Here is a 54,554-nt window from a genome sequence, read left to right on the forward strand (position 1 = left end):
TTAAAACTTGGGTGAAGGGTGGGACCTAAACTCTTGTTTTGTAACTGACCAGATACTGAGTTGGTCTCAGGGTCATTTACCCTCCAACAGGGGCTACATGCTCCCCACATTCCCCCAGTCCCAGGGCAGGGGGGGCTGGTCTAACCCCTGAACACTGGAGCCGGTCCCAGCTCAAAGACCCCTGGAGGCCCTATGGGAGATTCTCCAGCCCCAGCACAAGCCCTGCCTAACCCGACTCACTGGGGACTTCCTGAGCCCAGCCTTTGGTGTGTCCAGAGACTCACAGACAATGAAGATCTCAAGGTAACGCAGGAGCCTTCCAGCCCACACCCGCAGGAAGAGATGGCCAGACCCAGTGGGAGTGAGTGTCATTGTGACCTGGCCTATGGGGTCACAATGCCACTCAAATTCACAGCAACTATCAAAGGTTGTGGTTTCTGCAACCAACTGGCAGCCAGCGATTTTCTTGCGGACGGATCTATGAATGACTCCAGGAACGTACAGCACTTGAACGGGCTCCTAGAGTTCTTGAGCCTTGGCAAACCCTGCGTGGCTCTTAATTTGTTTGATAATAATAAGCTTTCCCTGTTGTCTCTGGTGCATGGCCCTCCCCAGCCCCTTGGGGCGCCGTACGCTCGGCATGGGGAATAGCAGGGGACTATTTCCTCAGTCTCACGCTCTCTGCTGAGCTGCGGCTGCTCAGGTGAGGCAGAACCCTGCTGGGATTCCCCAGCCACGGCTATAAAGCTCCCTGCCCAGCGCTCCTCCAGCACTCCACAGAGACTCTCTGGACACCTCCCGCTGCCCGGGCAGCCCCTCTCCGCTGAACAGGAGCTGGGTGAGTGCAGGGCTTTGGAGCCCGGAAATGGCCCTTGTCAGCAGCACCTGCCCCACATAACAGCCCAGAGGAAGCACAGAGCTGAGACGGGTGAGGGGGGATCCTGCAGGTTGTGCCAGGCCAAGGAAGCTCAGATGGGGCAGGCTCAGGGTTTGGGGAGAGAGCTCTGAGAGACACATGTCTGGAAGCTTGGTCTGCAGGAAAGATGCTTAGCCTGGGGGACACTCTAAGTTGCATCCCAGAAGGGGCTGGGTTATTCAATGGGACTTGGCAGGGAAACATGGAGCTGTTGCCCTGGATTTAAGGGGTGAATATATTCCAAAATGTGTTCAAGCTAATTGCAACCATATTACATGAACTCAGCCACAGTGAATGAGTAAAAAATAATACCACAATGTTACGGGTTAATTTGGAGAAAGACTTTCAGAGTACTGGCAGTTTTGCTAATTAGTATATAAAAAAGTGAATAACTAAAAATAAAAAAAAATATGAAAATAAACAACCTCATGTGTAATCACCTCTACTAATAAAAGTTTATTAAAAGTTTTAAAAGTAATAACTTAATAGGGGTCATTATGACCAATGTGTTTAATAGAAGATATAAAAAGTTTAAATAATAAAGTGTACTGGAGAGCAATCCTCGGAAGCTATAGTGGAAGAAACATTTTTCGGACATTTTTACTCCCTGGCAGGGAGGCGTTTGGCCAGCGCTGATCTGTCGTTGATTACTCAATACCGTCTCAGATATAGGTAAACATCTGGGATGTTCGATACCCATTGCTTATGTCTGCGTGTGCTAACATCTAATAAACTGCAGTGTTAGACAAGAGCATGCTGGCTTGAATTACTCTTTGATCAAACAGAATCACTGAGTTCCTGTTGATTTATTCCTTACACCGTCTGAAGTAAAATAATGAAGTTGCCCCAGTTGGGGGTTATGACACCCCAGGTAACAGAGTGAGCCTAGCCAGGAGTGGTGTGAGGACAGGAACAATTCATGCAAGTGGTTTGTTTGTGTTATTTACACTAGCTGAGGGGGGCAGTGGAACTGGGTAGCAACCTGCAATTCTCCTCGCCATGGTCTGTGAGTTAATTTAAGGTCACACTCCGTTTTGATTTACGGGCTTGGTCCAAAAAGTCTGATTAAGTAAAAAAGATTTGTGAGAGGGACAGGGAACACCTGGAAAAAGGACAAACTAGAAATGGGTTTGAATAACAAATTTTATACAGAACCGTGGGAACAGCCCTTGGAGAGTTGGAGCCTTTAGTGGCCCTGGAACGTTCTTGGAGCTCTGTAAAGAATGGGAGTCCTGGGCTGGCACAGGAAAATGGAGGGATCCTATTGTTAAGGCCAAAAAAAAAAAAAGCTGCATTACAGGGGTTATGAATGGCAGCAACATCATTAAACCAGGAGTGAGAACATTTAAGAGTTAAAGTAAAAATGTAAAAAAATAAAATTAAAAATAGATATATAACTAATTTCCTGGCAAAAGGGTTCCTCGGAAACCCTCCGAGCCACAGCCCTCATGCAGGCAGCACAGCTGGTTGCTATGGAGAAGCAAGTGTGTACTGGGGGTGGGGGGGGGGGGGCAGACTGGAGCTGGAAGTGTCTGTGTTAAGACACCAGAAAAGGGAGAGTGAATCGGCTGTCAGAGCCTCAACACAGGAATCCCATAGTAGAATTCACGCTGACCATGGGAATGTAAGAGGCAAATTTGTTCTCTTAGAACTATGTTGGGAGAGCAGAAGGGAAGAGTGGCTGCGATTTGAAGTAGTCGTAGCCTGGGAACGGGGGGGTCAGGTCAGATGAGGATGTCTACTCGTATCCTTCTCATTATGATAAAGAGAAAAGTGATCCCCATAATCTTCCTTTTCCTTTGGGCACTTCGAAGCAATCCCTTTAGGGTCCCCTTTCCTTGAAACCCTGGAAAAGTTGTGGAAGCCCCAGCCCGTGGCTCCAAAAGTGACCACCACCGTATGGAAATGGGGTGGGCAGAAGGGGAAAGGAACAGAAGAGCAGAAGAGTTTTTTTGCCATAAAAAAAAGAAAACACTAATCAGCCCCAAACAAATTGAAATTACTGCACATGCTAGACCCCAAAAGGGCATTTGGAGCACAATTAAAAACAATGAAGAACCGACTCACGAGAAAGGGGGAGAGTGGGGGTGGGGAAATTCAGCCTGCTGGTCTAAGTAGAAATTAATACATTTAGTTTGTATTATTATGTAACCTCCCACTATATAAAATAAAAGTTTTGTTTTGTTTTGTGTTTCAAATCAAGTGCGTGAATGTTACACATTTTAAAAATGTTAGCATTCCTGTGTGCTGTGTTTGCTGGCATCGGATCTCCAGGTGTGCTTCTTTAAATGTATAAATCCAAAATCTGTTGTATTCGAGGCGAGGGAAGACTTCCCAGAGATAACAGAAAAATGTAAAGTGAACAATACCCTTGACATCGCTTCTGGTTCCAATATCCTGGGAAAACAAATTACTCGTTTAGACCCCACAGACGGATATTCCCCCACTACAGTAAAGCTGAAAGGCTTGGTCTTAGACAAAGTAAACATCAGTGTGGCAATGAACAAGAACTGGCAATAAATTATAGTTTGGATTGAAAAGGTTTTTTACTCGCAATTACAGAATCCCTCCCACATCGGTGGCAATATCACCATTCTTATATATTCAAATGGACTTGTTGGAAAAGCATATTTCTTAATACAAAAAATTAAAGACTACCCATATAGTTGTTTTCACTGGGTGGAATCTGTCAGGCTGCTAATGAATTGTCACAAGCCCAAGTGCACTCACTTGAGGAATGACATCCCTAAGCGAACAACCCCGGGGGAAAAGACAACCCATCATAGGCTGTAATATTACCCCTCATTTCCAAAGGGGCTAAAATAAAAATTAAAAGAGCAAAATTGCAAACAGTGACAACAACAAAATATGGAAAATTATTTTGTCTTACACTTAAAAAGGCCCGGGTTTTCAGAAAGTAAAAAAGCAATTGGTAATTAATCCATTCCACAGCGTGAAAAAAAGTAATTGTGAATATTATATTAGCAAATATTTTAGTAATGTAAAGAGTTTGTTGAACTTTGTATAAGAGCTGAAAAAGTTAAACAAATGTTCATAATATTCCTGAATGTAAAGAGTTTGTTGAATTTTGTATAAGAGCTGAAAAAATTAAACAAATCTTCATAATATTCCCAGACCCCATATGAATAAAAAAAGGGACATCTTAGGAACAATTGGTGCTGGGGTAGAAGTTCTTAACAGCAGAAATAAAAAGGTGGTTGCAAATAAAATAAATACAATGGGTCAGCACCTAAAGGATTTAGCCATGCCCCTGAAGGCATCCTTAGATCAGCTGAGTTCCATATGAAATTGGGTGGCACAGGTTTTAGAAATAGAGGAACAATTCCAAAAAAAAAAAAAAAAACGGATCACTCCGCCTCTTGCAGGCTGTTGGTGTCCTCCAGATCAATGTTTCCTTGGCCCTGGCATGTGTGGAAATGCAAATGTAAATTATTAATATGGTAAACATATAGTTTGGAATGGCATAAATGAAATGTACCCATTAAAATTAAAAGCATTATTAAAAAATATTCCACCCACATTTAAAAAAAAATCAATCTGGTAAAAAATTATACATGTTAGTTATAATAAGAATTTTAAAAAAATCACTACATTTGTTTTATCAATGTCTATGGCAAATATAAAATAGGCTTTTTCTATTACAGCCCTAGGCTTTAATATTATTCAAATGGTAATAGAAGCCATAGATCATAAAATATGAGACATAAAATAGGCCCCCAAATAAAAAAAAAAACAGTGAAATAAAAGTCTGCTTAAAAAAATCTGGAATTAAATATAAATGTATTAAAATGCTTCGCAACCACAAAAGATACGTTTAAAAGTAATAAAAAATGTCATTTTTCTATTAATCCATTTGCAAATAAATCTGTAGTTGTTTATGTGGGTAAGAATTGTATATGTCGTAAAAGTGAGTGTTCTGTGCCCATCATTAATGATGTCCACAATACAACCCACAACCCCCCCCCCAAATAAATGTTTTTTTTAATTGTAGCCATTAAAAATGTAATTTTCAATGCTAAGTATCTGAATTAAAATACAGCCAATTAAATGTAAAATACACCTTTTGCTCCTATGTAATACCTATACCTTTTAAAATAAATGTAATTACTATAAAAATGTTATTTGAGCATTCCCATTTAAAAAAAAAAAATTGCAAGTTTCCAGGCAGGAGGCACGTTACTGTCACGGTTACTGTCCACCATGTTTCTAATAACATTAACCAGTAATTAAAAGGGTTAGCAGAGTTTCGGAACGCAATTGGTGGGAGACATTTTTAGGATGGTCTCTCATGGCATCGGAAATTTTCAATTTGGCTTTACATCAAACTGTGGTGATTCTAATGCATCGAGTGCCATTGGTTGTTGTGTTCTCAGCACTGACATGCTGGATAAGGAGGAAGACTGATAGGTTGCAAAGCCAGAGATTTTACAAACCATGGGCACATCCTGAAAATAAGTACATGATGTCTGGTCTTTAACGAGGCAAAGTCAGGGGTGAAACCGAAAAGTGCCAGTGAGAAAATTCTTGCTTAGTCTTGGTTGAGCTCTGGGCTTTCAAAAGTAACTCACTGAACTTGTTATATATATATGTGTGTAACTGCCTCAATATTTAAAATATTTGGCCTTTGAAAAGGGGAATCTTGCCCTGGATTTAAGCGGTGTATATACCCCAGAATGTGATCAAGCTAATTGCAACCATATTATGTGCACTCCACCACAATGAATTTATAAAACACCACATAGTTAAGGGTCCATTTGAAGACAGGCTTTCAGAAACAAGGTCATAAGTACTGGCATTTTGCTAATCAGTATAAAAAAAACCTAAATAAATAAAAATAAAAAAAAATTAAATAAACAGCCTTAAGTCTATACGCCTCTAATAAGAAAAGTTTACTAAAAATTTTAAAAGTAATAACTTAATAGGGGTCCTTATGACCAATGTGTTTAGCAGAAGTTAGTTATAAAAAGTTTAAATAATAATATGTACTTGGGAGCAGTCCTCGGAAGCTATCCTGGGAGAGATGTTTTCCTGACAACTTTAGTCCCCAGCAGGGAGGTGTCTGGCCAGCGCTGACCTGTCGTTGATTACTGAATACTGTCTCAGAATATAGGTAAATATCTGGCATATTCTAAGCCTGTTGCTTATGTCTGTGTGCGCTTACATCTAATAAACTGCAGTCCTAGACAAGAGCATGCTGATCATTACTCCTTGATCAAACAGAATTGCTGAGTTGCTGCTGATTTATTCCTTACATGGCCTGAAGTAAAATAATTAAGTTGCCCCTTTTGGGGTTTCTGACAACCCCGAGTAACAAAGCTCCTATATTTTTCTCAGCTCTCCTCTTTGCGGCAGAGACCCCTGTATATTCTGGGTAGGGTTGTTGGTGGTATGTGACCATGCTGTTCTTGTGAGGGTCTGATTCTGCCCTCACTAAGCTTCCCCCACCTAGGTCCCATTGGATCCAACGCAACTGCTTGCACCTAGCTGAAGGTAGAATTTGGCTGCGAGGTTATCATCAGTGTATCATTCAATCCATCTACCTTGGATTGAAATTGTGATGACGATGTCTTCAGGCAGCTTCTGCCCTCAGACACAGCGGCCCCTTGAAACGTGGGATTAGTTTAATGCATCAACAACGGCCTCTCTGCTTCACTTTCTATCTGCTGGGAATCTGCTCTCCCACAAGCTGTGTGAATGGTCCATATCCCCTGTGTGTGTGACAGCAGAGGTCTCTTGGGGGTCATCTGAGGTTACTTATTTGTAGTACAGCAGTACTCAGAGGCCATAATTAGAAGCTCTCTGCCCAATTCTCTCTCTGCCCAACCTTCAAAGGACAAAAGAGGTCTCATTGTAAAGAGTTTCCACCCAAACTTTGAAATGTGCAGTTCTAGATTCAGTACATACAAATTACACCTCACTTGGGTAACTTGCCCAGGCAGTGACAGGGCTGTTTTTCTGACTGCGGGTTGAGATACCTGCCAGGAAAATGACAGATCCCAAGAGCAATACCCACTCCCAGGAGTGTCCTACAGGTTTGTAACATTCCTCTGCCAGCAGATTGGTCTCATTCACTTCCAAGTTTGGGGGCAGTGATTTATGTATAGGTATGTCCATAGTGCTCATCCGAAACAAGCTCAGACATTTGTGGATCCCGCTTCACACACACACACACCACCACTTGAAGTTGGGGGTATCATGATCCCCATTTTGCTGACAGGAGAACTGAGGGTGCCAAAGGAATCTGAAGATCACCTAGCTCTCCTGAGATCCAACCTGGTGCCCTAGCCACAAGTCCCTGGTCTGGGTGTTTGCTTTGGGTAGCCGACATGCCATGGGAATGTTTGGCCGATTGTTTGCATTCTCAGGCATGGAAACGGGTCAGTTTTCATTTTTCTGATTTCTTCCAGGCCAGCATTGATGGCCATTTTGCCCTGGGAGTGTCCCCACCCCCGAGCCCTCTGGGTGAGGAGTCCAATGGAATAGAAATGGGTTATTCCAAAATGTGATAGGAGCTGGTGGACGTTCTCCTAGCATGCACAAAGCCACTAGAACGGTGCACTTAGATAATGGACAGAACTCTGCTCGTGGCTTCTTCATTATAAGCTAAATGCCTGTGTGGTTACTACTGATTGTGTGAGTAAAGTTACCAAAAGGGTTCATTAGAGGAAGGCGACCTACATCTGGAGGTGTAATTCCCAGCTTGGGGAGATGTTCCCACGCTAGCTCTGACCCAGCTCGCTCACTACAAATAGAAGTGCAGCTGCCACGGTGTGAGCAGTGGAACAAGCCAGCCTCCCAAATACACAGATAGGGGTTCCAGTGGTCTTGAGCTTGGCCCCTTGCATGACCACGGCTACCCTGCTGTGTTTAACATGCTGGCTCTCTCAGAGCTGGGAGAGACGTCTCCAGCTGCTATGTAGACAAACCGACAGACACTAGATGGAGGAGTGAGAACGTCACTGGGGGAGAAGTAGGCAAGGTGTGCCCTGCATTCCCATCATAAAATAATTTAGTCCCAATCCTTTGGGCGCTTTGTGTGCAAAGCTCCCACCAATGTGCATAGGATACCTGGGCTCAGAGAGCTCCCAGGTCAGACCCCTGGTATGAACTTCCTGCGTCTTTCGTCCAAAAGGCAGGGCCAAGAGAACAGCTCTATCTCTCCCAGGAATATGTGGGGCTCAGCCCTGAGTCTCCTGGCACCAGGGCCGCCCTTAGGCATCAGCAGCATATGCGGCTGTGTAGGGCACCAGAAAATTTGGGGCACCCCTGGGTCTTAGTGTCTTTCCCTCCCCCCAACCTTTTCCTATCCCTGGTCTGACCCTTCCTGCAAGCTCCCACCACAGCCTTGTGAGTCTTCCTCCAGGGGGGATCTAGTACTTAAAAGTGAAAAAGCCTCCAGCCTGCCAGACCTATTAGCTCAACAGGGAAACTATTAAAGAGCCATCAAGGGGTAATGGAGCCATTTAATAGGCATTTGCCAACCCCCAGGTATAGACTGTCAGTTTCTGAATTTACTGACAAAACCAATTGGGCCTTACGGTTATATTTATTCAGAACCTGTTAGTCTACAGGACCTTAGTTTAAAATTTATTTTAAAATATTTCATCGTTGCGTTGGTGAAGATTATAAAATCACATCTCTATAAAATCTTTGCATAGATTTTTAGATGCACGATATGAGGATTCATCTTTAGCCTTAAATGCCTGGATCATCAGACATACAATTTTTTAAATAAAATCCTTCAAAAGACCCCCCTTACCTAAAATACACATGCCAGCCAGGCTGCCATCGGGCGTAGGGGCACCAGTTTAATAATACTGCATAGGGCCCCATAACTCCTAAGGACAGTTGCCCGGCACTCTGACAGGGCAGCTTCGCCCTAGCTGTGAATCCTGCAAAAAGAGACTTGAGACACAACAGAACAGTCTGGCTGAACGGTTTGCTCTTCTCACGTGAATTTATTGCTGGAATTGATGCTTGCTTGACAGCCCTGGAGAAAGCGTAGGGGGAGCCAATCTACAATTCCCCAGGCCATTCCAATAGGACTCACCTCTGACTGACAGAGGCTGTTTCTACGGATGGGGAGGACAGTTGAGCATTCCAGGCCCGCTCCCCACATCCTCTCTGCTGAGATTCCCTCCAAGGGATTAATTAGACACCGTTGTCCCACAAGAATCAGGGCTGAGCCGTCCAAATCCTTTCCCCACCTGTATGGTAATGCTCACATCACTTTCCCTCCCCTCCCCTGCTGCCGGGATTCAGGAGGCTTTGCATAATTAGTCAAAACCATTAAAATCAGGTCTCTCTTTCAGCTGGCAGCAATGGGCCAGCTCTCCCGCTCCTGTAAATGGATACAACTCTAATGGCTCTCTGCCCATTTACGCCAGCTCAGGACTGAGCCTGATGAGTCTATTTTCAGGCAGGTTTTTCATGGACAGTTCGTAGAGCATCTAATGAGAGGAGTGTAGAGAAAAAGAAACAGAGCTTTGAACTGCTACAGAGCCCTCACTTACCGCTAAAAGCTCTGTAATGAGGGTGGAATGGCTGCAGTGCGGGAGCCAAGAATAGGCTATTTGTTACTCACTCTGCATGTGCCATTAGCTCAGGATAGATGAAGAACCAAGGCTGAGAAAACGCCACCGTGTCATGTTCCCTTCAGATGGTTAATGATTCTTTTAATGGTTATTTACAGGGGCAGGAAGCCGCCATGCCGTGGAATTGAACACGCCCAACCAGCCCCACCATGGCAACTTCCAACTGGACCACACTCCACCCCTCCACCTTCATCCTCCTTGGCATCCCGGGGCTGGAGGCGGCGCACGTCTGGATCTCCATCCCCTTCTGCTTCATCTACATTCTGTCCCTCCTAGGGAACGGCCTCCTCCTGGCTGTTATCAAGACTGAGCCGAGCCTCCACGAGCCCATGTACCTTTTCCTTTGCATGCTGGCTCTCGCCGATCTGGTCATCTCCACCACCACCCTGCCCAAAACCCTCTGCATATTCTGGTTCAGCGACAATGCCATTCACACAAACGCTTGCCTGGCCCAGATTTTTTTGATTCACTCAGTTACTTGCATGGAGTCCGGGTTTATGTTGGCCATGGCTTTTGATCGCTACGTTGCTATCTGTAACCCGCTGCGACACACGGCCATCCTCACCAATCGGGTTGTAGCCAAGATAGGGCTGGGTGTTGTGATGAGGGGGGCCATTTTACTGGGTCCTCACCCATTCCTGCTGAAGCAGCTCCCATACTGCAGGACCAATGTCATTTCCCACACCAATTGTGAGTTCATGGCACTGGTGAAACTGGCCTGTGAGGACACGACGGTTATGAGTGCTTATAGCTTGGCCGTATCGTTTTTCGCCGGGGGATTAGATTTTATCCTCATTGTCCTGTCCTACATCCTGATCCTCCGGGCCGTCTTCAGACTCCCATCCAAGGAGGCACGGCACAAGTCCCTCGGCACCTGCAGCGCCCACGTCATCGCCATGCTGGTGTTTTACACCCCAGCGTCCTTCACCTACTTCTCCCAACGCTTTGGCCATGTGGCTCCCCACATTCACATCCTCATCGCCAACATGTACCTGCTTTTCCCTCCCATGATGAACCCCATCATCTACGGGGTGAAAACCCCGGGGATCCAGCAGAGGGCGCTCCACATCTTGGGCATCAAAATAGACTGAAGGCCCACAGGATGGGTCAGCAGTTGAGGAGCAAGGTCCATGCAGGCAACGTCAGGGCCAGCAAGGCCTGGCATCCAGATGGCTCAGTCACCCCCGGCTGTAGAAACCCACCTCAGCCTTGGTGAGCAGCAGAGCTAATAAACACACTTGTCTGAGTCTGCAACACAACACGGCTTTGACTTTGCCCTACCCTAGAGCATTGTTTTCACTCACCATTTCCACCCAGCCCAGTGAGATCAGAGCCTCATTGTGCAAGGTGCTGTGTGACATACAGCTAGAGACCATCCCTGTCCCATGGGCTTCAATCCAAACAGACAATGTGCACCAACTGTGGGCAAGTCAAGGTTGCGGTCACCCTATATCACAGGTGTGGGATGAGACCCAGGGAGTCCAAGGACTTGCCCAACATCACACAGGGAGTCTAAGACTAAGCCAGTAATTGCTTCAGGGCACCAGCAAACCTCTCCTCATTGCAGGTGAGGAGCAAAGTTTCCCCATGCAGGGGGTCTTGAACCTGATCTGGTCATTGTCAGACAAAGGAGATTGGTCTAGATTGGACTCTGGCCTGAGCCAGTGAACCCAGATCTGAGCCCCAGTCCAGAGCTTTAAACAAAAGGCCTGGTCCTCAATCTACCACATGGCAAACTCATACCCAGATGTCTGCATCTCTCCCTGACGCACCCACTCAGACCCAGCCGGTTGCCTCTCCCCCCGCCACACACCCTCTAAAGCCCAGCCATCTGCCCCTCTCCTCCTCTCAGAATCTTTTACATGTTCCCAGGCCAGAAGGAATCTCTCTGACTATCTCATCTGACCCCCTGCCTGTAGGTACTCGGAGAGGCCAGGAAAGGTGTAGGAGGGGTTCTTGCTGCAGAAAAGAGCTTTGGGAAGACGACTATGACTGGGCCTTGGCAGAGGCTGTGATGTTGCACTCCTCATGATTTTATGAAAATATGCTAACAAGTGTGAATATAATGTAACTGGAATATGGTTCATGCAAAAGGTCTCTTGTAAGATATCATTACAAATCTTATAATCTACTGAGTGTGTTCATCCTATTCGTATAAATGTATCATTCTTGTATCTGAAATTAGAAATATGAAATATAACTCTGAGGTCCTATTGTAATTATGCAAAGTGTGGGCCATTAATGGTGGTTTGGAATGTTTATGGCTCCCATCAACTAGGACAATTGACAGTAGATGGCTCTGTTTACTTGCAAGCCCTCCTCTGAGTCAGGCCAGGAAGAATGAAGGCTTGGGGTCTCACGGGAGATGTGACCATATCACCTGGTACTGGAATCCATTTTAAACCTAGGACTTTCCTATTTAGAAGGAGGAGTGGGGACCCAGAGACAAAAGATTCCTGCCTTGTGCCAAAGCTATATAAGATGGTGGAACATAACAAAGGAGGCTGCAGTAATGAGAGATCCCCTAGCTACCACCTGAGCTGAAACAAGGATTGTACCAGGGGAAAGGATTGGGCCCAGATTAGAAAGGAGTCTAGTCTGTGAAAGAAGCTTATTGGAACATCTCTGAGGGTGAGATTTACCTGCATTTAGTTTCCTACACTTAAACTAGTGTGTTTTTGTTTTATTTTGTTTGGTAATTTACTTTGTTCCATCTGCTATTACTTGGAACCACTTAAATTTTACTTTTTATATTAAATAAAATCACTTTTTACCTATTAACTAACCCAGAGCAAGTAATTAGTACCTGGGAGAGCAAACAGCTGTGCATACCTCTCTATTACTGTTATAGAGAGTGAACAATTTATGAATTTACTCTGTATATGATTTATACAGAGTAAAATGGATTTATTTCAGGTTTTTATCCCATTGGGAAACTGGGTGTCCGGGTGCTAGAAACAGGAGCACTTCTTAAGCTGTTTTCAATTAAGCCTGCAGCTTTTGGTGAACATGGTTCAGACTCTGGGTCTCTGTTTGCAGCAGGCTAGTGTATCTGCCTCAACAAGCCAGAGTACTGAAGTCCCAAGCTGCTAGGGAAAATGGACACAGAGGTAGTCTCAGCACATCAGGTGGCAGTACCAAGGGGGTCTCTGTGACCCAACCCATCACAGAGGCCTAATGACTGGCCATTGGGAAGGGATGGGGGGAGTCTCCATGGACTGTGCACTGAGGAGAATAGGGCTGGCAACAAGAAGGTTTCCTGGAGGAAGCTTAGTGGCTCAACAATGCAATACAGTTTAGCACTGCATTACAGGGTCCACTACTAGTGAGAGGACCATGCCCATCTCCTCTCCTCTCCTCTCTTAAGGATGTTTGCTGTGCATTCAATTCTTAGGCCCAGCTCCCTGCTAGGAGCTAGGTGCCTGCTGGTGACTGTCCCAGCTCCTCAGTCTGCATCCAGCACTGTTAGTGTGTCTGGCACTCCATTGCTGCTCCTAGGGTTTGGAAGGGGCCATTCATGTAACTGCATCTCTGGCCCCCATTCCACTCACAGGGACTGAACTAGTGTCTGCCTCCCTTAGCACCAATCCCTTCATAGAATCATAGAATATCAGGGTTGGAAGGGACCTCAGGAGTGCATTTAGTCCAAGCCCCTGCTCAAAGCAGGACCAATGCACAGACAGATTTTTGCCCTATATCCCTAAGTGGCCCCCTCAAGGCTTGAACTAATGATCCTGGGTTTAGCAGGCCAATGCTCAAACCACTGAGCTATCCCTCTCCCCCCGGGGGCAGGCATTTGTTTGCATCTCTCAGCCCTGTTCCACTCACAGGCACTGGTGTCTGCCTCTCTTTGCTCCGACCCCCTCACAGGAGCTAGGTGTGTGTCTGCATGTCTGAACCCTGTGCCCCTCACAGGGGCTGGGCATGTGTCTGTGTCTATCAGCCCTGTTCCACTCACAGGGGCCAGGCCTGTGTCTTTATCCTTTGGCCCCATTCCCCTTACAGGGGCCGGGCGTGTGTCTGCATCTCTGATCCCGAGTCTACTCACAAGGGGCGGGGCACGTGTCTGTTTCTCTCAGCCCCGTTCCTTTCAAGGGGCCGGGCGTGTGTCTGTGTCTCTCGGGCCAATTCCACTCACAAGGGCTGTGCGTGTGTCTGCGTCTCTGATCCCCAGTCTACTCACAAGGGCCAGGCATATGTCTGTGTCTCTCGGCCCAATTCCACTTACGGGGGCTGGGCATGTGTCTGTGTCTCTCAGCCCTGTGCCCCTCACAGGGGCCAGGCCTGTGTCTTTGTCCTTTGGCCCTGTTCCTTTCACAGAGGCTGGGTGTGGGTCTGCATCTCTTCGGTCCATTCCCCTCACAGGAGCCGGGCGTGTGTCTGCATCTCTCAGCCCTGTTAACTTCACTTGGGATGGGCCTGCGTCTCTAGGCCCCATTCACCTCACAGGAGCTGGGCCTGTGTATGTATCTTTCTGCCCTGTGCCCCTCACAGGGGCCAGATGTGTGTCTTTGTCCTTTGGCCCTGTTGCCCTCACACGGGCCAGGTGTGTGTAAGCATCTCTCTGCCCCATTCCCTTCACAGCAGCCAGGTGTGTGTCCATGTCCTTCATCCCCGTTCCACTCATGTGGGCCGAGTGTGTGTCTGCGTCTCTCTGCCCCATTCCTCTTACAGGATCCAGGTTTGTTTCTGCGTCCCTTTGCTCCATTCCCCCTCACAGGAGCCAGGAGTGTGTCTGCATCTTTTAGTCCTTGTCCCCTCACAGGGGCCGTCCATGTGTCTGCATCTCTCATCCCTGTGCATCTCACAGGAGCTGGGCGTGTGTCTGCATCTTTCAGCCCTGTTCCCCTCACGTGGACCAGGTGTGTGTCTACATCTTTTTGCCGCATTCCCTTTACAGGGGTCGGGTGTGTGTCTGCGTCTCTCAGCCCCTTGGGCCAGGTGTGTCTCTGTGTCTTGGGCCCATTCCTCCAACAAGTAGGGCTGTGCGTAACTTGCAGTCCATTTCCCGCCATAGTGTTGCCATCTGTTTCAGGGCCTTGTGTGTGAATTAAACTGATCTATTCAGGGAAGAGGTTGGTTTCTGTATGGTGCGATACAGCTGTAAAATGGATACCCAACATTAATAACTGTTGTGTATAGGTTTACAGTATCATCCCTTTGAATAGTTTGTGGGCCCTTTAATAATGATCAATATGTTCTGTGTTTCAGAAGCCACCAGAAACCAGCCAATTTTCACCTGAGCCTTGCACTTTGGGGTATATTTAGAAGACACAGTTGTTTGAGATCCTGCTTGCTAAAAGCTGTTATAAATTATTGAGAGTGATGGTTGATAGAACCCACAGAGATCCCCACCAATGAGCCATCCAGCGCCCAGGCTGAGGGTCTCATGGGAGTTGAGGGAAGAGGTTTCCCTCTCACATTTGTCCTTGGAGCTACCACTGAGGTGATCTGATGAGATGCCTTCCTTGGGCAGGAAGGGAAGGTGGAGCCCACCGGAGTCCATGGTGACATCTCTATGCTCACATACCAGTGTGAGTGATGGCAGATCATGAATGAGTCTGAGGCCAGGGTGATGAATGTTTTATACTCCTAAATTAAACTAGACAGGCACACACTGCCCAGATTACTTTCTGCTGGAAGATATAGAGCACCCTCTCGTGGATCAGTTTGGTTTTCACCCCATCCACAACACGGTTTAGCATGGGGGGCATCAGCAGGTAGAGATTGCCCACCCAGATGTGGACATGGTGCGGGACATTGTGGCCAAAACGGTGGGTGAGGAACATGAAGAGGGCAGGGATGTAATATTCCAGGATGACACACAAGTGAGACGCGCAGGTGCTCAAAGACTTGAGATGGACGTCTGTGCACAGGAGCCTCAGTACAACCTGGAGGATCATAGCATAGGACACGGAGATGATAAACACGTCAAACCCCACCACCATAAAAGCCACAAACAGGCCGTAAATGACACTGACTGTAACGTCCCCACACACCAGCTTCACCATGGTCATGTGCTCGCAGTATGAGTGGGAGATGAGGCAGCGCTGACAGAAGGGCAGCCTGCGGACAAGGAGAGAGAAGGGGCTCACCAGAAGGACTCCGCGTGCCAGCACCAGGCTCCCCATTGTCACTATGGCTGGGACAGACAGGATGCTGGAGTGCTGGAGGGGGCAGCAGATGGCCACAAAGTGATCCAGGGCCATGGCCATGATCACACCTGACTCCACTGATAAGAAGGCATGGACGAAGAACATTTGGGTGGGCAGGCATGGAACCCATCTCTCTGGAGCCCAGCCAGAAGATGCTCAGCATTTTGGGCAGGGTGGGCATGGACAGAACCAGGTCGGTGATGGCCAGCATGGCCAGGAAAAGGTACATGGACACATGCAGGCTCGGCTCAGTGTATATAATGAAGAGAACAATGACATTTCCCAGCACAGCAATGACATACTTGATGCAGAAAGGGAAGGCGATCCAGAACTGGGTCTCTGCAGTCCTGATGTGCCGACCAGGAGGAAGGCAGCAGGGTGGGAGAGTGTGCTGGTGTTCAGACATGACATGACGTGCTGTTCTTCTCCTACCTCAAGCTTTCACCCTGTAAACAAGCAGAAAAGAACCCATGAGGGCTGATTCAGTTCCTGGGAAACAGGGGTGCAAGTGAGTTACTGAACATTGGATCAAGTTCCTCTTTTCAAAATACCAGCTCCAGTCCCAGGACAGCAACTTGCACACAGTCACTGGAGTTAGAGATTGTGGCAGCGCAGTCTGTCTCTTCGAGAGACTGTTTGAGAGGTTTTTGGTTTGTTTGTTTTCCCGCTTTGAGATTCTATTCCCTTTCCTGTTCTGGCTTTGTGTGTGGCGTGAGTGTGAGAAGAATGAAGCGTGATGGGGAGGAGTGCACTCTTCCTTGTTTCCTTCTTCTTTATTGATCAGTGCAGCATCTTGTCTCTCCCCTTCGACCCTTCCCAGAAAACTAGGGAAAGGAAAGGACAAATAGGCAACCACATAAACCCTCAGGAGAAGGGGGGTAGTCAGAGACGTTCTGATTCCGAGCAGGTTAGTGAGAGTCTCACATCAGTGTAGGCTGTAATCTTTGTACTCTTGTTTATTCTAACAGCGGTCGGTGTCTTTTCTTTACAATCAGACGTATTTTTGTACTGCTGTCATGGCTAGAAGCCCCACCTGAGACTGGGACTCCATTGTGCTAGGGCACTGTCCAGTCCCTGACCTGAAGAGCTAGCAGTTTAAGTAGCAAAGACAGACTCAAGGTAGGAGGAGAAACAGAGGCACAGAGTGATGACTTGCTGAAGGTCACAGAGCAGGTCAGTAGAAGTGCCAGGAACAGAGCTTGTGTCTCCAGTCCTATACCCTAGCCACTAGACCATGCTCCATCTCAACCCAGCTCCTTATTCGCTATGGCAAAGATGGAAAAGGCCTTCAGGTGCTGGATGTTGCTGTGAGCAGTGCTCCACACAATCTCTTTATTCTAAAAGATCTGCTTTGGTTCCAACATGATTTGGCTCAGGGAATTTCTATGGCCTGTCTTATACAGGAGGTCAGAATACATGTTCACAGTTGTCCTTTCTGGCCTTGCTATGAAGAGTTAGCGTTCCCCACCTGTCCATGTCCCTTGACTAGTGTATTCTTGTTCTCTCTTGTATATTTTCATGAGACTTTTCCAGTCTAGTTGTCAGTAACAGTTGATGGAGCTTCCATCAGTTTGTTTCTCAGGAAGACAATTTCACAGCACAGGTCTAACTGTCAGGAAGCTCTGCCTGTTGTTTAGCTTAAATTTTCCTTGTCTTAATTTCATCTCAGTGCTCCTAGTTTTAGTCACTTAAATACATCTCCATTCCCTGCGTGGGAATGGACCAAAATGGGGGGACGGGGGAACAGAATACTCTATTCTCATTGCCAGGGGATGCTGTGAAAGCCAAAACTATAACAGGGTTCAAAAAATAACTAGATAAGTTCCTGGAAGATAGGTGCTTCAATAGCTATTAGCCAATATGGTCAGGGATGCAACCCCACACTCTGAGTGTCCCCAAACATCTGACTGCCAGAAGCTGGTACTGGACAACAGGATGGATCAGTTGATGATTACCTGTTCTGTTCATTCCCTCTGGAACAACTGGCATTGGCCACTGTCAGCAGACAGGACACTGGACTAGATGGACTATTGGTCTGACCCAGGATGGCCGTTGTTATGTTCTTATGTCCATGTTATTTTTGACCTAATGGGACAATAGTCATGTGATCTATGAAGGTATTTATATAGCCCCCATGACTATAGTGGCTGAGCATCTCACAGTCATTTATTAATATATGAACACAGCATCCCTGGGAGAGAAAGAAACTTGGTTATCCCCATTTTACAGATGGAGAACTGAGGCACAGAGATATGAAGTGATTTGCCTGTGGTCCCGGTCCTTCACCAAAAGACCAGAGAAGAGCTACAAGAATGATTCCAGGGCTGAAAAGCATGCTTTACTGTCAGAGTCATCGTGTTCTCAATCTGTGGATATTCAATTGACTTGCTCACAGTCTAGAAGTCCCTCCATGGGGAACAGATCCATTATGCGAGGGGGCTCTTTAATCTAGCATGCAAAGACATACAAGGTCCAAAGACTGGAATCTGAACCAAGATAATTAGGAAATAAGGTGCGCATTTTTAACATCAAGGTTAATTGACCATTGAAACAAATTACTAAGGGATGCAGTAGATTCTCCATCACTTCAGATCCTTAAATCAAGATTGAACTAGAGGTTTAGAAAGAGATATCGGCCCATTCCGGGGTGACCAACTTTAGACTCCTTGGTGGGCTCTCATTTTCAGAAAATGCAGAACACCCATCTTCTGAGAATGGGGCCCCTTTGAGGTGCATCAGAAACAATAATAATAAAATAAGTAAAAAGCAACAGAGGGTCCTGTGGCACCTTTGAGACTAACAGAAGTACTGGGAGCATAAGCTTTCGTGGGTAAGAACCTCACTTCTTCAGATGCAAGACTCAGGAATTTTCCTTGTCTTAATTTCATCTCAGTGCTCCTAGTTTTAGTCACTTAAATACATCTCCATTCCCTGCGTGGGAATGGACCAAAATGGGGGGACAGGGGAACAGAATACTCTATAAAATAAGTAATACCTCACTCCCAGATGGCACTTTTCATAAAAACATAAGAACATAACAACATAAGAATGGCCAAACTGGGTCAAACCAAAGGTCCATCATGCCCAGTATTCTGTCTTCTGACAGTGGCCACTGCCAGATGCTTCAGATGGAATGAACAGAACATGTAATCATCAAGGTTTTCATCAGCAGATCTCAAAGCACTTTACAAAGGGTTCGGGATCATCATCAACGATTACAATGAGAATGCAATATGTGTTATAGATAGCTTTATAGAACAGGCATCAAGTGTGACAGTCAGTTCAGAGCTAAGGGTCCAATCCTGCAATCCAACATGCAGACAGTCTGTCAGGGTTCCTTCCCCACTCTGAACTCTAGGGTACAGATGTAGGGACCTGCATGAAAGACCCACTACCTTATTTTTACCAGCTTAGGTTAAAAACTTCCCCAAGGCACAAATTCCTTCCTTGCCTTAGTATCACTGCCACCACCAAGTGATTTAAACAAACATTCAGGGAGGGCCAATTGGAGCCCTACCTTCCCCAAATATCCCCCCAAGTCCCTACACTCCCTTTCCTGGGGAGGCTTGAGAATAATATCCTCACCAATTGGTACAGGTGAACAGAGACCCAACCCTTGGATCTTAAGAACAATGAAAAATCAATTGGGTTCTTAAAAGAAGAATTTTAATTAAAGAAAAGGTAAAAGAATCACCTCTGTAAAATCAGGATGGTAAGTACTTTACAGAATAACAAGACTCAAAAACACAGAGGATTTCCCCTCTAGGCAAAATTTTAAAGTTACAAAAACAGGGATAAACCTCCCTCTTAGCACAGGGAAAATTCACAATCTAAAACAAAAGGTAATCTAACGCATTTCTTTCCTATTACTTACTATTTCTGCAAGACTAGATGCTTAGTTCAGATATAGCTTAGGGAGATGTATTTTCCCCTCCCCTGTTTCCTGGGTGCGTCAGAGAGCCACAGACAGAAAACCTTCCCCCACAAATTTGAAAGTATCTTCTCCCTTTATTGGTCCTTTTGGTCAGGTGCCCCCCAGGTTATCTGAGCTTCTTAACCCTTTACAGGTAAAAGAGGAATTAACCCTTTACAGGGTAAAGAAGGATTTTATGCTACCCTTAGCTGTATGTTTATGACACAGCCCCATTGTCTTTAATGGCATTGCTTCCCTGAGTATGGGATATGGGCACAAGAAAGGGTTTCCACACTCAGGATGGGGTCCTGGGTAGGTAGAGCTCTGGGGTAGTGAATTGCTAAACTACAGTAGGGTTCCAGCTCAGAGCACCTAAAAGAAAGAAATGCAGTTAGAACTGGAATTGTTTCTGCACAGCCCATTTTCACAGCACTGCCCTGGCTCTTGGGGCTACATTGTATCTAGCGTCCTGAGTGATATGGATAGCCAGTTAATGCACTAAACCTCTGGTTCGTTATGAAAAATGGTCAAGAGACCAAATAACCAAACATAGTCAATTTTATTGCGTAAGACAAAGTAGTACAATATGAAAGCGAGACATACCCCTCCTTTCAGGAAGCTATTCTAATCTCGCAGCAAGTCCATTTTATACAGTAGAGGTGCTTCAAAATATGCTCCCCAAACCATTTCTATATATAGCACAGTTGCTTACATGTTAAAAAGCACTTTCTGTGTCACCGAAGATCCAACCCACCAGTTCTTTAACGTGTTGTTGTGTACCTTACCTTACCTCTGTTTTGGATGCTACATTCCAAACCAGTTTACCCAGGAAGGTATCTGTCCTAGGACATAGATAGTCTTGGAGAGACTCTTTAACGTTCTTTAACGTGTTTATTTATTTAACGTGTTTATAACATGTTTATTTAACCATAAAAAGTAACCTGAAAGATCCTAACTTGTCAAGATTCATAATCATTGTGATATGTATGTACAGGTAATATTTTAGGAATAATGTATTCATATTGACAGTGTGCTTTGTGGGCTTGGAGTAGAAATACATCACCAGGAGACACAGTAATGTGTCTCAATGATGGTCCTTTCAGGCAAGGAAGAGTTGTCACCCCGCCCTGTGTCACTGGTGATGCAATGCAAGGTTCAATTGTTTAGCCTTGCACAATACCAGGACTTTGAATGAAAAACCATCAAAGACAATGACAAACAATCAAAACCACTGGAAAGTGGGAAAAAAACAAAGCCTTTATAGCTAGACAGGGGTTCACCCTGTCTTTGACAAGAAACAAAAGGCTGTTTTCAGTCTAGCACAAAGAAGGAGAAACACTCTGTATCCATCCACTGAGTAAATGCTTTGCAGAATAAGAGGGTTTTCATGAACATTTGGATCCTGTTTTTTGTGAAATCAGCCAGCTCTGCAACAGACTGAACCTTAGGCAGGGGTGGGGTTTGGGAATCTACTTTATTAGATAAGAAAGGCAATTAATGATAAGTGTAGACCATCTTTCCATTTTATGATTTTCTTTTGCATTGTCACCATTTGTTTCTGCCACTCTCGCCTGTTTCTTGTTACATTTTTATTCTTTCTTAAATAAACGGACATTTCTTTTATTACAAGAGATCATATGTGCCACGTGTAATACAGGAGAGGTGGTTTAAGATAAAACCGGTAAACAGGGACACACTGCTCCTTCAGGGGCAGGGAATCTGGGATGTCTGTGAGTAGCCAGTGTCAGGGAATGTATATTAGAGGGGACTGATTCAAAGGGACCTGGAGACTCAGGTGCCCCTATTGTTAACCTGCAAGGCAAAGTCAGGGCTGACCTAGCCCAAAGGAGAGTACTTGAGTGGCTGAAGAGCAGGTATTGTCAGGGAGGTGACTACCAGCCACCACAAGAGAGATTCCCTCTCACTGAGGCAGGGGCTAATGAGGTGACTCACAGTCCTGGGTGTCTTGAGAACTGTCAGACAGAGACACGAACTGATGAAAAATATTTCCATTGATGATAATCAAAATTCACAGACAGGCTACTTGAGACCATATGAGTATTTGATTTAAGACTCTTCACATTGTATATTTTGACATATGATGTTGACAATTTGTGTATTAACTGTTATAAAACTTTAACTTCCTGAATCTCAGCATCTGCTTTCATTACTTATTTATTGTCTAACAGCCCCTCCTCCAATTTCCTGCAACTGTGGACATTGAAATCAATAAAAATTAAAACCCATAATTATGTGAAACTGTGGAAATGTAAATTGAAAATTTTTTTTAAAATGCTTAAAAACGGAGAGATTATCCCTCAAAATGAGAAAAAACAATAAAAACTGAATTTTACCAACCCTAAACATAGACCCTGTGATAACGCTTCTGTTTTCTAATACCAGAGCTGATGTCAGCTGTGCAAAGTGTAGTGAGGCACTCGACATGGGTGGACAGAATTGTGGGAAGAGCATTGAGTTAGCAAACCTTCCCAACCCTTGTAAATTATATTAACACTGTGCAGACAATAGCCAGTAACGTGATGTACACCACACCTAATATATACTTATTGGCTAACACAGCCCTTAATCCACACACTTCCAGAGACCACTGAGCATCAGGGCTGTGTATGCTTGGAGCTGTGAGCTGCCACGTGAGTGAACCCCTCTCCACACGGCACAGGGTGATCTTTTCCTGTACCTGCTCCTGTAAGCCAGCAGGACCACCCACCAACACACACACACCCTGGTGAACGGCAAAAGACATATCTGGCTTCAAGACTAAGCTTGATACGTTTATGGAGGGGATGGTATAATGGGATAGCCTAATTTTGGCAATTAATTGATCTTTGTCTATTAGCGGTAAATATGCCCAATGGTCTGTGATGGGATGTTAGATGGGGTGGGATCTGACTTACTACAGAGAACCCTTTCCTGGGTGTCTGGCTGGTGAGTCATGCCCACATGCTTCGGGTTTAGCTGATCGCCATATTTGGGGTCGGGAAGGAATTTTCCTCCAGGGCAGATTGGCAGAGGCCATGGGGGGTTTTCCCCTTCCTCTGCAGCGTGGGGCACGGGTCACTTGCTGGACGATTCTCTGCACCTTGAAGTCTTTAAACCACGATTTGAGGACTTCAATAACTCGGACATAGGTTAGGGGGTTGTTACAGGAGTGGGTGGGTGAGATTCTGTGGCCTGCGTTGTGCAGGAGGTCAGACTAGAAGATCATAATGGTCCCTTCTGACCTTAAAGTCTATGCGTCTAAGTGACTCAGCCATGAAGAAGTCATTTTCCCCAAGACCCCTGACTCGCCAGCAATACCCTTGCAATAAGACAATGCGAATTCAGCTCATCCACTCAGAGGAGGATAGCATGAGAATCCCAGATGCAAGGCCTGGAGAATTGGAATAACTTTACACACAGTCGTAGGTGTCCCCATAGAGATTCCTCACTAGCTGAGGTCTCTAGGGCCGGCCTTAGGGGTGGGTGGGCCAGGCTGCAGCCCAGGGCGTGGCACTCAACAGTGCGCTGGGCTGGTACCTCTCACCCATCTGACTAGTCGACTGCCTTGCTCCATTGCCGTCTGCAGCTGGCCCTGATCCTGCCCCCTCTCCACCCCACTGCCCATTGAGCCTCCCCTTGCTAAGCTGGGGATCTGGCTCCTGTGTGTGGGGGGGGGCACTGATGTTGGGGTATCCCTCCCCCGACCTGTGTACCCAATCTCCACTGAGCTGGGGTGGGGGTCAGAGGGAACTTATCTGTTCTGAAGCCTCTGGATCTGGATTGGGAGCTGCCAGCATTGTTCAGGCTCCTGAATGCTCAGTTTAAGGGGCATTTCATTACTTAAAGAGACACTCACTGCACCTCTCTCTCTCTCTCTCTCTCTCTCTCACACACACACACACAGTCCCCCCAAAACTCAGAGCCCTGCCCCTAGATACTAGACCAGGAACAGGATGAACAGCTCTCAGACACCTACCTATAATGTGTAGAAAGATAAACTGCATCATAAGAAGGGATTTCAGTCTGGGAGGAATAGGCTGGAGGCCTCATGCTGCCACTAGTAAAACATCCCTGGAGTTTCTACAATGTAGAGATGATCACTTTGTAATACAAAAAGTATTGTAACCAACTCAGGATAATTCTACATTGGATTTCAGTTTGACAGATACAGATCAAGTGGATCACTGAATTAAAAATTGATGGTTACCTGGATGCAAGGGATCACAATCTACTTTCAGTGGCTGTCAGCATTCCCACCCCACTCTGAACTCTGGGGTACAGATGTGGGAACCCACATGAAATATCCCCTAAGCTTATATTCTACTAGCTTAGGGTAAAAACTCCCCAAGGCACAAATTCCTTTCCTTGTCCTTGGACAGTATTGCTGCCGCCACCAAGTGATTTAATCAAACATTCAGGGAGGGGCCACTTGGAGCCCTATCCCCCCCAAAATATCCCCCCAAGCCTCTTCACCCCCTTTCCTGCGGAGGCTTGAGTATAATATACCAACCAATAGGTTAACAAAGTGAACACAGACCAAAACCTTTGGTTTTTAAGACACTAAAAACCAATCAGGTTCCTAAAGGAGAACTTTATTATAAAGAAAAAGTAAAAGAAGCACCTCTGTAAAATCAGGATGGAAGGTAATTTCACAGGGTAATAAAAGATTTAAAACACAGAGGATTCCCCTCTAGACTCAACTTCAAAGTTACAAAAACAGGAACAAACCTCCCTCTTAGCATAGGGAAAATTCACTAGCTAAAACAAAAGATAATCTAACACATTTCCTTGCTATTACTTACAATTTCTGGAATTTTAGGATCTTTTTAGGAGCTGAGTTACCTGCTTCGTCTCTCTCTTTGTCCCAAGAGGGAACACAACAAAGAGCACAAACAAAACCTTCCCACCCCCAGATTTGAAAGTATTTTCTTTTTCCATTGGTCCTTCTGGTCAGGTGCCCACTAGGTTAATTAAACTGATTAACTCCTTACAAGTAAGTGATTCTGTACCTTTGGCCAGAAGGGATTTGATGTTATTGCATACATAAAGGTTGTCACCCTTCTCTTAATATTTATGACAGTGGCTATTTGCAAACAGAATATAGATATGATGATAATTGGCTATTATTTAGGAGTGTTTTATTAGATGCCCACAAAAGCCACCATTCTGCAGTCATGAAATACAGCTTCTATGGTTAAAAACCATCATGGTTGAGAGGAGAAGTGAAGGCACTAATTAAACATTAAAGAAATCCCAATATATAACCAGTGGGGAAACGGGGAAGATGATAACAAGGCATACAAATCCGCTGACAGGAAATGCAGGCAATCGATAACAGAAGGCAAAGTTATCGATGAAAGTAAATGGCCAGCAGGATTAAGGACAATAACAAGGAATCCTTTAAGGATACCATGAACAAATGAAATGACATTTATCCCAGACAAAATCATGGAAAGATTGATATGGGGCACAATCAGTACAGAATTAAAGGATGGCAGCAGTATTAATACCAAGCAATGTGGTTTTATAGAAAATAAGTCTTTTTAAACAAATATCATATTGTTGTCTGATGAGATCAAGAGTTTGTCTGACAAAGGTAACTGTGCTGATGTAATATACTTATTATTTAAACAATGGAGTTAGTTCTGCATGGCAATCCGATTTTAAAAAATCACTTTAAAAGTCGATGTAGCTCATATCAAATGGATTAAAAGCTAGTTAACTGATATTTTGCAAAAAGTAATTTTCAATGGCAAACCATCAGCCAATGGGAGTATTCCTAGTCAAGTGATCTGTTCTTGGGCCAATGCTCATTGCAGGAAAAATGTGCAGATTACACAAAAAAATCGTGGAGTGGTAAACAATGATGGGGACAACTCAGTGATGCAGACTGACTGGGTCACAGATTCAGAGATTGAATTGGCAGACAGGACCACGGTGGTCATCTCACTGACCACCTGCATAACGCAACCCATGGGACTTCCCTTCATCCACTTCGGTTTGAAGTAGAGCATATGTTTTAGAAATTTGATTTAAAAATTTTCAGTGATGGAAAATCCACCACGACCATTGGTGAATTTGTTCCAATGGTTAATTGTCTTCAATTAAAAAATGTGCATCTTCTTGGTAGTGTGGGTTCAGATGTACATGCTTTGTTAACATAAATGTGAAGTCCTATATCTGGGAACAAAGACTGTAGGTTACATTAGTAAGATGGGAGACTGTGTCCTGGGAAGGAGTGACTCTGACCAGTTTAAAGCAACAGAGGATCCTTTGGCACCTTTAAGACTAATAGAAAGGTGCCACAGACCCTCTGTTGCTTTTTACAGATTCAGACTAACACGGCTACCCCTCTGATACTTGACACCAGCTTATTTCACTTCTGGTATAAGCTGCGCCTACACAAGGAGGGTTTGCCAGAAGAGCTATACCATCTCTGATGGAGTCTTAAAACTTGGGTGAAGGGTGGGACCTAAACTCTTGTTTTGTAACTGACCAGACACTGAGTTGGCAGCACAGTCCTTTACCCTCCAAAGCACCCTAGAGCCAGCCCCAACTCTGAGACCCCTGGAGGCCCTATGGAGATTCTGCAGCCCCAGCACAAGCCCTGCCTCGCCCAACTCACTGGCGACTTCCTGAGCCCAGCCTCTGGTGTGGTCAGACAGCCACAGACTGTGAAGTCCTCAAGGTCACCCAGGAGCCAGGCTGCTGGGGGGGAGGGCCCAGCCCACACCCGCAGGCAGAGATGGCCAGACCCAGTGGGAGTGAGTGGCATTGTGACCTGGGCTATGGGGTTGCAATGCCATTCAAATTCACAGCAACTATCAAAGGTTGTGGTTTCTGAAACCAACCAGCAGCCAGCGATTTTCTTGCGGACGGGTCTATGAATGACTCCAGGAACGTACAGCACTTGAACGGGCTCCCACAGTTCATGAGGCTTTTAATTTGTTTTATAATAATGAGCTTTCCCCGTTGTCTCTGCTTGTCCCTGGTGCATGGCCCTCCCCAGCCCCTTAGGGCGCCGTACGCCTAGGCATGGGGAATAGCAGGGGACTATTTCCTCAGTCTCACGCTCTCTGCTGAGCTGCGGCTGCGCAGGTGAGGTAGAAAACCTGCTGGGATCCCACAGCCATGGCTATAAAACTCCCTGCCCAGCGCTCCTCCAGCACTTCACAGAGACTCTCCAGATGCCTCCCGCTGGCCCGGGCAGCCCCTCTCCACTGAACAGGAGCTGGGTGAGTGCAGGGCTTTGGAGCCCGGAAATGGCCCTTGTCAGCGGCACCCGCCGCACATAACAGCCCAGAGGAAGCACAGAGCTGAGACGGGTGAGGGGGATCCCGCAGGTTGTTCCAGGCCAAGGAAGCTCAGATGGGGCAAGCTCAGGGTCTGGGGAGAGAGCTCTGAGAGCCACATGTCTGGAAGCTTGGTCTGCTGGAAAGATGCTTAGCCTGGGGGACACTCTAAGTTGCATCCCAGAAGGGGCTGGGTTATTCAGTGGGACTTGGCTGCGAAACATGGAGCTGTTGCCCTGGATTTAAGGGGTGAATATATTCCAAAATGTGTTCAAGCTAATTGCAACCATATTACATGAACTCAGCCACAATGAATGAGTAAAAAATAATACCACAACGTTATGGGTTAATTTGGAGCCAGGCTTGCAGAAGCAAGGTCATAAGTACTGGCAGTTTTGCTAATTAGTATATAAAAAAGTAAATAACTAAAAATAAAAAAAATGCAAATAAACAACTGCATGTATAATCACCTCTACTAATAAAAGTTTATTAAAAGTTTAAAAAAGTAATACCTTAATAGGGGTAATTATGACCAATGTGTTTAATAGAAGATAGTTATAAAAAAATTAAATAATAAAGTGTACTGGAGAGCAGTCCTTGGAAGCTATCATGGAAGAAACATTTTTCTGACATTTTTACTCCCTGGCAGGGAGGCGTTTGGCCAGCGCTGATCTGTCGTTGATTACTCAATACCGTCGCAAAATAACAGTTAAACATCTGGGATGTTCGATACCTATTGCTTATGTCTGCGTGTGCTAACATCTAATAAACTGCAGTGTTAGACAAGAGCATGCTGGCTTGAATTACTCCTTGATCAAACAGAATCGCTGAGTTCCTGTTGATTTATTCCTTACACCGACTGAAGTGAAATAGTGAAGTTGCCCCAGTTGGGGGTTATGACACCCCAGGTAACAGAGTGAGCCTAGCCAGGAGTGGTGTGAGGACAAGAACACATAATGCAAGTGGTTTGTTTGTGTTATTTACACGAGCTGAGGGGGGCAGTGGAACTGGGTAGCAACCTGCAATTCTCCTCGCCATGGTCTGTGAGTTAATTTAAGGTCACACTCCGTTGTTGATTTACGGGCTTGGTCCAAACAGTCTGATTAAGTAAAAAAGATTTGTGAGAGGGACAGGGAACACCTGGGAAAAGGACAAACTAGAAATGGGTTTGAATAACAAATTTTATACAGAAACGTGGGAACAGCCCTTGGAGAGCTGGAGTCTTTAGTGGCCCTGGAGCGTTCTTGGAGCTCTGTAAAGAATGGGAGTCCTGGGCTGGCACAGGAAAATGGAGGGATCCTATTGTTAAGGCCAAAAAAAAAAAGCTGCATTACAGGGGTTATGAATGGCAGCAACAACATTAAACCAGGAGTGAGAACATGTAAGAGTTAAAATAAAAATGTACAAAAATAAGATAAATAAAATTAAAAAATATATATATAAGTAATTTCATGGCAAAATTGGAAACCCTCTGAGCCACAGTCCTCATGCAAGCAGCACAGCTGGTTGCTATGGAGAAGCAAGTGTGTACTGGGGGCAGGGGGGGGGGAGGGAGGGGGGCAGACTGGAGCTGGAAGTGTCTGTGTTAAGACACCAGAAAAGGGAGAGTGAATCGGCTGTCAGAGCCTCAACACAGGAATCCCATAGTAGAATTCAGGCTGACCATGGGAATGTAAGAGGCAAATTTGTTCTCTTAGAACTATGTTGGGAGAACAGAAGGGAAGAGTGGCTGCGATTTGAAGTAGTTGTAGCCTGGGAATGGGGGGGCAGGTCAGATGAGGATGTCTACTCGTATCCTTCTCATTATGATAAAGAGAAAAGTGATCCCCATGATCTTCCTTTTCCTTTGGGCACTTCTAAGCAATCCCTTTAGGGTCCCCTTTCCTTGAAACCCTGGAAAAGTTGTGGAAGCCCCAGCCCGTGGCTCCAAAAGTGACCACCACAGTATGGAAACAGGGTGGTCAGAAGGGGGAAGGAACAGAAGAGCAGAAGGGCATTTGGAGCACAATAAAAAAAATTCCCGAGAAAGGGAGGGGGTGGGGGTGGGGAAATTCAGCTGGCTGGTCTAAGTACAAATTAATACATTTCGTTTGTATTATTATGTAACCTCCCACTATATAAAATAAAAGTTTTGTGTTTCAAATCAAGCACGTGAATGTTAAGGATTTTTAAAAATTTAGCATTCCTGTGTGCTGTGTTTCCTGGCATTGGAACTCCAGGGGTGCTTCTTTAATTGCACAAATCCAATATCCGTTGTATTCGAGGCGAGGGAAGACTTCCCATAAATAACAGCAAAATGGAAAATGAACAATACCCTTGACATCATTACTGATTCCAATATCCTGGGAAAACAAATTACTCTTTTAGACCCCCACGGACAGGTATTCTCCCACTACGGTAAAGCTGAAAGGTTTGGTCTTAGACAAAGTAAACATCAGTGTGGGAATGAACAAGAACTGGCAATGCATTATAGCATGGATTTGTACTGGTGATTACAGAATCCCTCCCACTTCGGTGGCAACATCACCATTCTTAGGTAATCAAATGGACTTGTTGGAAAAGCATATTTCTTAATACAAAAAATTAAAGACTACCCATATAGTTGTTTTCACTGGGTGGAATCTGTCAGGCTGCTAATTAATTGTAGGAAACCCAATTGCACTTACTTGTGGAATGATATCCCTAAGTGAACAACCCCAGGGGGGAAGATAAACCATTGTTGGCTGTATTATTCCCCCTTGTTTCCTAAGGTGCTAAAATAAAAAAAAGGAAAATTGCAAATAGTGACAACCAAAAAAAAAAGGAAAATTATTTTGTCTTGCACTTAAAAAGACCCAGGTTTTCAGAAATTAAAAAACAATTGGTAATTAATCCATTCCACAGTGCCAAAAAAGTAACTCTGAATATTACCTTAGAAAATATTTTAGCAATAAAATCTGAATCTAAAGAGTTTGTTCTACCATTGTATAGGAGCTGAAAAAATTAAATAAATCTTCATATATTCCCAGACCCCATATGAATAAAAAAAGGGACATTTTAGGAACAATTGGTGCTGGGGTAGAAGTTCTTAACAGCATAAATAAAAAGGTGGTTGCAAATAAAATAAATACAATGGGTCAGCACCTAAAGGATTTAGCATTGCCCCTGAAGGCATCCTTAGATCAGCTGAGTTCCATACGAAATTGGGTGGCACAGATTTTAGGAATATAGAAACAATTTCAATAATAAGGAGTCACTGCCACCTCTTGCAGGCTACTGGTGTCCTCCAGAGCAATGTTTCCTTGGCCCTGGCATGTGTGGAAATGCAAATGTAAATTATTAATATGGTAAACATATCGTTTGGATGTCATAAATGAAATACTCCCATTAAAAATTAAAAGTATTATTTAAAAATATTCCACCCTTTTTTTAAAAAAAAGCAATCCTGGTAAAAACTAATACATTTTAGTTATAATCAGAATTTTTAAAAAATCACTACATTTGTTTCATTAATGTCTAAGGCAAATGTAAAATAGGTTTCCTCTATTACACCCTTTAATATTAATCAAACGGTAATATTAACCCATAGATCATAAAATATGGGACATAAAAAAGGCCCCAAAATAAAAACCAGTGAAATTAAAGTCTCCTTAAAAAATCTGGGATTAAATATAATGTATTAAAAATGCTTCGCAACCACAAAATATATGTTTAAAAGTAATAAAAAATGTCATTTTTCTATTAATACATTTGCAAATAAATCTGTAGTTGTTTATGTGGGTAAGAATTGTGTATGCCGTAAAAGTTAATGTCCTGTCCTCATCATTAATTATGTGCACAATACAACCCACAATCCCCCCAAAATAAAAGTTTTTGTCAAATTGTAGCCATTAAAAATGTAATTTTCAATGTTAAGTATCTGAATTAAAATACAGCCAATTAAAAGTAAAATACACCTTATGCTCCAATGTAAAACCTGAACCTATTAAAATCAATTTAATTGCTATAAAAATGTTATTTGAGCATTCCCATTTAAAAAAAATATTTGCAAGTTTTAAGCAGGAGGTGGTTACTGTCCACCATGTTTCTAATAAAATTAACCAGTAATTAAAAGGGTTAGCAGAGATTTGGAACACAATTGCTGGGAGACATTGTTGGGATGGTCTCCCATGGCATCGGAAATTTTCAGTTTGGCTTTACATCCAACTGTGGTGATTCTAATGCTTCAAGTGCCATTGGTTGTTGTGTTCTCAGCACTGACATGCTGGATAAGGAGGAAGACTGATAAGTTGCAAAGCCAGAGATTTTACAAACCATGGGCACGTCCCGAAAATAAGTACCTGATGTCTGGTCTTTAACGAGGCAAAGTCAGGAGTGAAACCGAAAAGTGCCAGCGTGAAAATTCTTGCTCAGTCTTTGTTGAGAGCCGTGAGCCTAATGATGGATTTCCAAAAGTAACTCACTGAACTTGTTATATATATATGTGTAACTGCCTCAATATTTAAAATATTTGGCCATTGAAAAGGAGAATGTTGCCCTGGATTTAAGGGGTGTATATATCCCAGATTGTGATCAAGCCAATTGCAAACATATTTATGAGCACTCCACCTTAGAAGTCTGGGGCAAAATCAGTACTTGGTCCTGCTAGTGAAGGCAGGGGGCTGGACTCGATGACCTTTCAAGATCCCTTCCAGTTCTATGAGATAGGATATCTCCATTAATTTATAATTTAATTTATTTATAATAAAATAAAACACCACATAGTTAATGGTCAATTTGAAGACAGGCTTTCAAAAGCAAGGTCATAACTACTGGCAGTTTTGCTAATCAGTATAAAAAAAAATAATAATAATGGAGATATCCTATCTCCTAGAACTGGAAGGGACCTTGAAAGGTCATTGAGTCCAGCCCCCTGCCTTCACTAGCAGGACCAAGTACTGATTTTGCCCCAGATCCCCAAGTGGCCCCCTCAAGGATTGAACTCACAATCCTGGGTTTAGGAGGCCAATGCTCAAACCACTGAGCTATCCCTCCCCCTGGAGTAAATAAATAATAAAAAAAAATGTAGATAAACAGCCTTAAGTCTATACGCCTCTAATAAGAAAAGTTTATTAAAACATTAAAAAGTAATAAATTAATAGGGGTCATTATGACCAATGTGTTTAGTAGAAGTTAGTTATATAAAGTTTAAATAATAAAGTGTACTTGAGAGCAGTCCTCAGAAGCTATCCTGGGAGAGATGTTTTCCTGACATCTTTACTCCCCAGCAGGGAGGTGTCTGGCCAGCACTGACCTGTCGTTGATTACTGAATACTGTCTCAGAATATAGGTAAATATCTGGGTTGTTCTAAGCCTGTTGCTTATGTCTCTGTGCACTTACATCTAATAAACTGCAGTGCTAGACAAGAGCATGCTGACTTGCATTACCCCTTGATCAAACAGAATTGCTCAATTGCTGATGATTTATTCCTTACATGGCCTGAAGTAAAATAGTTAAGTTGCCCCTTTTAGGGTTTCTGACAACCCCGAGTAACAAAGCTCCTATATTTTTCCCAGCTCTCCTCTTTGCGGCAGAGACCCCTGTATATTCTGGGTAGGGTTGTTGGTGGTATGTGACCATGCTGTTCTTGTGAGGGTCTGATTCTGCCCTCACTAAGCTTCCCCCACCTAGGTCCCATTGGATCCAACGCAACCGCTTGCACCTGGCTGAAGGTAGAATTTGGCTGGGAGGTTATTATTAGTGTATCGTTCAATCTAGCTGTATTGGATTGAAATTGTGATGACGATGTCTTCAGGCAGCTTCTGCCCTCAGACACAGCGACCCCTTGAAACGTGCCATTAGTGTAATGCATCAACAACGGCCTCTCTGCTTCACTTTCTATCTGCTGGGAATCTGCTCTCCCGCAAGGTGTGTGAATGGTCCATATCTTGTGTGTGAGACAGCAGGGGTCTCTCTGCGTGTCATCTGCCATTACTTATTTGTGGTACAGCAGTGCACAGAGGCCATAATTAGAAGCTCTCTGGCCAATTCTGTCTCCTTCAAAGGACAAAAGAGGTCTCATTGTAAAGAGTTTCCACCCAAACTTTGAAATGTGCAGATCTAGATTCAGTATGTACTCCTCACTTGGGATGGGGTGAGCCCTCTGCCTTAGCCAGCGCAGGCAGTGACAGGGGCTGTTTCTCTGATGGCGGGTTGAGATACCTGCCAGGAAAATGACAGATCACAAGAGCAATACCCACTCCCAGGACTGTCCTACAGCAGATTGTAATACTGTTTAGAGAGCAGATCGCTCTCATTCACTTCCAGGTTCGGGGGCAGTTATTTATTTATAGACATGTCCATAGTGCTCATTGGAACCGAGCTCAGACATTTGTGGCTCCTGCTTCACACACACCGCCCTGTGTGAGGCTGGGGGTATCCTGATCCCCATCTTATTGACAGGGGAACTGAGGGTCCCATAGGAATCTTAAGATCACCTAGCTCTCCTGAGACCCAACCTGGTACCCTAGCCACAAGTCCCTGGTCTGGGTGTTTGCTTTGGGTAGCAGACATGCCATGGGATGTTTGGCTGGTTAATTGGATTATCAGGTATGGAAATGGGTCTATCAATTTTCATTTTTCTAATTTCCTGCAGGCCAGAATGGACTGGCATCTTTGCCCTGGGAGTGCCCCCGCCCCCGAGCCCTGTGGGTGAGGAGCCCAATGGAATAGGGTTATTCCAAATGTGACAGGAGGCTGTGATTCCTGGACAAGCTCTCTGCCTCTCCCTCCAGTGAAAAGGCAGCCTCCGGGTTGGGGCATCACTGCTTCTTAATTGAGGCCTTGTCTACACGAGAAAGTTGAACCTGTTTTTAACTGATTTAATTAAACTGGTGCAAACTCCTGTGTGGATGCTCCTATTTCACTTTCAGAAGGGCTAACTGCAGTTTAGCTTAGACTTATTCCCAGTCATCTTAACCTAAACCAAAATAACAGAGGCCAGACACAGGTTTGCATCAGTTGAACAAAAGCAGTTTAAACACACCCCTTATATTATACTGGGGAAATTTTTCATGTAGACATATTCTGAGGCCTCATCTACACACAAGCCAGGTCTACACTACAGACGTATATCGGTCTATCCATGTCACTCAGAGGTGTGAAAAATGCACATCCCTGAGCAATGTAGTTATACTAACCTAACCCCCTGTGTAGACAGCACCATGTCTCCTGCTGACCAAGCTGCCACCTCTTGGGGAGGTGGATTAACTACACAGACAGGAGACGCTCCCATCGGCATAGTTTTACCGCGACTCTGCTGCACACGGTAGCACTGTACATGAAGAAAAGCCAACGGTCTGGCACCATTTTAACTAAACTGGTTTATTTAAAAAGATGCAAACCCTTGTGTGGGCACTTTTTTATTGGTTTAAATCTCTTCCTCATCTTTTTAAACAAAACTGCAATGATCCACTCTTAGTCTGAAATCAAAATGTCCACAACGTCTTTTGCACCAATTTAGCTGAATGAGTTTAAATCACACCCTATGTTAAACCAGTGGAACCCCGTGTATCCCCGAGCTCCACGGTCGACTTTGCACCCAGTGACCCCAGAAAACACAGGCCAGGAGCTGGTCGACGTTCTCCTAGTGTGCACAAAGCTACTAGTACACTGCATTTAGATAATGGACAAAATTCTGCTCATGGCTCATTCAATAAAGGCTGAGCTGTAAATGCCTGTGTGGTTAGTACTGATGGTGTGAGTAAAGTCACCAAAAGGGTTCATTAGAGGAAGGTGGGCTACATCTGGAGGTGTAATTCCCAGCTTGGGGAGATGTTCCCAGGCTAGCTCTGACCCAGCTCGCTCACTACAAATAGAAGTGCAGCTGCCGCGGTGTGAGCAGTGGAACACGCCAGCCTCCCAAATACACAGATAGGGGTACCCTTGGGTTTGAATTCTGCCCCCCCGCCATCACCACGGCTACCCTGCTGTGTTTAACATGCTGGCTCTCTCAGAGCTGGGAGAGACGTCTCCAGCTGCTGTATAGACAAACCCGCAGACACTAGATGGAGGAGTGAGAACGTCACTGGGGGAGAAGTCGGCAAGGTGTCCCCTGCGTTCCCATCATGAAATCATTTGGTCCCAGTCCTTTAGGCTCCTTGTGTGCAAAGCTCCCGCCAATGTCCTGGGCACAGAGAGCTCCCAGGTAGGACCGCTGGTATGAACCTCCTGCGTCCTTCCTCCAAAAGGCTTCCTGCAGACTCCCACCACAGCTGGCTTCTGCAGCCTGGTGAGCCTTCCTCCAGGCTGTTGAAACTGTTAAAGAGCCATTCAAGGGGTAATGAAGCCATTTAACAGGCATTTGCCAACCCCCAGGTATAGACTGTCAGTTTCTGAATGTACTGACCAAACCAGTTGTGCATCACTGTTGTATTTACTCAGAACATGTTAGTCTACAGGACCTTAGTTTAAAATTTGTTTTAAAATATTTCATTATTGTGTTGCTGAAGATTATAAAATCATAGCTCTCAAAAATCGCTTGCCGCTAAAAGCCTCTGTAATGAGGGTGGAATGGATGCAGTGCAGGAGCTGGGAATAGGTTATTTGTTAGTCACACTTCGTGTGGCATTAGCACAGGACAGGTGAAGAACTAATGCTCAGAAAACGTCGCCTTGTCATGTTCCTATCAGACAGTTAATGATTGTTTTAATGGTTAGTTACAGGGGCAGGAAGCAACCGTGCTGTGGAATTGAACACGCCCAACCAGCCCCACCATGGAAGCTTCCAACTGGACCACGCTCCACCCCTCCACCTTCATCCTCCTCGGCATCCCGGGGCTGGAGGCGGCGCACATCTGGATCTCCATCCCCTTCTGCTCCGTCTACATTCTGTCCCTCCTGGGGAACGGCTTCCTCCTGGCTGTTATCAAGACTGAGCCGAGCCTCCACGAGCCCATGTACCTTTTCCTTTGCATGCTGGCGCTGGCCGACCTGGTCGTATCCACCACCACCCTGCCCAAAACCCTCTGCATATTCTGGTTCACGGACAATGTCATTCACACAAATGCTTGCCTGGCCCAGATTTTTTTGATTCACTCAGTTACTTGCATGGAGTCCGGGTTTATGTTGGCCATGGCCTTCGATCGCTACGTCGCTATCTGTAACCCACTGCGACACTCGGCCATCCTCACCAATCGGGCTGTAGCCAAGATAGGGCTGGTCATTGTGATGAGGGGAGCCATTTTTCTGGGCCCACACCCATTTCTGCTGAAACGGCTCCCGTACTGCAGGACCCATGTCATATCTCACACCTATTGTGAGTTCATGGCGTTGGTGAAACTGGCCTGTGAGGACACGACGGTCATGAGTGCCTATAGTCTGGCCGTATCGGTTTTCACTGGGGGATTAGATTTTATACTCATTATCCTGTCCTACATCCTGATCCTCCGGGCCGTCTTCAGACTCCCCACCAAGGAGGCGCGGCACAAGTCCCTCAGTACCTGCAGCGCCCACGTCATCACCATGCTGGTTTTTTACACCCCAGCGACTTTCACCTACTTCTCCCACCGCTTTGGCCACATGGCTCCCCACGTTCACATCCTCATCGCCAACATTTACCTACTCTTCCCTCCCATGATGAACCCCATCATCTACGGAGTGAGAACCCCGGGGATCCGGCAGAGGGCGCTCCACATTTTGGGCATCAAATTAGACTGAAGGCCCACAGGATGGGTCAGCGGCTGGGGAGCAAGGTCCGTACAAGCAACGTCAGGGCCCTCAAGGCCTGGCATCAAGACGGCTCAGTCACCCCCGGCTGTAGAAACCCACCTCAGCCTTGGTGAGCAGCAGAGCTAATAAACACGCTTGTCTGGGTCTGCAGCACAACACGGCTTTGACTTTGCACTGCTCTAGAGCATTGTTTTCACTGACCATTTCCACCCCGCCCAGCGAGATCAGAGCCTCGTTGTGCGAGTTGCTGTGTGCCATATAGCAAGAGACTATCCCTGCCCCTTGGGCTTCAATCCAAACAGACAAGGCGGAGCAACCATGGGCAAAGCAGGGTTGTGGTCACCCCACATCACAGGTTTGGGATGAGGCCGAAGGAGCCCAAGGACTTGCCAAACATCACACAGGGAGTTTAAGACAGCCAACAATTGCTTCAGGGCACCGGCCAACCTCTCCTCATTGGAGGTGACGAGAAAAGGTCCGCTGGAGGCAGTTACCCTCAGCTGTCCCATGCATGGCGTCTTGAACCTGATCTGGTCATTGTCAGACAGAGGAGATTAGACTAAACTGGACCCCATCCTGAGCCTGGGGACCCAAATCTGACCCCAGGTCCAAGCCTTAAACACAAAGCCAGGCCCCCAATCTACCACACGGCAAACTCATACCCAGATGGCTGCATCTCTCCCTGATTCACCCGCTCACACCCTGCTGGTTGCCTCTCCCCCCTGCTACACACCCTCTCACACCCTGCCGACTACCTCTATCAGCCTGACCACATGCCCTCCCACACCCAGCCATCTGCCCTTCTCTCCCTCTCAGAATCTTTTACATGTTCCCAGGCCAGAAGGAACCTTTCTGACTATCTCGTCTGACCCCCTGCCTGTGAGTACTCGGAGAGGCCTGGGAAAGAGTAGGATGGATTCTTACTACAGCAAAGAGCTTTGGGAAGACGACTATGACTGGGCCTTGGCGGAGGCTGTGACATTGCACTCCATAGAATTTTATGAAAATATGCTAATGAGTGTGAATATAATATAACTGGAATATGCTTCATGCAAAAGGTCTCTTGTAAGGGATCATTACAAAGCTTATAATCTACTGAGTGTGTTCATCCTATTCGTATGTATGTATCATTCTTCTATCTGAAACTAGAAATATGAAATATAACTCTGAGGTCCTACTGTAGTTATGCAAAGTGTGGGCCATTAATGGTGGTTTGGAATCTTTATGGCTCCCATCAACTAGGACAATTGAGAGTAGATGGCTCTGTTTACTTGCGAGACTTCCTGTGAGTCAGACAAGGAAGAATGAAGGCTTGGGGGGGTCTCACAGGTCATGTGACCATGTCACCTGGTACTGGAATCCATCTTAAACCTGGTGCTTTTCCATTTAGGAGGAGGGGTGGGGACCCAAAGAGACAAAAGATTCCTGCCTCGTGCTTAAGCTATATAAGGGGTGGAACATAACAAGGGAGGCTGCAGTCATGAGAAATCCCCTAGCTACCACCTGAGCTGGAACAAGGACTGTAGCGGGGAAAGGATTGGGCCAAGACTAGAAAGGAGTCTAGTCTGTGAAAGAAGTTTATTGGATCATCTCTGAGGGTGAGATTTACCTGCAGAGGCCTAAATGACTGCCCATTGGGATGGGATGGGGGGAGTCTCCATGAACTGTGCACAGAGAAGAATGGGGCTTGCAACAATGGGGTTTCCTGGAGGATGCTGAGTGGCTCAACAGTGTTGTACACTTTTGCATTGCATTACAGGGTCCACTACTAGTGACAGGCCATGCCCATCTCCTCTCCTCTTCACCATCCTCTCTTAAGGATGTTTGCTGTGCGTTCACCTCTCAGCCCCACCTCCCTGCTAGGAGACAGGCGCCTGCTGGTGACTGTCCCAGCTCCTCTGTTTGCATTCAGCACTGTTAGTGTGTCTGTCACTCCATTGCTGCTCCTAGGGGGCTGGAAGGGGCCATCCATGTGACTGCATTTCTGGTGCCCATTCTGCTCACAGGGACCAAGCGAGTGTCTGCCTCCCTCAGCACCAATCCCTTCACAGGGGGCCAGGCATGTGTCTGTGTCTCTCAGTCCAGTTCCACTGAGAGACGCAAGGTGTGTGTCTGCGTCTCTTGGCCCCGTTCCACTGAGAGGCACAAGGTGTGTGTCTGCACGTCTTTGCCGCATAACTCTTACAGGAGCTGGGTGTGAGTCTGCATCTCTCTGTCCCATTCCTCTCAAGGGGCTGGGCGTGTGTCTATGTCTCTCTGCCCCAATCCCCTGACAGCGGCCAGGGGTATGTCTGTGTCTCTCGGCCCCATTCCACTCACAGGAGCCGGGTGGGTGTCTTCATCTCTCGGCTCTGTTCCCCTCATAGGGGCCAGGTGTTTGGTCACTTCTCTGGGCCCGTTCCCCTCATAGATGCTGGGTGTGTGTATGTCTCTTTGCTCCATTCCCCTCACAGGAGCGGGGCCTGTGTCTGCATCTCTCTGCCCCGTTCCCTTTACAGGGGCCAGGTGTCTTTGTGTCTCTCAGCCCTATTCGCCTCACAGGGGCCAGGTCTATGTCTTTGTCCTTTGGCCCCATTCCCCTCAGATGGGCTGGGCGTGTGTCTGTGTCTCTCTGCTCAATTCCCCTTACAGGGGATGGCTGTGTGTCTGCGTCTCTAGGACCCATTTGCCTCATGGGAGCTCGGCATGTGTCTGCATCTCTTTGCCCTGTGCCCCTCACAGGGGCCAGGTGTGTGTCTTTGTCCTTTGGCCCCATTCCCCTCACACAGGCCGGATGTGTGTCTGCACCTCTCTGCCCCAATACCCTCACAGGGCTGGGTTTCTGTCTGTGTCTCTCAGCCCCATTCCCCTCACAGGCACTGGGCATGTGTCTGCGTCTCTTTGTTCCATTCCCCTCACAGGAGCCAGGTGTGTGTTTGTGTCTTTTGGCCCTGTTCCCTTCACAGGGGCCAGGCCTGTGTCTGAGTCTCTCGGCCCCATGGGCCGGGTGTGTGTCTGCATCTCTCAGCCCCATTCCCCTCACAGGGGCCAGGCCTGTGTCTGAGTCTCTCGGCCCTATGGGCGGGTGTGTGTCTGTGTATCTTGGGCCCATTCCTCCAACAAGTAGGGCTGCGCGTAACTTGTAATCCATTTCCCGCCATAGTGTTGCCATCTGTTTCAGGGGATTGTGTGTGAATTAAACTGTGATCTATTCGGGGGAGAGATTGTTTTTTGTGTGGTGTGATACAGCTGTCAAATGGATACCAAACATTAATTAATGTTGTGTATAGGATTACAGTATTATGCCTTTGAATAGTTTGTGGGCTCTGTGATAGTGATCAATATGTTCTATGTTTCAGAAGCCACCAGAAACCAGCCAATTTTCACCTGAGCCTTGCACTTTGGGGTATATTTAGAAGACACAGTTGTTTGAGATCCAGCTGTGCACACCTGATTTCTTCACATTACTTTTGTTGTACAAGAAACAGTTGCTAAAAGCGGTTATAAATTATTGAGAGTGATGGTTGATAGAGATCCACGGAGATCCCCACCAATGAGCCATCCAGAGCCCAGGCTGAGGGTCTAATGGGAGCTGAGAGAAGAGGTTTCTCTCTCACATTTGTCCTTAGAGCTACCACTGAGGTGATCTGATGAGATACTTCCTTGGGCAGGAAGGGAAGGTGGAGCCCACCGGAGTCCAGGGTGACATCTCTATGCTCACATACCAGTGTGAGTGATGGCAGATCATGAATGAGTCTGAGGCCAGGGTGATGAATGTTTTATACTCCTAGATTAAATTAGACAGGCACACACTGCCCAGATTACTTTCTGCTGGAAGATATAGAGCACCCTCTCAAGGATCAGTTTGGTTTTCATCCCATCAACAACAGTGTTTAGCATAGGGGGCGTCAGCAGGTAGAGATTGCCCACCCGGATGTGGACATGGTGCGGGACATTGTGGCCAAAGCGGTGGGTGAGGAACATGAAGAAGGCAGGGATGTAATATTCCAGGATGACACAGAAGTGAGACATGTAGGTGCTGAAGAACTTGAGATGGGCGTCTGTGCACAGGAGCCTCAGTACGGCCTGGAGGATCATAGCATAGGACACGGAGATGATAAACACGTCAAACCCCACCACCATAAAAGCCACAAATAGTCCATAAATGACACTGACTATAGCATCCCCACACGGCAGCTTCACCACGGCCATGTGCTCGCAGTATGAGTGGGAGATGAGGCAACGCTGGCAGAAGGACAGCCTGCGGACAAGGAGGGAGAAGGGGCTCACCAGAAGGACCCAGTGTGCCAGCACCAGGCTCCCCATTGTCACTATGGCTGGAACAGACAGGATGCTGGAGTGCCGGAAGGGCCCTGGGTAGGTAGAGCTCTGGGGCTGTGAATAGTTAAACTTCATTGTGGTTCTAGCTCAGAGCACCTAAAAGAAAGAAATGCAGTTAGAGCTGGAATTGTTTTCACAGCACTGCCCTGGCTTTTGGGGCTACAGTATATCTAGCGTCCTGAGTGATGTGAATAGACAATTCATACATTAAACCTCTGGTTCATCATAAAAAAATGTTCAAGAGACCAAATAACCAAATGGGGCCAATTTTATGGTCTAAGATAAAGTAGTACACTATGAAAGGGAGACATACATACCCCTCCTTTTAGGAAGCTATTCTAATCTCGCAGCAAGTCCATCTGATACAGTAGGTGTGCTTCAAAATATGCCCCCCAAACACTTTCTATTTATAGCACAGTTGCTTACAAGTTAAAAAGCACTTTCTGTGTCACCGAAGATCCAACCCACCAGTTCATTAACGTGTTGTTGTGTACCTTATCTTACCTCTGTTTTGGATGCTACATTCCAAACCAGTTGCCCAGGAAGGTATCTGTCCTAGGATATAGATACGCTTGGAGAGATTAGATTTTATCAGTAAATGTCGATAAATGTCAATTTCACCATTCACACTGTGAAACAGAGACCCCTTGGCAAGGGATTCCCTGTTCTTTGAAAACAATTCTCACCACAGCCCTGACAAACTCACTACACCAAACACAAATCTTACAGGATATTTAACCATAAAAAGTAACCTGAAAGCTCCTAACTTGTCAAGATTCATAATCTTTGTGAGAAGTATGTACAGGTAATATTCAAGGAATAACATATTCATATTGACAGTGTGCTTTATGGGCTTGGAGTAGAAATAAGTAACCAGGAGATACAGTAACGTGTCTCGATGATGGTCCATTCAGGCAAGGAAGAGTTGTCACCCCACCCTGTGTCACTGGTGATGCAATGCAAGGTTCAATTGTTTAGTCTTGCACAATACCAGGACTTTGAATGAAAAACCATCAGAGACAATTACAAACAATCAAAACCACTGCAAAGTGGGGGAAAAAACACCTTTACAGCTAGACAGGGGTTCGCCCTGTCCTTGACTAGAAACAAAAGGCTGTTTTCAATCTAGCCCAGAGAAAGAGACACACTCTGTGTCCATCCACTGAGTAAATGCTTTGCAGATTAAGAGTGTTTTCATGAAAATTTGTTGTGAAACCAGCCAGCTCTGCAACAGACTGAAAGTTGGGCAGGGGTGGGGGTTTGAGAATCGATTTTATTAGATAAGAAAGGTAATTAATGATAATTGTAGACCCACCTTTCCATTTTATGATTTTCTTTTGCATTGTCACCATTTGTTTCTGCCACTCTCTCCTGTTTCTTGTTAAATCTTTTTTCTTCCTTAAATAAACTGACTTTTCTTTTATTACAAGAGCTCACATGTGCCACATGTAATATGGGAGTGGTAGTTTAAGATAAAACCAGTAAACAGGGGCACACTGCTCCTTCAGGGGCAGGGAATCTGGGATGTCTGTGAGTAGCCAGTGTCAGGGGATGTATATCAGAGGTGACTGATTCAAAGGGACTTGGGGACAGCTATTGTTAACCTGCAAGGGGAAGTCAGGGCTGGCCTAGCTCAGAGGAGAGTATTTGAGTAGCTGAAGGGCAGGTAGTGTCAGGGAGCTGACTACCAGCCATCACAAGAGTGATTCCCTCTCACTGAAGCAGGGAGTAACAAGATGACTCGCAGTCCAGAGTGTCCTGAGAACCATCACACACAGACACAAACTGATGGAAAATAGTTCCATTGATGGTAATCAAAATTTACAGCCAGGCTGCTTGAAACCATATGAGCATTTGATTTAAGACTCTTCACTTTGTATATGTTTACATCTGATATCAACAATTTGTGTTTTAACCATTAAAAACTTTAACTTCTTGAATCTCAGTGTCTGCTGTCATTATATATTTATTGTCTGACCCCTGACCCCCAATTTCCTGCAACTGTCAAAATTTAGATCAATAATCCACACACTTCTAGAGACTGCTGCGCATCAGGGCTGTGTATAGTTGGAGCTGTGAGCTGCCACATGAATGAACCCCTCTCCCCACTGCACAGGGTGATCTTTTCCCATATGTGCTCCTGTAAGCCACCCTTCTCCCCTGGTGTAACAGCTGAAGAGACTCAGCTATGAAGAAGTCAGTTTCCCCAAGACCTTTGACTCACCAGCAATCCCCCCTTGCAATAAGACAATGCAAATTCAGCTCATCCAATCAGAGGAGCATGAACCCGGCTCCAATAGCAGGAGACTCCCAGCTGCAGGGCTTGCAGAATGGGAATAGCTTTATATACAGCTGGTAGGTGACCCCAGAGAGGTTCCTCACTAGCTGGTGTCTCCAAGGCTGGCCTTAGGGGTGGGTAGACCAGGCTGCTGCCCGGGGCGTGGCACTCAAGGGGGTGCCATGCTGGTACCTCACTCTCACCTGTCCAGTCAACAGCCAGTGGGGCTTAGAGCCAGGCAGGTGCAGCAGCATCTGGAGAGAGCGGACAGACTGAGCTGGACGGGGGGCAGCTGGACCAGCCAGGTAACTCCTCCAAAGCAGTGCTGCCCCCTCCTCCTGCATTGCCCTGCTCCACTGCCGTCTGCAGACGGCCGTGCTCCTGCCCCCTCTCCAACCCCCTGCCCATGGAGCCGCCCCTTGCTAAGCTGGGGACCTGGAGCCTAGCTCCTGTCTGCTGTGTGTGTTTGTGGGGGGGACACTGATATCGGGGTATCCCTCCCCCGACCTGTGTACCCAGTCTCCACTGAGCTGGGGTGGGGGTCAGAGGGAGATTGTCTGTTCTGGTGTCTCTGGGTCTGAATTGGGAGTTGCCAGCACTGTTCAGGGTCCTGAATGCTCAGCTTAAAGAGACAGTGTGTTGGCACACTCACTCCGGCACCCACTCTCTCTCTCTCTCTCTCTCTCTCTCTCTCACATACACACACAGTCCCCCCAAAACTCAGAGCTCTGCCCCTAGATACTAGACCAGGAACAGGATGAACAGCTCTCAGACACATACCTATAATGTGTAGAAAAATAAACTGTATTATAAGGAGCGATTTCAGTCTGGGAGGCAGAGGCTGGAGGCTTCATGCTGCCACTAGTAAAACATTTGTCAATGTAGAGACGATAACTTTCTAAGACAAAAAACATTGTAACCAACTCAGGATAATTCTACATTGGATTTCAGTTTGATGGATACAGATAAAGTGGATCACTGATGCTTACCTAGGCGCAAGGGATCACACTCTATTTTCAGTGGCTATTTGCAAACAGAGTATAATTATGATGCCCACACAAACCACAGTTCTGCAGTCATGAGCTATGGCTTCTTTGGTTAAAAAAATATCATGGTTGAGAGGAGAAGTCAAGAAACTAATTAAACATTATAAAATACACTAATGAATTAATTGTATTAATTATAATGTTTAATTAGTGAAGACACTAACTAAACATTATAAGTATCAGAGGGGTAGCCGTGTTAGTCTGAATCTGTAAAAAGCAACAGAGGGTCCTGTGGCACCTTTGAGACTAACAGAAGTACTGGGAGCATAAGCTTTCGTGGGTAAGAACCTCACTTCTTCTTGCATCTGAAGAAGTGAGGTTCTTACCCACGAAAGCTTATGCTCCCAGTACTTCTGTTAGTCTCAAAGGTGCCACAGGACCCTCTGTTGCTTTAAACATTATAAAACTCCCAATATATAACCAGTGGAAAAATGGGGAAGATGATATAGGGTTTACAAATCCATTGAGAGGAAATGCAGGCAATCAATAACAGAAGGCAAAGTTATCAATGAAAATATATGGCCAGCAGGGTTAAGGATAATAACAAGGAATTCTTTAAGCATACCATGAGCAAATGAAATGACATTTATCCCAGACCATATCATGGAAACATTGTTATGTAACACAATCAGTACAGAATTAAAGGATGGCAGCATTATTAATACCAAGCCACATGGTTTTATAGAAAACAGGTATTTTTAAACTAACATGATATTGTTTTCTGATGAGATCTCAGGTTTGGTTGACAAAGGTAATTGTGCTGATGTAATATATTTATTCTTTAAAATTTGGAGTTAGTTCTGCATGGCAATCTGATTTAAAAAATCACTTTAAAAGTCGATGTAGCTCATATGAAATGCATTAAAAGCTGGTTAACTGATACTGTGCAAAAAGTAATTGTAAAAGGGAAAGCATCAGCCAATGGGAGTGTTCCTAGGTTAGCGATCTGTTCTTGGGCCACTGCTCGTTGCTGGTAAAATGTGCAGATTATGCAAAAAATGATGGAAAGGGAAACAATGATGGGGTCAACTCAGTGATGCAGACTGACCTGGCTCACATATTCACAGATTGAATTGGCAGACGGGACCACTGTGGACATCTCTCTGACCACCTACATGACCCAGGGCCTAGTTCTTCCCTTCATCCATTTCTGTTTGAACTAGAGCAGAGGTTTTAGGAAAAAAAACATCGGATTTTTATTTTAAAATTTTTAGTGATGGAAAATCCACAACCACCTATTGGTGAATTTGTTCCAATGGTTAATTGCCCTCAATTAAAAATTTTCATCTTATTGGTGGCATGGGTTCATCTGAACATGTGTTCTAACACAAATGTGAAGTCCTACATCTGGGAACAAAGACTGTAGGTTACATAAGATGGGAGACGGTGTCCTGGGAAGGAGAGACTCTGACCAGGACTCGGGAGTCCCAGTAGCTAGCCAAATGAATGCGAACTCCCAGCCCGATGCTATAGCAAAAAAAAAAAAAAAAAAAAAAAAGACAATCCTCAGATACACAAGAAGGAGAGTATCAAGGAAGAGTAGGGGAGTAACATGACCTCTGTGAGCCCATTAGTGGAATACTGTCCCCAGTTCTGTTGTCCACACTACAGAAAGCATGTTGATAAATTGGAAAGGGTTCAGCTCATAAATTAGCACGCCCAGAAAATGTGCAATCGTCAAACCAGCTCTGCAGATATGCCAGCGATCTCACCAACTACCATCCAGTGTCTGACCTCTCCTTCCTAAGCCAGCTAATGGAGAAATACTGCCTCACACCATGCCCTGTCCTGAGCCATGACTGGGAGAGATCCAGGATGCTGCAGCTATCAGGCAGCACTGGAGACAACTTTTTAATGAGCTTCTCAATTAAAGCTCTTTTAGGCCAGGGCTACACTAGAAACTTTTGTGGGAATAGCAATTTTGGCTACAGGGTGATTTTTTGCAATAATTCTAACTGAGCAAAAGCCCTAGTTCAGAGTCAGTTATACCAGCATAAAAGTGCTTTTGCTGGTATCGCTTATTTCACTTGCTGCCCATATAAGCCGCCAGTACACGGGGATGGTTTGCCAGTAGAGCTATGCTGTCTCTGATGGAGTCTTAAAATTTGGGTGAGGTGTGGGACCTAAACTCTTATTTTGTAACTGATCAGATGCTGAGTTTGCAGCAGGGTCCTTTATCCTCCAACGGGGGGTACATGCTCCTCACATTCCCCCAATCCCAGGGCAGGGGGGAATGCCTGACCCTAGCACCCTAGAGCCAGCCCCAGCTCAGAGACCCCTGGAGGCCCTATGGGAGATTCCCCAGTCCCAGCACAAGCCCTGCCTCGCCCCACTCACTGGGGACTTCCTGAGCCCAGCCTCTGGTGTGGGCAGAGACCCACAGACTGTGAAGTCCTCAAGGTCATGCAGGAGCCAGGCTGCTGGGGGGTCCCAGCCCACACCCACAGGCAGAGGTGGCCAGATCCAGTGGGAGTCAGTGGCATTGTGATCAGGTCTATGGTTGCAATGCCACTGAAATTTGCAGCAACTATCAAAGGTTGTGGTTTCTGCAACCAATCATCAGCCAGCGATTTTCTTGCAGCCAGATCTATAAATGACTCCAGGAACGTACAGCACTTGAACGGGCTCCTACAGTTCATGAGCCTTGGCAAACCCTACATGGCTCTTAATTTGTTTGATGATAATGATCTTTCCCCGTTGTCTCCACTTGTCCCCGGTGCATTGGCCTCCCCAGCCCTCTCGGGGCGCCGTACGCTCGGCATGGGGAAAAGCAGGCGACTGTTTGTCAGTCTCACACTCTCTGCTAAGCTGCAGCTGCTCAGGTGAGGCAGAAACCCTGCTGGAATCCACAGCGATGGCTATAAACCGCCCTGCCCAGCGCTCCTCCGGCACTTCACAGAGACTCTCCGGACACCTCCCGCAGGCCCGGGCAGCCCCTGTCTGCTGCGCAGGAGCTGGGTGAGTGCAGGGCTTTGGAGCCCGGAAATGGCCCTGGTTAGCAGCACCTGCCCCACATAACAGCCCAGAGGAAGCACAGAGCTGAGACGGGTGAGGGGGGATCCTGCAGGTTGTCCCAGGCCAGGGAAGCTCAGAGAGGGTCAGGCTCAGGGTTTGGGGAGAGAGCTCTGAGAGCCACATGCCCTGATGATTGCTCTGCTGGAAAGGCACTTAGCCTGGGGGACCCTGACAGTTTAATTCCCCCATAATTGCACAGAGGGGGCTGGGTTATTCAGTGGGGCTGGGCTGGGAAAGATGGAGCTGTTGTCCTGGATTTCAGGGGCATATATAGCCCAGAAAGTGACCAAGGTTGCAACCATATTATGTGCACTCAGCCACGATGAGTTAATAAAATAGAACACCACATAGTTATGGCTTAATTTGGAGACAGGCTTTCAGAAGCAATGTCATAAGTACTGGCAGTTTCGCTAATTAGTATAAAAAATAAAAAAATAAAAACCAAAAAACATCTAAATAGCCTTAACTCTAGATGCCATCCTAAGTGCAGAACTCTGCACTTGTCCTTGTTGTACCTCATCAGATTTCTTTTGGCTCAATTCTCTAATTTGTCTAGGCCCTTCTGTATCCTATCCCTACACTCCAGCATATCTACCACTCCTCCCAGTTTAGTGTCATATGCAAACTTGCTGAGGGTGCAATCCATCGCATCGTCCAGATCGTTAATGAAGATATTGAACAAAACCAGACCCAGGACCGACCCTTGGGGCACTCTGCTTGATACTGGCTGTGGACATCTCTCTGACCACCTACATGACCCAGGGCCTAGTTCTTCCCTTCATCCATTTCTGTTTGAACTAGAGCAGAGGTTTTAGGAAAAAAAAACATCGGATTTTGATTTTAAAATTTTTAGTGATGGAAAATCCACAACCACCTTTGGTGAATTTGTTCCAATGGTTAATTGCCCTCAATTAAAAATTTTTATCTTATTGGTGGCATGGGGAACAGAAACTTGATAAGAGCGTGCTCTTAAGTCTATCAGGCAAAGGTTGAAGAAGAGTCGGTGGCTGGGCGTTGAAGGCAGACAAATTGAGACTGGAGACGAAGTGGAAATGTTTAACACTGAGGGTAATTGACCATTGGAACAATTTAGCAAGGATTGTGGTGTGTCTCCATTACTGGCCATGTTTCAGTCAAGATGGGATGTTTTTCTCAAAGCTCTGCTTTAGTTCAAACAGGAATTCATCCAGGGCAGTCCTATGGCCTGTGCAAAGCAGGAGGTCAGAGCAGATGATCACAATGGTCCCTCCTGGCCATATAATCTACACATTTCTCTAGAGTCCCCTGCAAGATAATATTTGTGTGGGACTCATTCTGTGTCCTTGTCACATCCTGGGTTTCACATTTTGGGTCTGGGCAGGTTGAAAGGAACACAGGAAATTCAAAGCTCAATGATGCTTACTACTCAATGCCACTGATAGGAAATGAACCAGACTCCCTGTGATTCTTTGTACACCCCTATGGCTCTCTCTATAACACTCCCAGAGTCCTTCAGTGCATGAACCAAACCGTTGAGAGTCTGGTGCTTTGTAGCTATAATTCCCAGTGCACTGAACTCCAGTGTGTGACTGGAGAATGGGATGGGCCATCTCCTGCTCCAACCCCACCGGCCTGAGCTCTGAAGGCTTCTGTTAATAGTCAACAGCTGCAGGTTGGGCTCGTTAGCTTCAGCTCTGTGTACAGGGACTGTTGGCCGCTAACTAAAACTTAGTGAGGATTTTTGGTTGGCCCTTTCCCAGTAAAAAAGGAAGGGGGAGGGTCAACAAGAATCCAGAACCCTGAGATTGACAGCCCCCCCGGGGCAATGGGGAGAAGCCAATGCTCCCGGTCAGCCCGATTGACAGGATGGGCAGACCAATGAGGGAGTCAGGGGGGTCCCATCCTCTGTGTGAGTTGGGGCTACCTGGGTCAGAGGAGGGCTGAGCTAAGGAGTTTTGGAATGTTTCGGTCTTTTGCGCTATGCAAGACTCTTCAAATATCTGCAAAAATGTGTAATATTCTGCTCCCTCTGCCTGACTGAGGCTATGTCTACACTACACAGCCTACAGTGGCACAGCTATACTGCTGCAGATGTGCTGCTGTAAAATCTCCCGTGTAGCCGCTCTATGCCAATGGGAGAGAGCTCTCCGGCCAGCATAATTAAACCACCCCAAACAAGCGTCTCCTGCTGACACAGCTCTGTCCACACCAGCGCTTTTGTCGGTCAGGGGTGTGTTTGGGGGCTTTCAGTTGTTCCATCTCCATTATGGGTCCTTCGTTGTTCACCACTGCCCTACTACCTCTGCCCTCTCCTTTGGTCTCCCCACTGGTACAAGGGGTTGTCTTGGGAATTCATGAGAAGGAGGCACAGTCTGCACTCGAAGGAGGGAGGCGTGATTAGAACTAAAGCAGGGTTACAAAAGCTAACGGAGAGCCACGCGCTCCCAGCTGTGTGTCTGGTGCAGCTGCCACTCAATGGCCCATTCTCGCTAGCCCCAATATAGATCCCCGAACAGGTGCTCTGCTCTTAAAGGCTCAGGACGCACTTCTCACAGCCAGGGCAGGGCTGTGCATTTCAGCTGTCTCACACCCACCAAGTAGCCTATGTAACCACCCATTCTTAGTGCTGTTCTTCCCCCATCTCCCCGCCTGCCCTCTTTCTGGTTTGTTACACACAGTAGCTGTGTCTTGTCTGAATTTGATTGATAAGCTCCTTGGGGCAGGATCTGTTCCTCCTTCTGTGTTTGCAAAGGGCCCAGCACAAGGGGCCCTGAACTCGAGCGGGGCCTCTGGAGGCTTCCACAATACAGATAATAATAATAAATTATAGACACAATAATCCAGCCAAATCAGGGCCTCCTCCCTTTGCCTTTAGTTACAGATGAAGGTCAAACCATGCTTGCCAGCTAAAGAGTGTTAGAAATTGAATATAGATAGACACAGCCCCCGTGTTCGGCTTGGACAAGAGAATCTGTTCAGTCTCATTCCAGGGCTTAAAAGCCCAGGCGCTCCGCACCGGAGAACTAGATTAGCCAGATGAGCAGGCAGAGAGTTCAGGGGTGGGAATGAAAGCTCCCTCCAGCCAGGGCATTCTTGTAAAGTTCACACCTCACAGGAGGGGGGAGCTCACAATCTCCAGCTAGTTCTGAAAATGTCAGATTCACCTTGACTCAGGCTCCCTCTTCCAGCCGTTCCTCTGCATCCCACCCAATGTACAGTCCCTGAAAGAGCGGGAGTCCATTTCCCTCTTGGTGTGATGGGGAGACCGTGATTACAGCAGGGAAATAAGGACTCCTGGGTTGGGTCTGTCATCGTGTCTCTCAGTCTGTGTGTGACCTTGGCCACACCTCTCCCTGTGCCTCAGTTTACCTATCGGTATAATGAGGATATGTTCATAGTGACTTTCCTTTGCTAGGAGCTTTGAAGATCCTTCAGTAAAAGGTGCTGCACAGTGTGATGATAGTTACTGGGGAGAAATACTGATCTCTGATCCCTTAGCGACTGCCCCATGTACCTGCAGATGGTGCTAGTGTCTCTCCTCGCCATCTGTCTCCAGATCTGTCTGTCTACAACCTACCTATCCATCCTGGGCATTTAGAGGTATCAGACCACATAGAGACCTAGCCCTTATCCGTAGTTCTCTTACTAATCAGCTATAATTTTTAAATATACACAGAGCAGCCAATTCCTCTCTGACTCAGCACAAAGCCCAAGAGTTCTCATCTCCCTTTGCAAAGGTCCCTTAATTACTGTTTACTGCTAAAGGTGGACAAAAACCACAGAAGTGCAGATTTGGAAACAGAGACATGAGCTAGAGTGAGTCCAGTCTCCAGCCTGTCTGCATCCAAATGCCGCTTCTCCCCTAGAGGCTGAGAGAACCCCCTGGGATTGCACAGAGCTCTATTATAAACAGGGCTCAGCCCTGGGTCGGCTCTCAGCGTGGGATGCTGCTGCAGATGCTGGGCTGAGAGAGGAGTGGGACACGGCTACCTGAGGAGGATTCCCAGGGAAGACATTTCCATCTAAGGATTCACAGGTACCCATCTCTTGTTGAGGAGCTCACCTGCTTAACAAACTCAGTGCGACATGGGTGTGATGGGATAGAGAATAGGTCTGTGGTCCTTTCACTCTGCACAGCCATTAAACATCCCAGGACCCTTGGCACAGGAGATGAGTTTGCTCCAGTATCTCCGGCCAAAATGTCACTTTGCTGTGCCTCCCTGGCAGATGGCCTCCAGCTCTGAGTGGCTGCATTTCAGTTGCACAGTCGATCCTTTAGGATGAAAGGTGTTTGCATTTGAGGTCGTGGCCACACTGAGGCAAAACTCCCCTTGGAGTAAGAAGTGAGTAAAGAGCTGAGGAGCCAGGCGTGTGTTAATACACAGACATTGTCACCTCCTCTTTTTGCATTTCAGGCTATTAATGGGGGGTGGGGAGGGCTGTTACCTGAGTTATATCTCCTGGAAATCATGGAGGTGCTCGGGCTCCTCACTGGAACAATTCTTAGAATTTTACAACATCGGCAACACATATTTTCTCCGAGCTTCATTCTATAATTTCGCTGAACTGTTATGCCTGAAACTTTCAAAAAAAAAAAAAAAAAAAAGATCAGCCGGAAGCAGACACCCAGCATGACAAATTTCCATCCAAACAGTTAATGTTTGGCAAACTTATCAGCAACTGAAAATCAGGTCTTCTAATTGAAGGTGTCAGACAGCCTTCCCTAACGGTAGTGCCACCAACACCACGTACAATATCCAATCCATTTGTGAATCACATTCACCTCTTTGCTCCAATAATGTTTGTGGCAAGGAGGGTCCACAGGACAAATATGGATTATATAAGCAATTTCCTATCAGTGTTATATGTTCAGACTTCCAATGGAATTGAATGTTCCCTTGTTCATGTGTTGTGAGAGACAGTAAATATAAATGCCTGATCTATTTTCTTTATCGATAGATGGATAGTGTTTAAGGCCTGAAGGAGCCATTAGGTAATCCAGTCTCAATTCCTGTATAGCACAGGCCATTAAATTCCACCTAGTTACCCCAGTACTGAGCTCCATAACTCGTGTTTGACTAAGGCCTGGTCTACACTAGGATTTTATATCAGAGAATCATAGAGCCACAGGGTGAGAAGGGACCAAAATGGTCATCTACTGTAAACGCCTGCCAAGATTCAGGGTTTGTTGTGTCTAAACCATCCAGGACAGAGGGGTATTTAGCCTCCTTTGGAAAACCTCTAGCGAAACACCTTCCACGACCTCCAAGGCATCTGTTCCATTGTCCTCCTTTTCTTACAGTTAGGAACTTTTTAATGAGATTTCATCTAAATCTGCTATGCTGTAGTTTGAACCCATTGCCTCTTGTCCTGCCCTCAGTGGCAAGAGAGAACAACTTTTCTACATCTTTGTTATTTCAGCCTTTCGAGTATCTGAAGACCGTTGTCATGTCCCTGCTCAATTTCCTCTTTTCCAAATTCAACATACCCAGATCCTTCAGCCTTTACTCATACGGTTTGTATTCCATCCCTTATATCATCTTTGTCTCTCTCCGCTGGACTCTTTCCAGTTTCTCTACATCCTTCTGATACATTGGTGACCCCTAAATCCTTTTCAGGGTCCCTGCGTTCCATAATACAATGCCTTAGTCTATGGGTCTGTCCTGCCTTCTCTGTTCTGAGAGGATAACTTTGCATTTGACAGCACTAACATTTTGTTTGCATGGGCCCACCTCACCAAATGCTCCAGATCAATAAGTGTGCCTGCCCTGGCCTCCTCATTGTAACCACTCTGCCAATCTTTGGATCATCCAGAAATTTTATCTGCAGTTATTTTCTATTTGCTTCCAGATCATTCATGAAAATATGCAATAGCATCGGGCCTAGAACTGATCCCTGAAGAACCCCACTACAAAGAGCCTCTTTTGCTGACAATGGGGTGGGAGGGAGGGATAGCTCAGTGGTTTGAGCATTGGCCTACTAAACCCAGCGTTGTGAGTTTAATCCTTGAGGGGGCCACTTGGGGATCTGGGGCAAAATCAGTACTTGGTCCTGCTAGTGAAGGCAGGGGGCTGGACTCAATGACCTTTCAAGGTCCCTTCCAGTTCTAGGAGATGGGATATCTCCATTAATTATTTATTATTTTATTATTTATTTTAATGTGCCATTGACGATGGCTTTCTGAGATTTGTTATTTAGCTAGTTTATGGACCATTTAACATGTGCTCTACTGATATTGTAGAGTGTTCATTTTTAATCTGAATGTTTGCCCCTACTAAATCAAATACCTAAGAGAAATGCAAGTCTATTGCATATGTGTGGTTCCCTTGATTAGCCAAACATGTACTGTCTTTAAAGGATGAAATTAGGTTTATTTCACAAGACCTGTTTTCCATAACCCGTGTTGTTGACTGGCATTTATTATATTCCTAGATTTTATTTTGTTAGCACTATCCCATACCAGTTTTCCCATTGTTTCCTAACTTGGACCAATCTTTCTTTTCAAACTTTCTCTTTATTTTTAATAGTTGATGTTTAACACAGTACTTGCCTTTTTTTTTTTTTTTTTTTTGGCTCTACTGCTGCCTGATTGTGTACTTCTGGTTCCGAATGAGATGTGTGGTTGATCCGTCAGTTCGTAACTCTGATGTTCATAACTCTGAGGTACTACTCTAGATGCTGTTTAACACCCTCCTTGACTGCTAATGGACTGGGAAGTATTTCATCACCTCGTGTGATATGAGTACCTCATGCTGCTTCTTCCTAAATGCAGAAGAAAAATATTTCTTAATAACATCTATCTTTTCTGCAACTTTAACAAGTTTCCTTTCTTGCTCTAGAATTTGGCCTAAACCTTTTCTACAATTTCTTTTGTTCTTAATATACTTAATAACATCCTTTTGGGATCCTTAACCCTGTCAAGCATGGATTTTTCCCAGATGTTTTTAACATCTCTCATCAATTTTCACATATTCCAGCTCGCATTGCTTGCTATCATTATGCCATTTCCCCATTTGTTATATATTGCTTCCCCGCCCTTCACAATTTCTCCATTCACTTTGCCATTGAACCAGATTCTTAGCCAAAGCTGTCCACCTCCTTGAATGTAGAATCATGGCTTTTTTAGCTATCTAATAATCTCTTCATAAAGAACTCAAGTTTCATTTCTATTTTTCTGTCTACATTTTTCCTCCAATCAGTTTTGATGAGAATTTTCCTTGGCTTTGATGAATTTTCCCTTTGGAAGCACTAAGTGTTTCTAGATATTACTGGCTGGGAACTGTTCTATGTCTGACAATTTGAATGCAATCAATTCCATTCCGTTACTTTGTTCTCCTC

At 45.7% G+C, this 54,554-nt stretch overlaps 2 protein-coding genes and 1 pseudogene across 2 annotated transcripts; 2 read left to right on the top strand and 1 right to left on the bottom strand.

Annotated features, from left to right (window-relative positions):
- Positions 1–9,680: 9,680 nt before the first annotated feature.
- Positions 9,681–10,622, top strand: LOC101936163 (olfactory receptor 52K2-like). The gene has a single exon (XM_005314615.4). The coding sequence runs from the start codon at positions 9,681–9,683 to the stop codon at positions 10,620–10,622; it is 942 nt and encodes a 313-aa protein (XP_005314672.3).
- A 4,506-nt stretch (positions 10,623–15,128) lies between these two features.
- On the bottom strand, positions 15,129–16,097 carry LOC122172921 (olfactory receptor 52R1-like; annotated as a pseudogene).
- A 19,527-nt stretch (positions 16,098–35,624) lies between these two features.
- On the top strand, positions 35,625–36,566 carry LOC101934673 (olfactory receptor 52K2-like). The gene has a single exon (XM_005290023.2). It carries the CDS (start codon positions 35,625–35,627, stop codon positions 36,564–36,566), a length of 942 nt encoding a protein of 313 aa, XP_005290080.2.
- The last annotated feature ends 17,988 nt before the right edge of the window (positions 36,567–54,554 follow it).

The sequence above is a fragment of the Chrysemys picta genome, chromosome 1 (genome assembly GCF_011386835.1).
Source record: "Chrysemys picta bellii isolate R12L10 chromosome 1, ASM1138683v2, whole genome shotgun sequence".
Taxonomy (NCBI): Eukaryota; Metazoa; Chordata; order Testudines; family Emydidae; genus Chrysemys; species Chrysemys picta.

Coding starts and splice junctions, on each gene's coding strand:
- LOC101934673 (XM_005290023.2), top strand. CDS start 35,625: ATGGAAGCTTCCAACTGGACCACGCTCCACCCCTCCACCTTCATCCTC.
- LOC101936163 (XM_005314615.4), top strand. CDS start 9,681: ATGGCAACTTCCAACTGGACCACACTCCACCCCTCCACCTTCATCCTC.